The 72,089-nt window shown below is 34.5% G+C and overlaps 1 long non-coding RNA gene and 1 pseudogene across 1 annotated transcript; both read left to right on the top strand.

Annotated features, from left to right (window-relative positions):
- The first annotated feature begins 18,943 nt into the window (after window positions 1-18,943).
- On the top strand, window positions 18,944-44,247 carry LOC100021662 (peptidyl-prolyl cis-trans isomerase A-like; annotated as a pseudogene).
- A 923-nt stretch (window positions 44,248-45,170) lies between these two features.
- On the top strand, window positions 45,171-65,214 carry LOC130455423 (uncharacterized). Its single transcript, XR_008913377.1, has 3 exons — window positions 45,171-45,259; window positions 58,258-58,371; window positions 63,852-65,214. It is a non-coding gene; the product is annotated as an uncharacterized LOC130455423 (long non-coding RNA).
- Window positions 65,215-72,089: the final 6,875 nt, after the last annotated feature.

The following is a 72,089-nucleotide window of genomic DNA, read 5'->3' as shown; positions in this document are numbered from 1 at the left end:
AGAACAAAAGATCAAGGATATCCAGGAAAATCATGAAAAAAAAATGCAAAGGAAGGAGGACTTGCAGTCCCAGATCTCATACTATTCTATAAAGCAGTGGTGGTCATCAAAAAATTTGGTACTGTCTAAGAGAAAGAAAGGAGGATCAATGGAATAGACTAGGGGTAAATGACCTCAGCAAGACAGTCTATGATTAATGCAAAGATCTCAATTTTTGGGACCAAAACCCACTATTTGATAAAAACTGCTGGGAAAATTGGAAGACAGTATGGGAGAGATTAGGTTTGTATCAACATCTCACATCCTACACCAAGATAAACTCAGAATGGGTGAATGACTTGAATATAAAGAAGGAAATTATAAGCAGATTACACTAACACAGAATTAGTATACTTTTCAGTTCTTTGGGAAAGGAAAGACTTTAAAACCAAGCAAGAGCTAGAAAAAAATCACAAAATGTAAAATCAATAATTTTGATTACATCAAATTAAAAAGTTTTTGTACAAACAAAATTAATGCATACAAAATTAGAAGGGAATCAACAAATTGGGAAACAATCTTCATTACAAAAACCTCTGAAAAAGTCTAATTACTCAAATTTATAAAGGACTAAACCAATTGTACAAAAAATCAAGCCATTCTCCAATTGATAAATGGGCAAAGGACCCCAATGGGCAATTTTCAGTTAAAGAAATCAAAACTATTAATAAGCACATAAAAATTGCTCTAAATCTCTAATAATCAGAGAAATGCAAATCAAAACAACTCTGAGGTATCACCTCACACCTAGCTGATTGACTAACATGACAACAACAGAAAGTAATGAATGCTGCAGGGAGTGTGGCAAATTTGGGACATTAATACATTGCTGGTGGAGTTATGAATTGATCCAACCATTCTGGAGTATAATTTGGAACTATGCCCAAAGGGAGTCACTAAAAGACTGTCTGCTCTTTGATCCAGCCATAGCACTGCTGGGTTTATACCCCAAAGAAATAATAAGGAAAAATACATGTACAAGAATATCCATAGCTGCACTCTTTGTGGTGGCAAAAAAAAATTGGAAAATGAAGGGATGCCCTTCAATTGGGGAATAGCTGAACAAATTATAGTACATGTTGATGATAGAATACTGTTGTGCTCAAAGGAATAAAGAACTGGAGAAATTCCATGTGAACTGGAACAACCTCCAGGAATTGATGCAGAGTTAGAGGAGCAGAACCAGGAGAACATTGTACACAGAGACTGATACACTGTCACACAATCAAATGTAATGGACGTCTCCATTAGTGGCAATACAGTGATCCTGAACAACTCAGAGGAATCTACAAGAAAAAACACTATCCACATTCAGAGGAAACACTGTGGGAGTAAAAACACTGAAGAAAAACAATTGCTTGAATACATGGGTTGAAGGGATATGTTTGGGGATGTAGACTCTGAATGAAACATCCTAGTGCAAACAGCATGGATATAGGTTTTGATCAAGGACACAAGTAATACCCAATGAAATTGCACATTGGCTGTGGGAAGGGTCGGGGGAGAGGTGGGAGGGAAATAAAGTGAGTATTGTAGCCAAAAAAATAAAATAAAAGAAAATAAAAGAAAAAGAAATAAAGCTAATGAAGGAAGGGTAAAAAGAGTTATTTTAAAGAAGTAGACAATCCATGAAATCATTGTTTGTATGGCTTTGAAGAAAGTTCAGAGACTATCTAGTTGCATTATTTTATTAATGCATTTTTACATTACATTACATATATATATTCAACTATTATGCACTAATTGCCTTAACAACATTTGCAAGTGTTTATTTTCTCATGATTTTAAATTATTTTTCAATTAATAAATATCTACTTTATTTCCTTAACTTCCCTATACAAAATTGCTTAAAAAAACAGAAAAAGAAAAAAGAAAAAGAAAAGGAAGGTCTCTGCAACAAATACATTTAATCAAGAAAAATAAATTTCTACATTGCTCATATCTAAAAAATGTATTCCATTACATCCTCAATTTATAAACTTTCTAAGTAAAATAAACTTTGTCTTCTATCCTCTTTTATTGTGATTGTTTTCATTTATGAGAGCCCTTAAATCTTTCAAAGTTGTTTGTTTTTAAAATATTGCTGTTAAATAATTACATAATTTATTCTACACACTTCAGTTTATATAGTTCATTCAGCACTCCCCCTATTTCTCTAAAATTGCCCCCCCTTTGTATTAAACAATAGTATCCTGTTTCATGCATATAGTACTTAATTCATTTTCAACAAATGTAATATAACTTAATTATTCAAATAACTATTTCCCCTTTCAAAGCTGTGACACTGTAGACAACTCAAACAATTACCTCTAACAATCCTAATGCTGCCACTATTCTGAGCATTTTTAGTGTTTCCATTAGAACTTGTGACAGTCTTTGGTATATTTTAAAGGTATGATATCTTCATATTTTAAAGTTAAAATTCATGTGTAAAGAACTAAAAAGTTACTTACAACAAATATGGCAAATGTATTAATTTGAATAATATAATTATGAATTTTTTTCAGCGAATAATGTCTTTAATTTAATTGTTTGCACCATTTTTAAAATCATTTTCTGACATTTTGCTATGCATATTATATTTGTCCTTCCCATTCCTCCCCAAGAAGGCAAATAGTATGATATAGATTCTACATTTGTTATCATACAATACACATCTCCATGTTTATTATGTTGTGAACGAAGACACATATCACATTACCACTAGAGAAACATTCAGAGGAAATAAAATTAACAATAGTATGTTGGAATCTACATTCAGGCTTTAACAGTTATTTTTCTGTCAGTGAAGATTCCTTTTCATCGTGAGTCCATTAGAGTCATCATGGATGCTTGCATTAGTGAAAATAGTTGTCATTCACAGTTGATCATCTTATTTTAGAGTCCATTGTTCTCCTGGATCTGCTCACTTCACTTTGTACCACTTGATAAAAAAAATTTCCAGATTTTGTGTATATATCTGTGTATCATTGCTTTTATAAAAATGTTTTATCTTTATTTTATTTTAATAACAAACTTCCACATAGTTTTTTCAAAAGTTATATGTTTCATGTTATCTCCTTCCCTTAAACCCTCTCCACTTCTGGAGTTGTCAAGCAATTCAATCAGGCTTATTACATGTATTTTCAAGCAAAACATATTTCCATATTATTAATTTTTGTAAATGAATAATCTTATAAAACCAAAACTTCACATCATTTACCCAAATTAACAAGTAATAATTCATGTTTTCATCTGCATTCCTACTCCAATAGTTCTTTTTTTTTTAAACCTTACCTTCTCTCTTATAATCAATGCTATGTATTGGATCCAAGGTAGAACAATGGTAAAGGCTAGGCAATGGGGGTCAAGTGACTTTCCCAGGATCACACCCCTAAGAAGTGTCTGTGGTCAGATTTGAACCTAGGACCTCCCATCTCTAGGCCTGGCTCTGAAACCATTGAGCCACCTAGCTGTTGCCTCCAACAGTTCTTTTTCTGAAGTTGACTATAATTCTTTTTATTAGTTCCTCAGAATTGTCCTGGATCACTGCATGGCTGTTAGAAGCAAATTCTATCACATTTGATCATTCCACAATATTGCAGTCACTGTGTATAATTTTGCTGGGTTCTGTTTATTTCACACTGCATCGATTCATGTAGGTTTTTCCAGTTCTTTCTGAAATATTCAATTCATTACTCCTTAGAGCACAATAGTATTCCATCTCCATCATATATGCTATTTTGTTCAGCCATTCCCCAATTGAGGGACATCCCTTTAGTTCTGAATTCTTTGCCACCACAAAAAGCATAGGTATAAATATTTTTGTACAAACAGGTCCTTTCCTATTTTTTAATCTCTATGGGATAGAGACCTGGTCATGGCATTACTGGGTAAAAAGATATGCCTTCTTTTATAGCCCTTAGGACATGATTCTAAATTGCTCTCCAAAGCACTTGAAACAACTCAGAACTCCCCCAGAAATGCATGTGTTCCAATTTTGCCACATTCTCTCCAACATTTCTTTTCTTTTAGTTTCATATTGACCAATCTGATGGTTGGAAAGGGGTACTTTAAAGGTATTTTAATTTGCACTTCTCTAATCAAGAGGGGCATAGAGCATTTCTTCATATGATTATTAATAGCCTTGATTTCTTCATCTGAAAACTGTTTATTCATATCCTTTGACCCATTATCAGTTGAGGAATGCTTGGATTCTTATAAATTTGACCAAGTCCTTTATATATTTGAGAAATTAGACATTAATCAAAGAAATTTCTTATAAAATTTATTTCCCAGATTGCTGCTTCCCTTCTAATCTTGATTGCATTTGCTTTTGTTTGTTAAAAAATGTTTTAATTTAATATAATAAACATTCTTTATTTTACATCTTCTAATATTCTCTATCTCTTATTTGGTCATAAATTCTTCCCTTCTTTATAGATTTGAAAGGTAATTTATGCTATGTTTCCCAAATTATTTATAATATCACTCATTATTTTTAAATAATATACTTATTTTCACCTTATCTGGGTACAGGGTATGACATATTGATCTAAACCTTATTTTTGCCATATTGTTTTCAAATTTTTCCAGCAGTTTTTGTAAAATACTAAGTTTTTTATCACAAAAGCTGGTACCTTTGGTTTTATCAAAAACTATATTGCAGAAGTCATTTCCCCCTAGTCTATTCAACTAATTGATACTTCAATTTCTTAGTTGGTATCAAATTGTTCTGATGATTACTGTTTTATAGCACAATTTAAGATTTAGTAATGCTAGGTCACCATCTTTCACATTTTTTTTCGTTAGTTCCATTGATGTTCTTGACCATTTGTTCTTCCAGATGAATTTTGTTATATTTTTTCTAGTTCTATAAAATATTTTTGGTAGTTTTATAGGTATGAAACTGAATACGTAAATTAATTTACATAGGATTGTCATTTTTATTATATTAGCTTGTCCCATCCATGAGCAATTAGTGATTTTCCAATTGTTTAGATCTTAATTTCTTTGTGTGAAAAGTGTTTTTTAATTGTGTTCACATAATTCCTGTGTTTGTCTAGGCAAATAGATTCCCAACTATTTTAAATTGTGATTTTTAAATGGAGTTTCTCTTTCTAACTCTTGCTGCTGAATTTTGCTGAAAAGATTTAGAAACTCCAATGATTTTTATGGGCTTATTTTTGTATCCTACAACTTTACTAAAATTATTAATTATTTCAACTAGTTTTTAATTAATTTCCTAGGATTCTCTAAGTATAGTATCATATCTGTAAAGAGTGATAGTTCAGTTTCCTTATTGCCTATTTTAATTTTAGTGCAATATGAAATAATAATGCTGATAATGGTCATCCTTGCTTCACTCTTGATCTCATTTGGAAGGCTTCTAACTTATCTCCATTTGATATGAAACCTACTGATAGTTTTAAATGCATACTACTTATTACTTTGAGAAATGTCCCTTTCATTACTATGTTTTCTAGTGTTATATTAGGAAAACCATCCACATAATTGACTATATTAACAAGCAAACAAACAAAAATCACATGATTATCTCAATAGATGCAGAAAAAGCCTTTGACAAAATACAACACTCATTCCTACTGAAAACACTAGAAAGTATAGGAGTAGAAGGGCCTTTCCTAAAAATATTAAACAGTATATATCTGAAACCATCAGCAAACATCATCTGCAATGGGGACAAACTAGAAGCCTTCTCAATGAGATCAGGAATGAAACAAGGATGCACATTATCACCTCTATTATTTAACATTGTACTAGAAATATTATCAGTAGCAATTAGAGAAGAAAAATAAATTTAAGGTATTAAAATAGGCAATGAGGAGACCAAGGTATCATTATTTACAGATGATATGATGGTCTACTTAATGAACCCCAGAGAATCAACCAAAAAGCTAGTCAAAATAATCAACAACTTTAGCAAAGTTGCAGGATACAAAATAAACCCACAGAAGTCATCAGCATTTCCATATATCTCCAACACATCTCAGCAGCAAGAATTAGAAAGATAAATTCCATCTGAAATCACCCTAGACAACATAAAATACTTAGGAATCTATCTAATGAGACAAACATGGGAACTATATGAACACAACTACAAAACACTCTCCACACAATTAAAATTAGATCTAAACAACTGGAAAAACATTGATTGCTCATGGGTGGGACAAGCTAACATAATAAAAATGAAAATCCTAACCAAATTAATTTACTTATTCAGTGCCCATCAAAACTGATTATGTTCTTTCAGGAGAAAATATGGTCATTTAATAAAATAGATTTCCAAGCATTCCTGACATAAATACCAGAATTAAAAAAGAAATTTTGTTATCCAAATGTAACATTCAAGAAAAACAAAATAAGGTAAATAAGAAGGGGAAAAAATTAAGGGATTCAATAAGGTCAAATTGCTTATATCCCAATATGGAAAGATGACATCTGTAACTCTTAAAAATTGTTATCATTAATATAATAGTTAGGAAAAGTATACATAGATAGTGTGGTAATAGGCTTTTAGGCTGATAGGTAAAAATATAGGGGTGAAAAAGAAGATTATATGAAGAGAAATGGGAAGAGAGAAGTAAACTGGGATAAATTATAACACATAAAGAGGCACAGTTGTGAATATACTATTACAATGAAGTGGAGGATGAGGGTGGCAACAGGTAACATATAAACCTTCCTTTTATTGGAATAGGTTAAGAGAGGGAAGAACAGTCGGATTCATCAGTATTTAGAATCCTATCTTACCTATATAGAAATAGAAGGGGAATAAGAAAGAGTTTTGTGGGGAGGATAGTAATATAAGGAAGGATAAAGTTTGGAGGGATGACTAAAAGACCCTATGGAGAAGTAGGTGGGTAATAAAAAGGGAGGTGGTAGGAAGGGGAGTTAGATCAGGAAGGGAAATGTTTAAAAAATGAAACACTGATATGGAGGAAAAGAGTGAAAGAATAAAGGGCAGGATTAAAAGAGGAAATCAAAAGAGTGGAATACACATAATTACTAGTGAATGTAAATCACTCATAAAATAGAAGGAGAAAGCAGGTGGATTAAAAGCCAGAATCCTAACATATGTTGTTTACAAGAAACATATTTGATGTATAGACACACACAGAGTAAAAATAAGAAGCTGGAGCAGAATCTATTGAGTTTCAACTGAGAGAAAAAAGCAGGAGTAGCAATTATGATTTTAGACAAAGCAAAAGCAAAAATATATTTGATCAAACAAGATAAAGAAGGTACATACATCTTGATAAAAGTCAATATACACAATCAAGAAATATTAGTATTTGACATATTTGCACCAAATGGTATAACATCCAGTGTTTTAAAGGAGAATCTAAAGGAGTTTAAGGAGTTTTGATTACATCAAATTAAAAAGGTTTTGTACAAAGAAAACCAATGCAACCAATATAAGAAGGGAAGCAACAAATTGGGAAACAATCTTCATAACAAAAACCTCTGACAAAGGTCTAATTACTTAAATTTATAAAGAGCTAAATCACTTGTATAAAAATCAAGCCATTCTCCAATTGATAAATTGTCAAGGGACATGAATGGGCAATTTTCAGTTAAAGAAATCAAAACTATTAATACGCACATGAAAAAGTGTTCTACATCTCTTATAATCAGAGAGATGCAAGTCAAAACAATTCTGAGGTATCACCTCACACCCAGCAGATTGGCTAACATGACAACAACAGAAAGTAATGAATGCTGGAGGGGATGTGGCAAAGTAGGGACATCAATGCATTGCTGGTGGAGTTGTGAATTAATCCAACCATTCTGTAGGGCAATTTGGAAATATGCCCAAAGGGTGATAAAAGACTATCTGCCCTTTGATTCAGCCACAGCACTGATGGTTTTGTACCCCAAAGAAATAATAAGGGAAAAGACTTGTACAAGAATATTCATAGCTACACTCTTTGTGGTGGCAAAAAATGAAAAATTAGGGGATGCCTTTCAATTGGGGAATGACTGAACAAATTGTGATATATGTTGGTGATGGAATACTATTGTGATCAAAGGAATAATAAAGTGAAGGAATTCCATGGAAACTGGAACGACCTCCAGGAAGTGATGCAGAGCACAAGGAGCAGAACCAGGAGAACATTGTACACAGAGACTGATACACTGTGGTACAATTGAAAGTAATGGACTTCTCCATTAGTAGCAATTCAGTGATCCTAAACAACTTGGAGGGATCTATGAGAAAAGAAAAACACTATCCACATTCGAGGAAAACTGTGGGAGTAGAAAAAAAAACTGCTTGAATACATGGGTAGAGGGGATATGGCTGGGGTGTGGATGTAGACTCTAAATGAACATCGTAATGCAAACACCAACAACATGGAAATAGGTTCTGATCAAGGACACAAGTAATACTCAATGAAATTGAGTGTTTTCTGTGGAAAGGGTGGGGGAGGGGTGGGAGGGAAATAATGTGATTCTTGTAACCCAGGAATAATGTTCTAAATTGACTAAATAAATTAATTTAAAAAAAAGAATGGGTGTTGTCAAAATCTTTTTCTGCATCTTTTGAAATAATCTTGTGGTTTCTGTTCTTTTGATTACTGATATGGTATATTATGTTGATGATTTTCCTAATATTAAACCAGGCTTGTATTCTTGGTATAATTCCCACTTGGTTATAATGAATAATCATTGTTATATATTGTAGTAGTCACTGTTAGTAGTGTAGTGGTAAGGCTGGATCAAAGGGCAGGCATTCTTTTAGTGCCCTTTGGGCATAATTCCAAATTGCCTCCAAGATTGGTTGGATCAATTCACAACTCCACCAATAATGCATCAGTGTCCCAATTTTGCCATATCCCCTCCAACATTTATCACTTTCCTTTACTGTCATATTGGTCAATCTGCTAAGTGTGAAGTGGCCTCTCAGAGTTGTTTTGATTTGTATTTCTCTAATCAAGAGGGATTTAGAATATTTTTTATATGATTATTGATAGTTTTGATTTCTTCATCTGAAAACCACCTATTCAAATCCCTTGACTATTTGTCATTTGAGGAATGGCTTGATTTCTTATAAATTTGACTTAGTTCCTTATAAATTTTTACATTGTAAAATGTTCTCTCTCTTGCTTGGTCTTAAATTCTTCCTTTCCCCATAGATCATTAAAACAGGTCTACATCTACATTCACCTAATTTACTTATATCACTTTTTTATTTGTCATCTCCCTATTTTGAATTTTCTTGGTACAGGGTGTGAGGTATTGATCTAAACCTAATTTTTGCCATACCATTAAAGTACTTTTACCACAACCCTAGAACTTCCACGGGAGTTTGTGAAATACTAAATGAGTATGGAGTCAGGTCAATGTGGCCTGTTGGCCTGGGTCTCCATGGTCAAATGAGCTGAAGAAGGAAATGGCAAACCATTCCAGCATTCCAGCATCTTTGCCAAGAAAACCTCAAATGGGACTCATGAAGAGTTGGACATGACTGAAGAACAAATGGTCATGTCCAAACTCTAATAGATGAGACTCAGTTTCCTCATCTGTCAAATGAGCTGGAGAAGGAAGTCATAAACCACTCCAGCATCTTTGCCAAGAAAACCCCAGATGGGGTCACAAACAACTGAATAACCACAAAATGAGAATTGCTGATGTAATGGTTTAAATACCATCTTGAAGTGAAAAAAACAACTGGGTTCTCTTAGCAATTAGCCGAAGGACCACGGTCTAGTTTAAACTCTTTTAACTGTTAACATTCAACCTTTTTTTTGAGTTTCATCCTCTGTAAAATGGGGGTAACTTCTCTTTTCATAATCGACCTCATAGTCACTGAGATATCACTCTTGCTTCCTTGACAAACTCCTAACTCACCAGACAGGAGTATCGCAAAGAAGGCTGCCATGTTCAATATCATTAATCCATTATAACAAAATCTAACTGTAAAGTAGATTAAATCTTACTGCAACATCATTTAGTCAATGGCTCATTCTTTCTAGTGAACTGTCTTACGAGGCTTTTTTTTTCTGGTCTGACAATGTTGGTCTTTTTCTTAAGCAATTCCTGGGTTTGTAAGATAATCTTGAAGCAAGGTCTGTATCCCAAAGAGATTGTTAAAATGGGAAAGACTCTGTTGTACAAAAATATTTATAGCTCTGCTTTTTGTCATGGCAAAAAATGGAAAATAAGAGGATGCCCCTCGATTGGGGACTGGAGGAACAAATTGTGGCATATGATGGTAATGGAATACTGTTATGCTATAAGGAATAATGACTAACTTGATTTCTATAACAGCTGGAAAGACCTCCATGAACTGATGTGCAGTGAAATAAACAAAGCCAGGAGAACATTGTATATAGTAACTGAAACATTGTGGGATAATCAAATGTAATAGATTTTGTTACCAATACCAATGCAACAATGGTGAACTAAGGCTTTGCTCACCCAGCATGTGAAGACTGCTTCAGCTGAACAGACGGATGAAACAACAAGAAGGTTCAATGGCTGAGATGGCGACGCAGCAAGGCTGCGAGTGCTTAGGGCGTGTTGGAGCACAAAAGACAACATGGCCATCCAATGCAGCTGAGGAAGTCTCCAGGTGTAACGATCTTTCGTGCCACTGGACCTAGGCTTCCAACGCTGAGAGAGTGGGACTGTCTCTGTGCAAGACTTTTCCACTTAAATCTCCTTCTCACACAAGTGTTTTTGTGCACACTCATCTATACACTATAGATGAAAATGCACAAAGACAATTGTCATCCTCGGTTACCGAGAGACTACTACTACTACCACTGTTAGCATTTTGTCTGAATGTTTGCAACTATATTTATTGGGGAAATTAGCCTATAATTTTCTTTCTCTGTTTTTGATCTTCCTGGCTTAAGTATCAGCACCATTTTTGTGTCAAAAAAGATTTGGTAGGACTCTTTTGCTTATTTTGCCAAATAGATTGCAGTATTCGAATTAATTGTTCTTTGAATGCACAATACAATTCACTTGTGAATCCATCTGGCCCTTGGAATTTTGGGGGGGTGGGAGTTCATTGATGGCTTGTTCAAATTCTTTTTTAGTGATGGACTTATTTAAGTATTGTATTTTCTATTTTGTTAATGTAGACATTTTATATTTTTGTAAATATTTATCCATTTCACCTAGATTTTCAAATTTATTTTTGTATGATTGGATAAAATAGATTCTAAAAATTGCTATAATGTTCTCTTCTTTGGGGTGAAATCCCCCTTTTCATTTTCAATACTGATAATTTTATTCTCTTATTATGTTTTTTTTATTAAGTCAACCAATATTCTCTAAATATTATGTATATCCCATAAATTTTGATATGCTATTTCTTCTTTTTTATTTTCTTCAATGGAATCAATGATAGTTACTATGATCTATTCTTTGAACCACCAGTTTTGAAGAAATAGATTATTTAGTTTCAAATTAATCTTTAATTTGCCTCTCTATGAACCCTTATTAAAAACAACTTTTAATACATTATGATCCAAAATTTTTGCATTCATTATTTTTTTATTTGGTGTATTTGGTTCTTTCTTTTAATGTTAGATTTATCTAGTTCTTATAGGGGAAGGTTGAGGTCCCCTACTAGCATAGAGTTACTCTGTATATCCTCCTTTGTTTGTTTTAAATCTAGTTCCCTTGCATTCTGGAATATTATATTATAAGCCTTCTATTCCTTCAATGTGGAAGATTCCAGGTCTTCTGTATTCTAGACTGAGGATTCATGATATTTTAATTGCTTCTTGAAGGTTTCTTGGAGTATTTTCTGCTTGGCCTTGAAGCTCTTAAACTTGACTATAACATTCCTGGGAATTTTCATTTGAGAATTAATTGCAAAAAGTCATCTGGATTTTTCAATCTCTATTTTATCCTGTTGTTCAAGAGTATTAGGATAGTTTTCTTGGATAATTTCTTGTATTACAATATCTAGCATGTTTTTTGGTCATGACTTTCAAGTAGTGTAATAATGTTTAAACTGTCTCTTCTCTATTTTCCACATCAGTTGTTTGTTCAATATTTCAAATCTTTCTTCTATTTTTCATTCTTTTTATTTTGTTTTATTGTTTTTTAATCTCGTGTGAAGTAATTAGCTTCTATATTTGCAATTCCAATTTTTGAAGACAATTTCTTCCATGACCTTTTGATCTTTCATTTCTATTTGGTCCCTTCTAGTTTAATGACACTCTTTCTTCATTGGATTTTTTGTCTCTTTTTTTGATAGGTCAATTCTGTTTTTTTAGAAACTTTTCTTAATTAGATTTTTGTGCCTCTTTTTCCAATTGATCAATTTTGCTTTTTAAGCTATTATTTTCTTTTTGCATTAATTTATTTTCTTTTTCCAATTTTCTCCACATTTTCTTCAAACTGTATTATTTGATTTTTAATTCCTTTTTGAGTTCTTCGAGAGGTTAATACCAATTCCTTTTTTTAAGTTTTGCATGTGGTTGCTTGGAGCTTGCCATCCCCTGTTGGTGCAGCCCTTTCCTCTTTTTTTCTATAGAAAATTTTGATAGTTAAATCTTTCTTCTTTTCTTCATTCATTTTTCCAGCTTTTTTGCCTATGGACTGGGTATTCTAAAATCTGCTTACCTCCAAAAATATTTTTTGTACAAGTAGGTCCTTTTCCCCTATTTTTTAAATCACTTTTGGGACTTTGGGGTTTTTATGTGTATTAAATGTATACTATATACTGGTTATTTTGCTAGACACTAGAAATACAAAACTATGGAATTAAACCTTTCACATCATAATTTTCCTGATTGTGGTTATGATATATCATGGGTTTGAGTAAGGGGGGAAGCATATGATTTTAGATGTTTCAATACTAAAGATGCAATTTACCTGGTACAGGTGAAAGACTTCAACACCAGTTCAGTGCTGTATATCTCATTATTTTTCATTGGTGATCAACTCTGTATTAGTTATTTTTCATAGCCTTTCTCCTGCATAGATAATTCTCCTGGGTAGAGTAAAGGGAAGCCAATTAAGATTTGAACAGCTCTGACCTCTATGATGTCAATAATTCACCAAGCCACCATAGCATCTGTCCTAACTCTTCTTTCAATTACTCCCTTTTTCCTACTAAATAAACTATAAACTAATTTTTTTTCTTCATTCAATGTCAGTGTGGCAGCAATCTACCTTTCACACCTTATCTTATACTATTCTGATATTTTAAATGTACCTTCTAGAAGAAATGAAATATGCATTACCATAAATGAAAATAATATATATTTTTCAGCTCATTAGTAAATAGTGCAAATTGCTGTCTAGATGGTCTAAAGCAGCTTTCTAACTCTTTAAGAACTTTAATATTTCAAGGATCTAGGACTTCACAAATGGATTGTGACCTTGGATAATGAGAGGATGGATTTCTTCTGTGCCTCTGAGAAAATATTCTTTCATATTGTCTACCATACCTTAGAGATTATGCATGATCTTAGTTGTTCATTCAGTAAACAATTATTCATAAGCACCTATTATATACCAGCCATGGTACTAATAAAAAAATATTAAGGTATACTCAAGGAGTTTATATTCTAATAGGAACTGTCCAATAAAAGAAATAGAAAAACAGAAACAAAGATACAGGGACCTTAAATGAGAAAGAGACAGAAAGACAAGCAGAAACACAGGAGGGGCAAAAAGAACAAATGGTACTTCCAATATGTGATTTCCATAGTTAAGGTGAGGTTCCAAGATAAAGAGCTCACCAAGGTAGAGAAAATCCAAACTGTAACCTGATCAGACTGAGTAAATGGTCCTACTAAAGTAAATGGTCCTGTTCCATGTTACCTTTCTATTGAATCTGATTCAATTTTCCTATAATCATTTATCTATACATATGACTTTTAATTCATTTTGAACAATGCTTAGTTTGCTTGCCACTATCCACCTATTAGCCCACAGTATTGAATTCAGACCCATGAGATACCCCTTCAGGATCATAGATGGCCCAACAAGTCAAAGTTTGATATGAATTTAACAGAAACATGAAATCTATAGGTCAAATCCTGTGATCTAAAAATACAAGAAGACAAAAAACCAACTGCATTAAAGTTTTCTTTAATAGCATAAATAAAATAAAATAAAGCATAAAAAAAATAAAGCATAAAGTGCTTCTTCTCAAAGAGGACTTTATCTGACATCTTCACTTTCCTTAATTTGTCTGGCTGCCAATCATATTCCATTCCCTTCCCAAAAGCACATCTCATCCTTAAAGTCAAGGATAGTTTTGCTATGCTTTATTTTTATAACAGTTTCCCTAATATTGCTGAAACTATGGAACAAATCCCTAACACATATTAGAAGGTCAAACACCAAGGCAATACCTGAGTGCAGTGATAAAAAGCCTGGATCCATAATAAGAGTATCATGTTCAAATCAACAATTCACTCCTACCCTCTACTCAGCACTATCTGTGTGATGATGGATAACTCTCTTAATTTCATTGGATGTCAGTTTTCTCATCTATAAAAGAAGGGTTTGGAGCAGTGAAACCCTTCCTACTCTAGAGCAATGAATTCAAGTGTTCAGAAAATGACATGGTCAGTTTTTAATTATCTTTTTAATCAAGCTGACTAGTTATGGCCATAATATAAACTGCATGCTCTTAAAGGTAAATCATTTTAGAAATAAATGCAAAATTACCAATGCTAGCACAAGATAGTAACACCTTTTTTATTTATTATTATTTTCTTAACTTGTATTAAATATTAGATTCCTGATATCTATATATTCCTATATATGTACATGTGTATATGCATATATAAATATATATGTGTGTATAGATAAAGATATATTTGAATGAGAAGATCTGGCTGAAGAATAGTGGAGAAATGATTCTCCTTTTGCAGAAATTATTTGTAAAGGAGATTGGAGGTCAAGGTCACTAAACTTGTTTTTTGCTTCTATTTTGTCTGAGAGACTTTGATTTTGACACTAGACAAAATAGAAGAAAAATAACTATTAGAGAATTAAGAACTAAAGTTATTAATGAGACTGTAAGAGAGAATGTCAGTGTCTTCAATGATTTTCAGCCACCTGACCCAGAGAAACTACATCCTCAGACAGAGGTGTGCTACTGAGTTTAACATCTAGCTCTCACAAAATATGCAGGGAAAACTTTAACCTCTATCATTAATATTTTTCTCAATCATTTTCTTAAGTCTAGTCACTCAACAAAATACTAAGTGAAGTCTTGGTAGATATAGATTGCCAATTTTGGAGATGCAATGCTTACATTGAAAATTTAACAATCAACTCTTGAGAACTGATATGTCAAGTTAAATATAGCCTTCAATCAGAATACTGAATATAGTGATTAATGAGATTCTCAAGTCATTGTTAGTAATCTTTAAAAGACCATGGAAAAGCGGAGAGAACCAAAGGAAATATAGAAGGAAAAATGTCTTGAGAAAATTTTTGTTTCTTCATTTGTTTTAAGAAGTCAGAGTGAAATCTGTGACCTATCAACCAATATACTTGGATTCAATTTCAGGCTAAATTCTAGAATATATTATTTAATGGGTGGCAAATGAATATCTAGGAAATAAAGTAGTCATCAAAAAGAGCTAGGTTGCCTTTATCCAGAACAGGTCATGAAATTTATCTCTTGTACTTTATTTGACAGTTTTACTTCATCAGGTTATTTTAGGAAAGCACTTCATCAAAGGTGATTTGCTATGCTTGGGAACAAGATGGAGAGATATGAATCAGATAGCCATTTAATTAGGTAGATTCAGAAGTGGCTGAACAGCTGGACCCAAAATAATTATCATTAAAGTTGACTTCTTAGGAGGAGGTTTCTAATAGTATTACTGAAATTTGCTCTTTAAATAAAACTGTTCTCTAAAAAATTTACCTTATAAAATTTCTAAACATTATAGATAGGTAGTTTTAGATACTCATGTTATTAATTAATTAAATATTATAAACATAAAACTTTAGATTCCAAGTTTTTAATCTGAAGTTGTATTTTTATAATATTTAATTAATTTAAAAATGATCAACTATGCATATATCATCAAAGCCCATTGGTATACAATTCCTTATTGGTGGAGATTAATAATCCCCCCCATACTATATTATCTCTTTGAATTTTGAGAACTTATTGCTTCCAGCTTCAAGAGAGAAGATGGAAGTTATAAATCTCATTTTAGCTTATTGTAGGGAGAACAAGATTCTGAGTAGAAACCTAAAAAGAGAAACTAGCAATTTCCATCAGGACCTTATCCCTTGCTAGCTACATTAGTATAAAAGAAGTGTTTCAGGATTTCCTTTTGCATGAGATCTGGGACTGTCTTTTGGTTGAACATAGTTACTTTGCTCACAATGGGAGAGCTTCACTCTATAGTCTGGTATAGAGTACCTTTCCATGTGATTATTAATAGTCATGATTTCATCTGAAAACTGCCTATTCATATCCATTAACCATTTGTCAATTGGTGAATGGCTTGATTTCTTGGACATATGACTTAGTTCTTTATATATTTTGGAAATTACACCTTGGCTATTCATTAAAAAAAAACCTTACCTTTCATCTTAGAATCAATACTGTGTATTGGCTCCAATGCAGAAGAGTGGTAAGGACCAGGAAATGGAGGTCAAGTGACTTGCCCAGGGTCACACAGCTGGAAAGTGTCTGAGGCCAGATTTGAACCTAGTACCTCCCATCTCTAGGCCTGACTCTCAATCCACTGGGCTACCCAGCTGCCCTCAGAGGTTGACTATTCTTAAGGAGCTTGCAGACATTCTCAAAGAGTGGGCCAAAGATGTTTCTCTTCAGAAAAAGTCTTTATGGAATATAGTCAGCCTATTTATTTGCTGTTATTTTTTTTTCCATAATCTAAATTTATACTGAAGGGGATGTACAGATGACCATTCTCTTCCAGGATTTTACTTAACTCAACTGTCTGTGTCTCTGCTTCTTTGTCTCTTTTTCTGTTGTCCTCTCTCTTTTCCTCCTACTCTTCTGCCCCTACTCTTCCTTCTTGTCAAGAATACAGTGGTATAGTAGTAAACAAAAACCTAACTTTTTGCATCAATCTAGCCTTAGAAAAAGACTGAAAAGTAGCAAGGGAACCATTCATTTTAAGGGATGGTTGGAAAAAATGAAAAAAAAAATGACACCCTGTGTGAGTAATAAAATAGTATGTCCTTTACAATGATCTTGCTCATGAGGCCCACATGAAAGACAGCCCATTAAGACATATATCTCCCTAAAGGATTATGGACTCCAAAGCTATAGTTGTTCGATTCATTTCTGCCAAAAGATTTTTCTGTCTGAAGCACTTATTCCTATATTCAGCTTCATTCAGCCATGTTCATCACTTGATTTTAATATTTCATTTCTTTACTCTATTATTTATCACTTCTCCCTCATTTCCATCAAGGATTTGATGCAGGCCTCAATTGAGTTTCCATTATCCCAGCACCTAAATATAGTTTTACTACAATAGATATTAACCCTGTACTTCAGTGGTGTAATGAATTATGTCAGAGCCTTCCATCATGAATTTATGTGAAAAGGGCCTGTGGTCATTAATTCGCACTAAATAAAAATGAGATGCAGCTTCATTTGCTCTGTTTACTAATAGTAATGACATGAATCAATTGCTATGGTCTGTCTTCTCCTTGATATCTCTTCAAATATGGAGGTTTAGAAAATGAAGATTTTTTGCTTGCACCCAAGGCAAGAACCATAAAATGGACCTGCATCAAACATAGAAAATACATTGGGTAAAGGAGAAGAAGGGAGGAAACACAGAATAAGAGACTTTGAAACCTCAGAACATACATTTTTAAATGGGGAGACTGATACTAGTGGAAGTGATGAAACTATGCATGTAAAATTTAGTTCCAATAGAGGGATCAGGTTGGGACTGCACCTGGGATGAACTCATCATGAAGAAAAGAAGAATGCCAGCTGGTGGCACCCTATTTTAAATAATTACTTTTGCTAACTAGCTGCTAAGTATATTTCTTTTCACCTGCCAAAAGAGTATCCAAATTGGCAGAAATATAAATTTTCAGTTTCCAGAGATGGCATAGTTAACCCATTCTTGGTATAAGTTTGTTTTATGGACTTGCAAAGGGAATTTATTCAGAAAATTAAAAAAAATAACAGTCAGATCACTTAATATAACAACCACAACATTTTACATTTTTATGTTATTTGATAACTGAATTTCATGATGAAATTAGAATATCACATTTTCATGGTGAAATCAGTACTTGCAATTGAAATTATCTATTTCCATCAATAATTGCTCACCAATATTTTTTGTTAATCTGGAAGTGCTCCATTGGCTGGATTTAGAAACATATTACATTTATTTTTGTGCGCCCAAGATAGTTTCGCTGGTCTCATACAATATGTCAAAAAAAGCTAATAATTAACAAGCATGGGTAAGTTCATATTTTCTTTCTACATTTCTTTCATTTTACATCAAAAGGGTGACCTTTAAAGATTCAATTCAATTCAATGACATTTTTATTAAGCACCTATTATTTGTTAGGCATTGTGAAAATCAATGGGCATACAAAAAGAGGGGGGGAAAGAGACAAAAACAGTTTGCCCTCAAGAACTTACAATCTGATGGAGGAAACAACATGCAAACAAATATACACAAATCAAGCTATAATAAATTGAATGAAAAGGAAATAATTAACAGAGGTAAGGAATTAAAATTAGGAGGAGTTGGTGAGAGATTCTTATACAAGGGAGGATTTTCATTGGGATTTAGAGGAAGTCAAGAAGATTAATAATAGATGCAGAAAAAGAAAAGCATTCCAAAAATAGGAAATTAGTCATAGAAAATGCATGGAACTGAGAAGGGATATCTTGTTCATGGAACAGTCCAAAAGCCAGTGTCTCTTGAACAAAAAGTAAGTGTTAGGGAGTATGGTGTCAGTAGACTGGGAAGGTGGGATTGTGGAATGGAAAATGGATCAGATTCAGAATGGACTTGAGGTAGGGAAAGCCACTATTAGGCTATTGAAATAATCCAGGTGTGAGGTGATGGGGGAGCTCACCAGAGGGGTAAATGTTTCTGAGAAAACCAGAGGACATATTTGAGAAATGTGGCAAAGGTGAAATCAATCAAGCCTGACAAAAGCTTGGATGGATATGGAGTATGAGAGATAGCAACAAATTTAGGATGACTTCTAGATTAAGAGGCTGAGCAACTGGGGAAATGATGGTGCCATCTACAGTAGTAGGGAAGGTAAGAAGAATTAGAATTTAATAGGAAAAATGATGCTTCTCTTTTGTACTTCCTAAGTTTAAGATGTCTCACGTACATTTAGGTCTAGATGTCTGAAAGCCAGCAGAGAGACTGGGGCAGGAAAGGTAGATCTGTGAATCATTATTATAGAGACAGTAATTAAATCTATGTGAGTTGATGAGAGAGAAAGAACAATATTGAGAAGAAATAAAAATAAAGGAATGACTAGTCTACCAAAAATATAAAGTAGCTTAAAATATGTATCATGTGAATATATCCTGCTATATATGTGGGGGCCATGAGCAAGAGAAGAGGACAGATGTCTAATTACTTTACTTACTCTTTATATATTTTAAGTGTGTCTAGGTATATTTAATCTTTTCTCAGAGATGTGAGCCCCTTCAGAGCTGAGTATATTTTTCCTTTCTTTGTAACTCCAATTCTTAACATATAGTTTACCCTTAACTGTTGTTTGTCATTTTTTAAATAGTACCAATGACATCACAGGGTGATGTCTTGACTTGTGCATGAATTGGATTTAAGTGAGGCAGAATTGCACAAAGTCATCAGCCTCACTCTTTCTTCCAGTCTCTGAAGTCCAGTGTCTAGAAAAAAGTCAAGATGACTTGCAGTGACCCAGGATACACTATGTAGCATCCCAAGCATATTCACATCTATGAATCATAAATGACTGTATGATTACTGTGTCTCCAAGCATAAGGTTATACCAATGAGGCTTGTGAATGTAACCTTGAACTGGCCATGTGGCCCTTGGCTAAGACAAACTCATTAACATGCTCGGACTCAATTCCCCAGGAAAGCGTGGTATGCAATCTACACACCCAAAGGTGTTCCCTCTACCGTGCCACCCAATCTTAATTGTCTATACTTTGTGATGTGGTTACTATGTGCTTGGGAGTACAGCCCAAGCAGGACAGGATTAAATTCAGAGGCAAACCCATGAACTTCCTCTTGGATCTTCAATCTTCTCTAGTAATGACTCTGTCTCTCTCTCCTCTTAACCTTCTCCTTCCCCGAGGCTGTAACCATCTCAGCCTGCATTCCCTACCTTAATCTCCTCATCCACCTAGTATTCCTTTGTACTCTTACTTTCCTATCAAGGGGACTATCATAGGGGTTGCCTGCCCTATCCAACCACTGACTTGTCCTTGTCTTTCATTCTCCACCCTGGTTCTTGGTTGCTATCTCTCCTCGGTCCCATTACAAAGGTGAGCCCCTTCCCTTGTGGGACCCTGCTGGTCAGGGAAGTCCATTAAGGAAAACCACACACACTAGATGATCTAGACATCATCAGTGTCTAATGAAACTCTACGTCCCACCCACCCACCCACAAATGCTTCAATAGCCTTCATGGTCATTGGAATAAATTGTCCATCTATTCCATCAGAGGAAATCTTCACATTCTTTTACTAGACACCCTCTTCAATGCACTGATGGATTTGTGTCCCAACAGTAAAGCTCAGCCTGCTTTAACCCTTCTGCCAAAGTGGTTTAGCAGGATGTGTAGAGTGTACATGCTAGATTCTTGGAGCCTCAAGTGAGAATTGAATGAGAAAGTGAATATCAAAGGGGAATGAGTAGCCCCAAAAAGGGCTCAGTGAACCCTCATACAAGAGGCACTAGTCCTCCATGAACATTCAAAATACCCTTTAATAAGTGATTATTGACAGACTAATTAACTACATAGGCTCATTTGTGAACTGTGCATTCATCCTCTCAGGAATGTCTATGTTGGTGGCCATCAGATGAAATGGTGGTTTCTTTCCCTCTTTCTACACTAGTAAATCACAAAAGCTATCTACCGAGGCATAGAGGAGTTGTGACCTGCATCCTGAGAGGGAATTCCCACTCTTTGGAAATCATCTATCCTTGAAGAACAAACAATGTGATAGAAAGGCATCAGTCAGTAACATACACATCATGTGTTAAAACTGAAGACATTTCTATTTTTTCTATTTAGATATGTACAAACATGTGTCTTAGGGTAATATCTAAGTCAAGATAGAAGCAATTTTAACACTTTCTGCAGACAGAGGGGAAGAAATTCCTGGAAAAAGTACAGAAGAAATAGAAGACATGAATCAAAAATTAGATTTATTAGTATTAGGCAGCAAAACTAAAATGAAAACATAAGGGAAATCCATAGGGAATATTAGTCTACCACCTACAGTCTGACAGTTTTATGTTTCCTCATAATTTAATATAATAGGGGTATGTAGGCACTAAAGCATTCAGGTTAAGTATTCATGAATAATAAAATCATCTTCATTTTAGCTGGTCACATATCCTATTCATATTATTTTACTATCTTACAAATGAGAAGACTGACAGAGTTTAGAATGTGGCAAGATAATTTAAAAATTAACTGCTTAAACTCTTTAAGCCCTAAATTATTTCCATTTTTTAAAGATAGAAAATTTAAAAAATAAATAAGGTTTAAGGAGATTTTTTCTCAAAATACAGAAAATATTACTTGATAAATTATGACACTTATCCTTCATATAATAATTTGCTTCAAAAAGGAGATAAGTCATATCAGTACTGCTACTTTTAAACAAACAATAATAAATTATATTAGGAAGGTATTAGGATATTCCCAAAGGGCTAATGAAAAGTTCTCAGGATATGAATAATAATAACTAGCATTTATATAGTCCTTTAAAGTTTGGGAAGATTTTTTTTCTTGGAACACATCATATTTCATCCATTATAATGTACAACTACTCTTTGACATATATATTACATGTGTGTGGTGAGCGAAGGTAGGGAAAGGGAAGATAGGTAGGCAAATGATTCTTTTTGACATAGGAGGCTCTCAGAAAGAAAATACCCTCTACTAATACAGGTCTGTCTACACCTGTTTAATAACCTACTTTTAGAGAACTCCCTTTGAACACTGTGAAGTTACATAACTTGGCACAGGGGCAATATTTATCAAAGGAAGTATTTGAAGGCAGATGGGTCTAAATCCAAGGCCAAGAATCTATCCTATATGGCTTTTAGAAAATATATGGGGTCCTAGAAATCTTAGTATAGTTTAAGCTTTTTTATTGAATTTAGGATTAAGTACTTAAGCTTTAATAGTTTTAAACTGCACAAAAGAGGAAATTCAAAGGTATTTAGCACTGGACTAAAGGTAAGGGACATGTAAAGTTGGTGGAGGGAGAAGTTTCTCATTTTGTTCCTTGGGTGGATAAGGATAATATCAAATTACAGTACTTTCAATCATTATATACACAAATTTATTCTCACAAGATGATAATGTATAAATAAATGATAAAGTTCCCTTCAGAGTTGGCATCCCTAAGTATTGATAAGAAAATTTCTTGTACACTAGAAAATCATAAATTGCATAATATGACAAATTTTTTCAAAAATATTATCTTTAATTCATTGTCCCAGCAAAGAATTTTTCATCACTTTCTGAAAGACACTGCAAGTTATTTTTAATATCCTTTAATATCCTTGATAAATAGATTAATCAAAGAAGGTATATTCAGACTAAGTAATGTTTCGATCAGTGCTCCCCTCATTTCCTGAAATGTAATTAAGTTGTTTCAAATGAATTCTATATTTGTAAAATGTCAAAATTGTTTGATCATCTATCTTCCTTGACTTTATTCTTTATTAACTATACTAATACAAGATTCCATGATTTCACTGCTTTCAGTAAGTCTTCACAACATACTTTTTTTTTCTTAAACCCTTACCTTCCATCTTGGAGTCAATACTGTGTATTGGCTCCAAGGCAGAAGAGTGGTAAGGGCTAGGCAATGAGGGTCAAGTGACTTGCCCAGGGTCACACAGCTGGGAAGTGTCTGAGGCCAAATTTGAACCTAGGACCTCCCGTGTCTAGGGCTGGTTCTCAATCCACTGAGCTACCGAGCTGCCCCCTCACAACATACTTTTTGCCATAGTAGTTGGTTTCATATATTTTGGGGAACAAAATAAACTTTACAAGCAGTTCACCAAAACTCCAGTAAAGGATTTTTACTTTACAGGAATAAATTGTGCAAGACACACACCCACAACCTTCTTCACCCAGGTCTAAATATGATTATTTTCCAGACAGCTACTAATTGACTATGATTTGACTCCAGTGACTTTGTCTTTGAGAACTTCCATTTCCACTACTTCTACTGAAGGTCATTAAACGAATACTTCTCTCTAGTCTTAACTGGGAGTTGACTGTTCTGAAACTGAGTATCTTTCTTGGTCCTCAATTTAAGAAAAACCTCAGCCACACTACATTTGATTCTATTTTCTTGACATTTTTTCAGAAGATTCAATTGGCTCTTATACCAAAGGGGACGGAGCCCAGCAGATGAACTGAAAAAGAGACTATTTTCTGATGATGGATAAAACTGAGGAGGAGGAAGATGATGATTAAGAAGCCTGGCTGCACTTCTGACCCACTGACCATTTGCCCACTCAATGCAGGAGAAGTGAACCATTTCTGTTTAACATCTATCACCAGGAAACCCCTTGGTGGGCAGGAGTCTCAAATGGAAAAAGAAGAAAAAGAGCTGACTTGGAACTGAGCTTGGAAACATTTAAGACATTCAGTATTAGTGCCAAGGAACAAGTGACAGAGAACACCACCCAGGTCCAATTCACACTGCCTAGGAAAAGCCATCTAGGAATGAACCCTACATAGTATCTCATTTTACAGGAGATTATGGATAGCTTGAAAGTTCAGAGGGCCTATATTCCAATTTGCCCCAAGGTACTGAAAACTATTTTGAAATTTTCAGTGCTATAAGATGGAGTTTATGGCCCCCTAAAGTTCTTTAAAGAACTTTCAAAGAATTTTGTGGGGGACCCTTGATGAGTTTCTCCTATAGGCCAAGCCAATGTTATGACCTCCTCATGCTGGCTGCAGGCACTGGCCTGCTGCCCATGAGGACCTTAGGCCAAATACCTTTTCCCTTAATCATTCAATAACAAGTCTTCCCTATTTCTCAATGCTATTACTCAATGCTATTACTCAATGGTAATTAAGTATACCAATCATTTTCAAACAGATCTGTGTCCAAATTTATTTTCATATCCCAATAAATTAATTTCATTTATAGCTAAATAGAGCTCAAAGCAGTAAAGTCAAGGCTTCCTGCTTGTATTACAAAAATAAAAATCGAGCAGTTGTTCCATAAAAAGCAATAACAATTATTGAGTGCTCTGTGCCAGGATGGTATGGTTACTGATCAGAAGCCAGAGATCCTGTAGAATGAAATCAAGTGTGTCTTAGGAAGTATTGTTAATAAGAAGACAAGTGGAAGTAATGGAATTCCAGCTGAAGTATTTAAAATTCCAAATAATGATGCTTTCAAAGGGTTCAATATGTCAGCAAATTTGGAAAACCCCAAAGTGGCCAATGGATTAAAAAAATATCAGTTTATGTCCCAAACCTAAATAAGGGTGATGACAAAGAAAGTCCAAATTACAAAATAGTTGCATTCATTTCACACATCAGCAATATTATGCTTAAAACTTTACAAATTAGGCTTTAGGATTTTTAGTAAAAATTACCAGAAGACGGTTTTCAAAGAGACAGAGGAAATAGAGACCAAATTTCCAACATTTGATAGATTAGGGAGAAAAAAATGGAAGCAGCTTCTGATTTGATATTCCTGAGTTCAAAGATCATGCAGATGGATACTGCTGCCATGAAATTAAAAGACACTTTCTCCTTCAATGTAAAGCAACAGCAAATCTGGATGGCATATTAAAAAAGCAGAGATGTCACCTTGCCAAAAATGTCCATATAGTCAAAGCTTTGGTTTTTCTAGAAACAACATATGGCTATAAGAGTTGAACTATAAAGAAAAATAAGCACCACAGAATTGACACTTTTGAATTGCAATTCTGGGAAAGCCTTTTGAGAGTCCCTTGGTAAGCAAGTAGATTTAAACACACCCTTAATCCCTCCAAAAAACTCTGCAAAACCCACTATACTTAAATTAATTCAGACTATTCACTGGAAAGCCAAATACTGGAGCTAAAGTTTAAATACTTTGGTCCCATAATAATAGTACTCATTGGGAAAGATTCTAATATTAGGAAAATTGAGAGTAAAAGGAAAAGAGGATGGATGAGCTGTATAGTATCATGAAAACAATGAACATCAATTTGAACAGAATTTGAGAAATGCAAGAGGATACAAGGGCTTGGCATGCTATAGTCCATGGAGTCAAAAAGAGTTGGGTATGAATAAATGACCGAACAATAATATTCCGGATCTGTACTAAGAGAATGAAAACAATCCCTCTAAAAATGTCACTAAGAAATTTTCTTCTGCTTATTCTTCTAGTAAGAAAAAAAATTTAAAAATTAAAATGTAGGAAATATAAGAGCCAACATATTTAGGTCTACTTCTCAGCTGCAGGATATTTGTTCCCTAATGAAAGAAGTATGTTGTCCTAGCAAAGAGAGGAATATAATCAAGTCATCCCCCCTCTTCTTCAAAATTACATTTTTATGACATGCCTACAACTTAAGATATAATAGCTAAAAATCTTCCTTTTCTATTATAAAAAGAAACTGTGAAAATTAAATAGCTGTAGATGGAAGTTTGAAATAATTGTACAAAACAAGTCTGACTTTTCCATGTTAATGTATAACTAGAAAATGAGCAATCAAAATTGGTATAACCTTTTGCCAGGCATGCAAACTCTTCTCTTTTTGATGAGTTATAACTAACAGAATAACAGGATCTTGGAGTTGAAAAAGGCTCAAATCACATTGCAATATGCCTCTAGAATAATTATGAGTTTAGTGGTAACTGATAGACTGTCTATTTTTTTACATTTCCCCCAATACACTGTCCAACTCCTCTCACCTACTTTAGGGCTTAGACTTATGTAAAGAACTTTTGCAATATTTTCACTCTCATTCCATTCTTTTAAATCATTGAAACTTTAAGACTGATCATCTCTATTCCTAAGTTATCATAAAAAGCTTCTGATTGATAAATGGTCCAAAAGGGCAACTTGATTTGAAGTTCACTTTATTTGGGATAACTAAATTCACTCAATTGTTGATGAATTCTTTTAAATGTTTATCAAAAGGGAACAAGAGTAATGATCTTTACTATCACCAGGAGGTGTTTTTGGGTCATTCACATTGTGAACCTCAGAGAATGCATTTCTTTAAATAGGACTCATGGTCCATGTTGACCTTTGTATAACTGATGCCAACCAAATTCAGGGGGGGGGGGGAAATCACTCTTACTACTTAGGATGGATCAATGGATCAAAAGATTCTGAGACAATGCATGAAAAATGCTTTTTCATTTAAATACTTTCCTTTAAAAATATACTAAACAGGGCAACTAGGTGATTCAGTGTATGGAAAGCCAGGTCTAGAGAGGGAGATCCTGGGTTCAAATGTGGCCAGAGGCACTTCCTAACTCTGTAACCTTGGACAAACCACTTAACTCCAATTTCCTAGTCCTTACTGGTCTTCTGTTTTGGAACCAAAACCCATTATAAATTCAAAGACATAAAAGTTTTTTAAGGTATTTAATTGCTTTGCTTTAGAAAATAAGTACATTTTAATTAGTAGTAGAACTCTAAGAACAAAAATCACAGAATCAGACACTTAGAAGTAGAAAGGACACTAAAATTTCCTAACCCTAAAATTCCAGCACACCAACATCAGATCATGAAATTAGAGGATCAATAGATTAATGAGAAGTTGCAGGTCATATATCTGATAAGTTTAAGGGACAGAATTTGAATCCAAGTTGTCCTGATGCTACAATGAGTGTTCTTGCCATTGATTCTCAGAGAAGTTTTTATATTATTCATTGCAGTTCCTCTGGAACTTTCTATCTGTTCATCTCCAACTCTTCAAGTACCAGGTAAAATCCTATCATCTATGAGATGGCTTCTCCAAAATCTCTTAATTTGAATACCTTCCCTCTGTTGATTATTTCCAATGTATTCCAGATACACAATGTCTGTACATGTGTGTGTGTGTGTGTGTGTGTGTGTGTGTATTTATGTGTATATACGTATAGCTTGGATGTTATTTCTTCTTTTAGACTGTGAGGTGCTTGATGGCAATGTCTTCTCCCTCCCTTTTTTCTGTCTTTGTATCTTCATTTTTTAGCACATTTCCTGGAACTAACTAGGTGATTAATATTTGTTTGCTGACTGATTGGTGGAAAAAGAACTCACAATTATTAAGAGGCATAATTATTGACTAGTGGCTAGACTTAGACATGGAATATGGAAGATATAGGTTTAAATACCAAATTGGCACTAATAAAATACCTCTAGACAAATCATTTAATCTCTCTGAGTCTCTATTTCCACATGTGAAAAAATGAGGACAATAGTAGCACTCCCTTTAAAATGTTACTATTGGGAACATTAGGATAAAATTGGTATAATTCTTTGTAAACTAAAAGACCTATAAATAATAGGTTATAATATTATAATTTAGATGTCATCAATATATAAAATAGATTATAATAAAAAGTATTATGCAATATATGATAATAAATAATATTAATATAGTATACATATATTAGGTTTTAATACATGTTATATATTATATTTATGTAAATATATAATATATGACTTTTACTTTATAATCAATTATATATTATAAGTATATTATTATATTATATAACAATATATTATAAGAAACAAACTATTAAAATGCTTCACTTATTCAAAGCATTGGGCTTACATCAATCTCTTATTTCCACTTTAAAGATAAGTAAACTGAAGTGTATAAAGGCTAAATGATCAAGGACACAAAATTAATGTATCAGTCACAATTTTAAACCAAATGGCCTATCATTAAGTTGCCCCTTCCCTATTTTTCCACAAATCGTCCTCTGAGCATTGACTTAAAATGCTGTATGTCTGACACCGCACTTTTTAAAGTTCTCCAATACCAATATCCATTTGTTGTGTCTCATTCCCCAATTTTTGTTCAAGTGATATATGTCATGGTAGATTTATATTTTTTTGTGACTCAACTTGTGTATAAATAATTTTTGTATGATGCTCTAGTCTTCCTTTACCTCTTTATTGTTCCATTGTCCTTTTGCTTACAGTCATTTTAATTCTTCTTAAAACATTATATCCCCACCTTTAAAACCCTGTATCATCAGCCAGGGAATATTGATAGCAAAGAGATGGGGATTACACTACTAGAGCAGTTAAAGATTTTGGAAGGCATGGCTTAGTTTCCCAAATGTGATGTTGCTTAATTTCTTACTCCAATGGAATTCCTACTCTAACTAGTTATTTGTGCTAAATAATTGATGAAGACATAACTACTAATGAACTAAGTCAATTGGCTGTCCATTTACTACTCCATGTCATAGTCTAGTCATAGTCGTCTTTCACCTACTTTCTATTCCTGATGTGAAGAGTTGAAATGATATCTTACGCATCATTATGACTTTCACTGATTAGTCTGGAGTGTTTCTATAGGAAATGACAAGAAAACAAAATAAATAAAATGAATTTGGCCAATATCTTGAGCTAAAGATCTGGCTTTCTATTGTGGGAAGAAAATACAGAAGACATAGATCTGCAGCCTTACCCAGCCTATGTGACTGGAAATGTCTGATGTCCAAGCAGCATCGGCTATATAAGCTTTCGACAATTATTCAACAGAGGTAATGAACAGGGCCAAGTATTCTGAACATGTTCAGTATGGGGGAGGGGAGGTCTTGAACAGGCTGATGAAATGATCATTGCTAATAAATCCCAGGGATAGAGGTTGTGACCAGGGCACCCCACTTTTCTCCTTTTCCTTCTCAGTTCAATTGTTATGACCCTGCAAGACTAATCTAGGAGTTCAGTTATTTTTCTGTCACAACCTCAGAGTGTGTGTCAAGGAAAGGGGAAATACACAAGCACTTTCATCATTGCAAGATTTTTAATATTATTTCTATTTCTATTATATCTTATTTAAATCACACAGTTACAGCTTATCAAACTATTAGAGAGAAATCCTTCTAAGTGATTAAAAACTACTTAATTAAATTTCCTGACAAAACTCATTTGCAATATCTTATGATCAATAGGAAATACTCCTTTTAATCTTTAAGATACCATCTTTCAAAAGCTGTGCGGAATCATTATAGCATTTGCTGATAGAAGTGCCTATTAGAACATTGAGCAAAATGAGACCATCAGTCACTATTAAAGTCAATAATCATTTATTAAGCATCTATGATGTACTGGTCACCATTCCTAGTTTTGAGGATCCAAAAAGAGGCAAAGCACAATGCCTGGCCCCAATAAGCCCACAATCTGATGGAGAGAAAATAAGCAAACACATATCTAAATTGAAGTTATGTACAGGATTATATAGGAAGTAACAAATGAAGGAAAAGTACTGTAATTAAAGAGGCATTAAAAAAGCCTTTTTGGAGAAAGTGAGAGTTTAGTTAGGACTTGAAGGAAGCCAGAGAAACCAGAAAGTACAGATGAGAAGAGGGAGAATTTCAAGAATGGCAGAGAAAATGCAGAGAATTGACAGATGGATTTTCATGTTCATTAAAAAAAAAGGAGGCCAATGTCACTGGATATGAGTAACTAACAAATGATATCTTCTGCATCATTAGAATCATAAGAAAACAGGAAAGGTTGGTGGTAGGAAGCCAGACTATGAAGAATTTTCATTACCAAACAGAGGATTTTAGATTGATATTAGAAACAAGTGGGAGTCACTGGAGTTGATTGAGTAGGGAAGTAACATGATCCAATTTTCACTTTAGGAAAATCACTTTGGAGTGAGGAGAGATTTGTGGCAGGAAGACATACCAGCAAGCTATTAAAATAGGCCAAGTCTGAGGTGATGAAGGTCTGCCCTAGGGTGGTAGCAATTTCAGAGGAAAGGAGAGAGTGTATGAGAGAAATTGTAAAGAGTAGTCTTAACAACAGATTGAATATGGAAGGTGAGGGATAGCGAGGAGTCAAAAATGGAACCTAGGCTCTTAGTCTAGGTATCAGGGAGAATGATGTTCCCCTCTACAATAATGGAGAAATTTAGAAGAAGAAGGGTTTAGGTGTGTGTATGTGGGAGGAATCATGTGTTCAGTTTTGGATATATTTTTTTTAAAGATATCTACTGAATATCTAGTTCAATATGTCTAAAAGGTGATTATAGAGGTGATTATAGATCAGAAGAGAAATTAGAAAAGACAGGGAAATTCAAGAATCATCAGCATAGAAAATATAGTTTTATCCATGGAAATTGATGAGATTATCAAGTGGAATCATGGAAAAAAGAAAGGAAAGTCCAAGTGGGTGTGACTTGATTAAGGATCCAGCAAAGGAGAAAAAGGACTGATTTGATAGTTAGGAGGAGAACCTTCATCTTCAACTTCAGTATCATTTGTAAAAATGTCTTACTATAGTTTGTTGTTTTAATAAAATTGAGAATTGCTCCCATATTTCATATCCTTCCCTACCTTGAGAATCATCTCCTATAACAAGAACATTTTTAAAGAAAAAAATAAAATAAGAGAGAAAAAAATTGAAAAATTGGTCGATTCACTCAAAAAAAAAAAAAGCCTGAAGGTATTTACATGGTTCCACACACTTGTACCTCTGATGTCTACAAAGGAGTAGTAAGGGGTATCTATACAGTTTCATTATTTGGCCCCATGCTTCTTTATAATTTCACAATATTCATTTATGATAATATTTTGTATTTGTTCTTTCCATTTAGTGTCGAAGTCACTATATACAAACATAATAACATAGATGTTCCCTAAAACCACATCCACTATGTAGAATCACACTTTTAAAACCACAAAACCTCTAAGGAAAACACAGTTAGCCTACAATATTCAAACACTTCATCAGAGACAAAATAAAAAAAAATAGGAATCTATTTAATTTTTTTTCTTTCTCTACTCTTTCTTTTTTATTTTATTTAATTGACTTATTCAGAGCATTTTTCCAGGATTACAAAAATCATATTCTTTCCCTCCCCTCCCTTCAACCCCCTCCCATATCCAATGCACAATTCCACTGGCTTTAACATTTGTCTTTGGTCAAGACCTATTTCCATATTATTGATATTTGCACTAGGGTGATCATTTAGGGTTTATAACCCCAATAATATCCCCATTGACACATGTGAACATATTTTAAAATGATAGAAAAATTTTATGAATATTATATGGATAAGAAAAGCATACATACTACACTCAATAGTGTCCATGTCCATGAAAGTTTGTTTTTCATATCCTTTGACCATTTACTTGGGGAATCCAGTAAAAATGTACTTAGATTTGGCCTTCCTGTCACTTAAGTTGGAGAAATTGCTAAATATTAGAAGCTTCATTTATTTCTCAATGAAACAAAATTAATATTTCCTAGAGGGGGAAGCTACATGGCTCAGTAGAGAGTTGAGAACCAGCCATAAAAAGGGAGTTCCTGGGTACAGATCTGGCCTAAGTCACTTCATAGCTGTGTGACCATGGGCAAGTTATTTAATCTCCATTGCATAGCCTTTACCACTCTTCTGCCTACATAGTATTGATTTTAAGAAGGAAAGTAGAAGTTTTTTAAATATCTATTTGAAATGACTCACAGGGTTAGTTTTTAAAATGAGAAATAAGTTAATTTATGTTTAAATTATTTAAATTACCATATAAGGCACTAACAGATTTCTACATTTTATATATGAGTTTAATATGAACAATTCTATACATTTGTTATTGCATATATGGGTATATGTACATTCTCACGGGTAAGGTTTTAGTGTAATTTAATACTTTAATAATAATATCCATCTTTTAGAATTCCTAGATAGTTTAAAAATATTGTGATAGAAAATTACAAGCTCACTTTAAGTACAGGTAAATGTAAATAATGCTATTTCATATGCATGTTTGAAAATGTTTCTAGACTCTACTTCAGATGGAACTGTCATCTTTGTATCAAGTCACATACATCTAATTTCACTTCTAAATTGATATGAACTTGATCATTTAGAGTCTACATCCCCAATCATATCTCCATCAACCCATGTAATCAAGCAGTTGGTTTTTTCTGTGTTTTTACTTCCACAGTGTTTCCTCTGAATGTGGATAGCATCTTTCTCATAAGTCCCTCAGAATTGTCCTGGGTTATTTCATTGCTACTAGTAGAGAAGTCCATTACATTCTATTGTGCCACAGTGTGTCAGTCTCTGTGTACAATGTTCTCCTGGTTCTGCTCTTTTCATTCTGCATCAATTCCTGGAAGTTGTTGCAGTTCACATGGAATCCCTCCATTCATTGTTCCTTTTAGCACAATAGTATTCCATCACCAACAGATACCACAATTTGTTCAGCCATTCCCCAATTGAAGGGCATCCCCTCATTTTTCAATTTTTTGCCACCACAAAGAGTGCAGCTATGAATATTCTTGTACAAGTCTTTTTCCTTATTATCTCTTTGGGATACAAACCGAACAGTGCAATGATTGGGTGAAAGGGCAGACAGTCTTTTAGTGACTCCCTTTGTGCATAATTCCAAATTGCCCTCCAGAATGGTTGGATCAATTCACAACTCCACCAGAAATGCATTACTGTCCAACTTGAACTTGAATCCAGGCCTCAGGCTAACTAATACTATCCTTGAATGTGTCCAGATGGCAAACTGTGTATTTGAATATGCTAGTACATTTACAAGGATTTCACCATCTCAACTTGGGGTCTGTCTTTTTTTTAAACCCTTACCTTCCATCTTGGAGTCAATACTATGTATTGGTTCTAAGGTAGAAGAGTGGTAAAGGCTAGATAATGGGGGTCAAGTGACTTGCCCAGGGTCACACAGCTGGGAAGTGTCTGAGGCCAGATTTGAACCCAGGAGCTCCCATTTCTAGGTCTGGCTCTCAATTTACTTAGCTACCCAGATGCCCCCCTTGGGCTCTATCTTAATATATCCCTATAGTGGGATATAGTAATCAAAAAAGCTAATAAAATTATTGCCTGTTGCATTAATTTATGGATGCTATTGTTGAAGTGAAAGCTTGAAAAATTTGGAGGATGTGTTAAAAAGAAAAACCAAGATGTTACCTTAATTAGAAGTTGTAAACAGGGAGCAGCTGGGTATCTCAGTGGATTGAAAGTCAAGCCTAGAGACAGGAGGTCTTAGGTTCAAATTTGACCTCAGATACTTCCCAGCTGTGTGACCCTGAGCAAATCACTTAACCCCCATTGCCTAGCTCTTACTGCTCTTCTGCCTTGGAACCAATGCATAGTATTGACTCCAAGATGGAAGATAAGGGTTTATTAGAAAAAAATAAGTTGTAAACAAATCATGTTAAAGAACTAGGCATCTTTATCCTAAAATTTTGTTGGCTTATTTCATGACAGTTCAAATTCTAACATTTTCAGGCTTTGTTCCCAGTTCTACACCCCACCACCATTTGTTAATGTTCTCTCTTTTAACATCAACTTCCATATACCCTGTATATACCTTGAATTTGCTTAGTTATCTATATTTTCTTTCTCTCTCTGTAATGAAAGCTCCTTGAATACAATGGATTGATTACAATTCTTTGTATCTCAGGACCCAGCACAGAGCCTGACATATTGTGAGCCATTAATAAATGCTTATTGACTGATGGACTAATTGAATAAAGAAGGAAATACTCAAAGGGAGCCCTGTGACTTGTTCTTCTCTTTGGCCTCTGAGGAGACATAGAGGAATAATGCCAGCTCAAGTTGTAAAGAAGTGATTTCAGACTTGATGTTGGGATGAAGACAAAGAAGTATATTACCAAACATACCCACAAAAAGGCTTCCTCACAAAGAGAGGTTTTCAAAAGTTAGGAGGTTTTTTGGATGGAAGCAAGTAGATAAGTAATATCTTAATAAAGTGAATAAATATCCACATTTATAGGCAATATAACTTGTCAATTTTTAAAACACTGATAAAATTAGAAGGAATCAGTAATATTTCTGTTAATGACTAATCAACTAATATTAATAATTAATATGATTTTCATATGGGAAGTACCTAGTATGTCACATTTTTAAAAATCAATATATTCTAAAATGAAGGAATTAAGTATTGTTCATATGGAGAGGACAAGGAGAAGAAGGTGATGATAGCTGTCTTCAAGTAAATGAATTGCTATCTTTCAGGAGATTGGTTTCTTTCCTGTCTGTCTCTGACATGCTAGATGTGTGAAGTTAAGTAAATCATTTAATATTTCAGGGATCTAGGGAAGTCTTCAAGAAAATTAGTTACAATACTAATTGACTGTGATACACTCTCTACCAATGAAATTTGGAGGTGCCAAATGTCATTGGTAGAGAGTGTTTCACAGTCAATTATTAAATAAATTTTTATTTTGTGTTTAACATGTGCCAGATGCAGTGCAAAGCACAAAAGAAATACAACATGAGAAGAGAAGGCACTAGTATCTGGAAGACTGGGAAGGGCCTCCTGAAGAAGATGGTATCTGAGCTGAGTCTTGAAGAAAGCCATAGTAAGAAGAAGTAAGGATATAGAGCATCATGAAAAAGGAATAGAAAGTAGGTCAGTGGAGAATAGTGGAATTTATGGATATGAGCAGAGTATAAAAATTCTGTAAAGGCAGGAGTGGTTCAGATTATAAAGTGTTTTTGGTACCAAACAGAGGACTTTGTATTCTATCTTTGCAGTAAGAGGAAGCCACTAGAGTTTATTGTGTGGAAGATAACATAATCAACTTTGGTACCCAAGTATAGGATGGATTGGATATATTCATATCTCACATATATTAATATAAATCACATGTTTAATGAAGGTAGAAATGCTAATGTTTGGCAAGATTTGATATGAATAGTGAATAAGAGTTTATTAATCAAGGATGACATGAAATACATGTGCCTCTGTGACTAGAAGGATGATAATATCCTGAGAGTTCTAGAAAAAGTCAGAAGAGAAAAGAATTTAGTGATAAAGATACTGTAATCTGTTATTTTACATGTAGACATGGTTTTTAATTATTACATCCTTACATTCTGTGCTCCATTTTCGCTCCCGCATCACTTTTTCCCCATTCCCCAAGATGGCAGTTAATATGACATAGATTATACAAGTGCTAACATGAGTATATATTTCTATGTTTGTCACGTTGTAAAAAAGACATGTCATTTATATAAGAAAAAACTTATAAAGGAAAGAAAGTAAAAAAGATGTTTCAATTTGCTTTCAGATCCTATCAGTTTCCTTGTGATCATTAGTCTCTTGGAGCTGTCTTGAATTCTTGCATTTCAGATAATAGTTAATCCATTCACAGTTGATCACCTTACAATATTACTGTTATGGTGTAAAACATTCTGCTCATTTCATCTTGCATCACTTCATGTAAGTCTTTCAGGTGTTTTTATGATGATCCTGTTCAGCATTTCTTATAGCACAATAGTATTTCATTACAATCATGTATCAAAGCTTGTTCAACCATTCCCCAATTGATAGACATCCTCTAGCTTTCCAATTCTATGCCACCATGAAAAGAGTTGCTGTAAATATATTTGCACAAGTAGGTCCTTTGCTTAATCTTTGAACTTTTTAGGAGAAAGACATAGTAGTTGTATTGATGAATCAAAAAGGTATGCAGGCTTTATGGTCCTTTAGAGATGGTTCCAAATTATTCTTATTCTCCAGAATTGTTTAACAGTTCACATCTCCAATAATAATATATTATTGTTATTATATTATATATTTTATATAATAATATGTTATTTTCCATATTCCCTCCAACGTTTATAAATTTCCTATTTCATATTAGTCAATATTATAAATATGAGATGGTCCCTCAGTGTTATTTTAATTTGTTTTACTCAAATTAATAGTGATTTTGAGCATTTTTCATGACTAAGAATAGTTTTAATTCCTACATCTGAGAATTGCCTCTTTATATTCTTTGACCATTTATGAGTTGAGTAGTGATTTGCATTCTTTTGCTTTATTTCTCTATATATTTTCAATATATTTCTTGAAATCTGTTTTGAATTGGGTGAATTTGAGATTTACATTTGACATTTTACCCAAGATATACAAATGCAGTTAATTATAAATGTGAATATGACTGAGGAGAAAGACTAGGGCAAGATACACACACACACATATAGACACACACACATATACACACATATCTGGGAATGATCTACTTAAGGATGATCATTGAACCAATGAGTGCTATTTAAGTCACCAACTCAAAGAATATAGAGGAAAATTGAGGAGGGTCCATATGTGGTCCATCTAGACACCCAATCACCAGACTTTCTTTACTTTTATAATCTAAGTGTCCCTCATAGAGTTAGCAGAAAAAAAAGTCCAGAAAATGGTCTGAAATATGAAGAGAAAAAACAGATATAAATAAAAGAAACTCTGTAACAGATATGATTCAGTCCTAGGATTGTGACCTTCATTCCTTTCTAATCCTTTCCTTGACCAGAACTTTTATTTCAGAGTATCGAAATAATTTCTCTGATTGGAAAGGTCCAAATTGTTGTTGAATGCTCAGGGCAAGACAAGGACAAAAGCATAATTATCTGGAAAGAATTGTGGGCTTTTTTCTCTCTTCCTTTTTTTTCTTTCTGCTATCCTAATGCAGCACAACTTCTATATGAGGAACACAACCTCAGTAATATACAATTTAGATGCAGTCGTTCTCTCTAGCAGAGAAGTCATTTTGATTTTGTTAGCTTCTCCCTTTGAACAGTTTAGGTATGCTTAAAATTATGATGGCATTTAACTGCCTGCAGTTCCGTGAATTCATTAATGGCATTAACACAGTAGCTTTTTAAAACCACATGGAGTAAGATGCTGCTATGGAACTAGCAATATATTGATAGATACTATTCTTGAATCAGTCAGCTAGGAGGGTCTGGAAAGATTTCTCAATCCAAATTCTTCATACAAATGACCCAAGATTACACAGCTAGTTAACGAAAGAGTCAGGAATTGAACTCATGTGTCTTAATTCCCAGGCAATTGTTAATGTGGTTGTAAACTTAAAAGTAAAGGGGCCTTAATGACCCTTTGACTAATCTCTTCATTATTGAAATGATGGCAATGGGGAAACTGAGGCCCACAGACAATGTTACTGTTCCAAAGTGACATAGGTAATCAGTGTATTAGCTAGGGTACAAATAATATTCCATTCCTCTAAAGCACAATGCCTACACATTCCCTTTAACCCTAATTCTATGTAGTACCCCCAATCAACTGGATTCTCTTGAATTAAAAAAGAAGTGAAAAAAATAAAGCTTCCTGTGTTGTTCTTCTAGATCTCAGACCTTTAGGAGTCATGTGGCAGCAGAAATTGTGCTGAATTTGGAGTCATGAATGAGGATTTGGCTCTTAAGTCTGCTCCGTACTACCTTTGAGATCTTAAACAAATCATTTTTTCTTTCTGAAACTCAGGGATTTTTTAGCTGTGAAATTAAGGAAATGGATTAGATGACCAAATGAGTGCCTTACAATATTAAATCTACAATCCCACTCCTTCAAATCATAAATAAACTCAAACTCATTTAAAATTCTCAATGATCAGCATGAAAAGAGTTCCACATGAATAATTATAAACAGTAAGCATCAACAAAATTAATTTGAGAATTTGACTAGAATTCACCTAAGGAGAAAGCAGCAAATTTAATGTCTTCATTCTTATTTTATTTAGGCAGATATATTGCTTAAACCCTTGTTAATTGGCTCATAAGAATTCTCAGCCATGAAAGTAATCTGATGTCATATTTAAAATATGTTATAGAGAATCCACCCAGAAGATAGTTAGGAGTTCATTAAAATAGCAATATGGTTTAAATCACATCTGGCAATCTGCCTGCAGTGTGAAGAGATCGGATGTAACCAGGACCACTTTACAGAGAAAACTACAGAAGTTAAGTGATTTATCCACTGTACCAAAATTAGTCATTGATGAGGCCAGAGTTGGAATATAAATCTGATTTTAATTTGTTTTCCACTGAACTATTCTGACATCTTAGGGTGGAATTTTTGATAATGTCTAGAAAATCTTATTATAAAATCTCTACAGGACTTCCAAATTCTTTTCATCTTCCCCGATGACTCCAGCTAAAATGCACTCCTCTTTTTCCTGACCTCTTCATTCATTTTTAGTCTATATTTTCAGAACTTAGCATTGCATTTTATACTATTTTAATTGATTTCTAATTTTGTTATATACCTCTTTTTACTCCGCAAAAAATATGAGCACATTGAGGATGGGGGTCATGACTTGGGCTTTGTTGTGCCAATAATAGCTAGGAAAACGCTGCTGTCTTCATAGACTATTGATTAACTCATGTGATAACATATTTAGACCTAAAAGAGACTTATGAAGACATTTAGTCTAAGCTCTCTATTTTATCGATGACCAAACTGAGGCCAAAAGTGATGTGATGATTTACCCAAAGGTCCCACGGATAGTTCTAAAGTTTGAGCTAGATCTTTTGACTCCAAAGCCAGGTCTAAGTATTAGGAGAACGTTGCAAAAAATGTAATACCTAAATCTGCATTGCTATGAATGAACCAAAAATGTCTCTCAGAAGCAAATGAGCAGATTGAAATAACTATTCTTTTAACACCACAGGAGAAATAATTCACACATTTCTTTGGGGCTTTAATGTTTACAAAGCTTCTCCTTTGTAATACTCCTGTGGGCTAAGTAGGGCATGTATGATGACCACTATTATTTAGAGATGAGATATTTAAGCATTCCAGTGGTGAAGTCACTTAGCCGTGGCTACACAACTACTAGATATCAAAGCCAAGATATATAGCCAGATTTTCTGATATTTTTGACCATAGCCTGAGGTTTCTCTGCAAGCAGGAACATATGAGTCATGCGTGTTTGCCGCATCCCCTATGAGTAAAAGCTATTTATGACTGGAAACACTTTTTTTAGGAAGAGACTAAAAGACATTTGTTGTGTAGGATAACCAGTTGTAACTACACCAATAAATGCCATTCAAATTGGATAAACACATCTTTAAACATGTACATATATACATGTATGGTGTTATATTACTACTTTGAGTTTCTATACTCTCTGCACACATAACTGAAAAGGAGTTCTGTCATTTAATTGGTAATAGGGAACTCTTAGTCAAAGAAACTTCTCTGGGTGGTACAGTCTAGCCCTTCTTTGCAATTTAGTGTCCTACAGAGTTGTCTATAGTAGAGTATTAAACTCAGGACCCTCAGGATGTTTCTAGTCCATAACAGAACACCAGGTGTGACCTGAACTAGATTCAAATGTAGATTCTATCAATATTTTTAAACCCTTGCCTTTTTAGTATCAGTTCTAATATAGAAGAGCCACAAGGGCCAAACAATTGGGAATACGTAATTTACCCAAGGTCACATAGCTAGGATGTATCTGAGGTCAGATTTTAAACCAGGTCCTACTCACTCCAGGCAGGATGCTTTATCTTCTGTGCTACCACAGAACCCTGACCAATCGGATTTTAAGGTGTTGGTTACTTAAGGTATTAATTAAAAATAAATATACAAAAATGTAGTTTTAAGTCAATATTTGGTTTGTAGGATCCTTATATATGGTTTAATGGCTCCTGTTTCTATTGAGTTTGACAGCACTGGAATAGGGCACTGAAAGAGTAAGGGACTTGCTCTGGATCACATGACTAACATGGATTAGAGGTAAGGCTTCAATCCGTTGATCCTGATTTCGAGTCCTTGTATTCTAGTGTCCGTACATCTCTATCTATAGAGAGCTACATCTCTAACTATCATCTATTTATCTTTCTACGTATTATGTGTCTATTTTTCAATCCTAACATCTATCAGTCTATATATTTATCTATTTTTTTGCTAGCTATGTATCAATAGATCTAATGTAAATCTACTCATTCTATTTATCTATCATCTATCTATCTGTCTGTCTGTCTCTCTGTTCATATAAAATATCAAATAACCTAGAGTCAAAATAGGGTAAATGTTTTTTCTAACATATATTGATTTTATTACCTCATTTCTATAAATATTTTCTCAGGCTTAATTGAGACAACTTTCACAGTCAGTCTCAAAAGAATTGTTATGAAAGGACTTTATAATTATATGCATGAATCTATATATGGAAGTAGACATCTGTGTACACATATATTAATTTACACACATTTGTGTTAAAAAGCATTTGCTTTACATGATCCTTTGAAATGTTCATATTGTAACAAGATTATATCAATGTTGAAAAAATGTGGTTGGTTACTTCTGGTTGACAACATGAATGAATAAGAAATAGTCAGAGGTGACTAATCACCCTCCAAATAACCACAAAAACTACCTCAAAACTAATTCTAGAATAACAGCACTAACAGAAGAATGAGTAAAGCCTGTTCCATCCCAAAACAACATGGAAAGACAGCAATAAGGACTCATCTCACTGGAGTACAAATAGAGAATATCAAACAAGACTCAGTGGAACTTGGACTCAATACAGTGTAAACATCAGGGTAAAGAGCACAGCCAACACCACTCAGCCTCAGTAGTGTAAAAGTGGAAACCAATGCAATACAGAAAAAAGGTAGCAACAGGAATAAAATGCTCCCACATAGTCTAGCCATAACAGAGGCCAATACATGACACAACATAAGAAGCAATTGGAGGAACTCAACCCAAGTCTAGTCTCAGTAGGATTGGGCAGAACCCAACCCAACCATGAATGAACATAAGTGCTGTCCCCATGCCCTACCAGGGACTACATCCTGTGTCACTTTCCCCACTGATTGCTGGGTAAACTGCTTCCCCCTCTTTAAGCCACGCAGGGAAGGTAGGAAACACTCCCATTGGACTACTGGGCAGGAGGTGGCTGATGTAGTCAGGCTTAGGGAAAGGGAGAGGTGAGGGACAAAAGCATTCTGTTACCCTCTAGTTATGTGAGCCATGATTCCCCCAAACTTAGAAAAAAAGTAAAACAGCCCCAGCTTTTAGAAAAAACCCTTTCTTTATATAAGAATTTAGGGTAACACTAAATGGTTTGCCTATCAGAATTATGGATAAAGGAAGAATTTATGTCAAAATAAGACATAGAAAACATTATGAGTGTAATGCAGAAAGGGTTTGGGGATGGTAAGGGGAACAAGATCTAGGAGAGGATGGCTGATATTTAGGGTTGACTCAGAGAGAGGAGAGGGGGGTCTGAAGATTTTCCCCCTTCTGCCTTTCCTCCTTAGCTATGGCTGCTTTCCCAGATTTGCTCTTGTCCCTCTTGTCCCCCCTCCACTACTTGAGACCACAGGGTTTCTTCTTAGGAAGATGTCTCTCCCCTTAATCTGTTCACTTACACTTGATTCACAGCTTTGGGAAAAGATAACTAATGTCAATTAACTTAGTCAGGGTAATAACAAAGGAGTAACTGGCAGGGGAAAGAATAGGAAAGGAAAGTGGGTAAAGGAATCCCTTGCTCTAGCTAAAACCCTTTTTCTCCCTCCTCGAGTTTGGGGGGAACTCAGGCCCTGGTAAGCTAAGTCTAAGCCTGGTAAGCTAAGTCTAAGCCTAAGAAAAAGTCAGATTGACTGACCCTAGTTTGGCCCCTTGGCCACAGTTCAGACCCAGGGCACCAGCAGCTGAGGTAAAGTCTGACAGAGACTCTAAATGTCTTTCTCAAGTTTCTCTTCAGTGAGTCCCTTCAATTGGGAAATCTTGGGGGGAAGGATTTCCAGTCACAAGCAGGAAAAAGTGGGTAACCCTCAGGAGAAAGTCTTATTCACCCCCTCTCTCTTCTACTTCTCCAGACTGAGAGCCCAACTCCGCTATCACCCAGAGTCTTCTCCTCAAGATTCCAACCTCCTAGGAAGGAAGGAAAGGAAGACAGATTCTTCCTTTAGTGCCAGCCTCTGTCACATGAGATATAAAATATATAACAAACTACACTAAATTAAAAAGGTTTTAATCAAACCAAATCAATTGCAGTCAAGATTAAAACATAGCAATCATATTTGACAAAGGTTTCATTTTTTCAATATGTAGAAAATTGAGTTAAATTTATAAAATTATAATGGGTTTTCCAATTGACAAATGGTCAAAGATAATTCTCACATGAAGAAATTAAAACTATCTTTAGTCATATGAAAAAATGCTCAAAATCAGTTTTAATTGAAAAAATGTAAGTAAAAATAACTCTAAGGTGGCATCTCAAAACCATACGAGTGATTAACATGACAAAAAGTAAAATGATAAGTGTTAGAGAATATGTGGAAAAATTGGGACATTAACACATTGTTGGTGGAGATGTGAATTGACACAACCATTCTAGTGATCAATCTGGAACCATGCCCATAGGGCCATCAAACTGTGCATACCCTTTGATCCAGCAATATCACTACCAGGTCTCGTTCCCAAAGATATTAAAGATAGAGAAAAGGACATACCTGTAAAAAATATTTATAGTAGCTCTTTTTGTGGGGGCAAAGAACAGGAACTGAAGGGATGTTCATCATTTTGAGAAAGCCTGAACAAGTTGTGGTATATAAATATAATGGAATGCTATTGTGCATTCCATTACAATGGAATTACAATTCCAAATTACAATGAGGATGATCACAAAAAGCACTGGAAGTCTTACATTAAGTGATGCAAAGTGAAGTAAGCAGAACCAGTAGAACTTTGTATGCAGTAACAGAAATAATGCATGTGAATTACTGCGAATGGTCCAGGATGACTACAAGGGACTCATGATGAAAAGTTATATCCACTAGCATAGAAGGAACAGAGTTTGAATGAAGATTGAAAACATATTATTATTCACCTCATTTTCCCCATGAATTTTTCTCTAGTGTAAGCAATATGTTTCTTGTTTCACATGATGATTATGGAAATATGTGTTACATGAAAATATATGTAAATATATATCATATTACCAACCTTCTTGGGAAGTGAGGAGTCCATAAGGGAAGGGGAGAAAATGAATTGGAAAATGACATAAAAATTAATTTTAAAATTGGATTGTTTTAATCTGGAAAAATATGATTAATTTTTTAAAATAATAAATATAAGGGAATCTGTTAAATGAAAAATATCAATCTGTAAAATGCATTAAGTGAGAGAATAGTATTGAAGAAATATAGCTCACAAAGGATGGATAAGTGAAATGCATGATTTAGATGCTACTGCCTGAGATGAGAGAAGAATTATAAACACAATATAAAATTCAATTTTCCAAACGGTCAAGAGGTAGGTTCTGAGATCAAGCTGTTCTCCATATAACTCTATTTTTTTCTGATAACACTAAGTATTTTTATAGGGATTGACATTTTCTCTTCAAACTCATCTTGTTGCTTTGAACTGTCAAAACAATTTTGTCAATAAACTGAACTAGTTCATCTACAACAACTTGAGTTTTTAAAATGCTTTCTTGAGACTTTGCAGATGTTGCCACTGAGAGTTCTCATCTTTATTTGGTCAGCCGGACATTGAGCCCCTCTGCCTTGGCTGTCACACCCATCTCAGCCTTCTGTGGCCATTGACAACTCCAACAAGTACTTCAACATCTGAGTGGAAAAGAAGCCTCTGGGCCAGGTTACTTTTGAGTTCTTTGCAGACAAATTCCCAAAGACAGCAGAAAACTTTCAGGCTCTGAGTACTAGAGAGAAGGGATTTGTCTACAAGGGATCCTGCTTTAATAGATTAATTCCTGGGTTTATGTGCTAGGGTGGTGACTTCACTCTACATAATGGCACTGGTGGCAAGTTCATCTATGGGGAGAAATTTGCTGATGAGAATTTCATCCTAAAACATATGGGCCCTGACATCCTGACCATGGCAAATACTGGACCCAACACAACTGGCTCTCAGTTTTTCAGCTGTACTGCTAAGACTGATTGGTTGGATGGCAAGCATGTGGTCTTAGGCCAAGTGAAAGAAGGCATGAACATTGTGGAAACTATGGAGCATTTTGGTTCTCAGGATGGCAAGACCAGCAAGAAGATCATTATTGCTGACTGTGGACAAATCTAATAAGTTTTTTTGTTTGTTTGTTTTGGTTTCATTTTTAGTCTTAATCGCCAAACCATTCCTCTGTAGCTAGAGTGAGCACCCTTGAATTCCACCTGCTCTTATAACCTTTCATCTTTTTGCTCTCACTTGCTGCAATTATCTTTGGATTTCATTTCCATTTTCCTTCTACATGTCTGGCTAGACAACAGAGTTAAGTTTATGATTATGAAATAAAAATTAAACTACAAAAATGCTTTCTTGATAGACTATCTTTATTTCATATTACTACCCTTCAAAGATTCTGTTCCTGTCAAAATGACCTCTTAACCTGCCCCCTCTTAGCTTTCCAATCTTCTTACAACTGTACTATATCCGACCCAAGCCCCAGTACAATATCATGCAATAGCACTAGTCTCCTTTTTGTTCCTTTCACAAGACATTCTGACTCTCATCTACATGCATTTTCACTAGCCTTTTTTCATACCTGAAATGCTTTGCCAATTTCTTTCAACCTCCTTCTTTGACTTCATTTTTTTCCAAGTCCTGGCTAAAATCTCATCTTCTTTGAGAAGTCATTTCTGATAATAATGCTGGTGCTTTCACTTTTTTGATAATCTCAGAATTATCCCCTATGTCTTATTCCTACTTAGTTGTTTTCATGCTTTTTCACTGAAATTGTTGATGAATTATTTAATAGTAGGAACTATTTTTTTTATTTCTTTGTATATTCAGCACTTAGCATAATTCCTGGCATACAGAAGGGGCTTTAAAAATGCTTATCAACTAACTCCCTGCATTATGTTTCCCATCTCTGTGACTATGTACAAACTGTGGACTATTGTATAATTGAAAATCTGCTACCCTAAAGAGGAACTACATTTCCCAAGAACCCACCAACTTCCTATCATTACATACTTCCTGTTAACAGGGAAGAAATATACAGGGGGCAGTCTGGTTCCTCCTCTTTGGCATGATGCAGCAATCATGGTGGCATGATAAAGTGAAGATTTTGAAAATGGCTAACCAGCCATGGGTACGTGGTTTTTATTTTGTATCCTCTTTATTCCGTGATTTCTAATGATTATTTAATAAGCATCCTAAAATATATTTTTATTATTTAAGATTTAATTTTAAATTTTATAGTTGGCAACCACACAGGGATGAGAAAAACTCATTTTTTTAAGATAGCCTAGATAATTTTTTAAGCCACATTTCTACTGCCAAGGCTTTTTGCCTACCCCACCCACCCACCCATCCTCTCAAACTCTGAGGGGACTCCAACCTCTCTACCTGAGCCAATTTGTTTGTTGGGTTTTTGGGGGGTTTGATTTTTTTTCTTTCCCTACTGGACAGGCTATTTTTAACCAGGAGACTCTTGGCAGAGAAGAGATAAGCAGCTTCTTCTAATTCTGCTTGCTTCTGTTGCTAAATCCCAGAGCATTGCTTCTACTCTTGCTCCTGCTCCTGCTACTGCTGCCTGCTCCTGCCTCCTGGATTGTCCCAGCCATCTACTCCTGACTTCTCAACCCGGATCTCTCACCTGACCCCGGGCTCAGCCCCAGGTCCCAGGCTGCTGGTAACTGCCATGTTTCTTCAGAATCACAAACCAACCGATAAAAACTGGAGTTCTCTTTCCTTAGGCAACAATTAGCCTTCCAGTGGCAGGGGAGCTGGGGGGGGGGGGGGAAGGAAGTTACTCTTCCAAAAAGGAAGTTGATTACAAGGATGGTATATTATATGAAAGAGGCAGTACCTTGCCTATTTCAAATAGCTTCTACCATTCATGAATGCACTGATCCTTTCACTTATCTTGCCTGAGATTCAGGGTAGATTCAACCCTTTGCCATTCTGGCCTGCCTAGTCTCTAAGATTCATTCAATTTAGGATGCCTTCAAACTGCTCAGCAAGGAGTTCTCCCTCATTATTGGAAATCCCACAGCACTGACAATAGGGATCTGAATGGATAGGAAATAGAACTTTAAAGAGACTGGAGGTTAAAATTTTAAGCCTTTTCAGACTCCATTTTTCTTTAATGAAAGTCTCTGTATTTCATTGTATTTTGCTGATTGTTTTGTTTAAGATTTAGTTGTTTTAAGTTCATATATAAATGCATTCAATACGGTTCTGTTACACTGAATCATTTTAATGTACTGGTTTTAACTACTGTTATATTTTGTTACCTTTCCCCTATAACTATACCGAGCACATATTATTGAATAAGCCCATATAAAAAGAGCTTTTTTCTATTTTTGCTTTGTAAATTGTCACATAGAGGATGGATGGACTTCATCAAAACTTGTTACAATTGTATAAAAACCTTTGGAAAATTAAATGAGCTAAACATCTCAAATTGATTTTAAGGGGTCTTCAAACATGAATTTTAGAATTTTTTTCTCAACTCTGATCATTTTGCCTGCCTCTAATAGGAGGGAAAGTGTGTTTTAGTAGCTGAAGTGCAATTATAATACCCACATCCTGATGGGACATTACAATCTCATACCAAAGGAGCTGGAAAGTTGATCCCAGGGCATGATACCCCTGTATGGCTCCCTAAAGAGGGTCATCTCTCATTTGTAAATCCTCAGCTCACTTTACCCTTTCACCAAGGTGATCTCTAGCTTCTTGGTGACATTTTTTTGACTCAACAGCAACAGTACAGAGATTTGTTTTTTTTGTAGACCCCTCTGCCAGATTTTCGAAATGATGGCAGTAATAGATTAAAAAAAATATCTCAGCAAAGCTTGAAACATTGCTACACCTAAAAAACTTCTGACAAGTGTCCATTAGTGTCTAACTTTTTTTTTTCTTTAAATGTTATACAGAAGAATCATATAAAATATGATAGTGGGTTTGTTTGCTATTGTCATTAAATGGGCTATTATATTTTTGGGTATATTGATACTTTTTCAATATGCATTACGTTCTGTACTGCTGTTCTTTATAAAAAACCTGTTACTTTGTGAAAATCATTTGCTTTTCACTCAAAGTGGATCATGGCCAGGTTTGAAGAGTAAATGGATTTCATTTCTAGTGAGAAACTTTTGTATTCTATCTTTCCTTAACTGACACAGTGTGTCAATGATTATAGGCAATATTTTTTACTTTAAAAACTTTTTTATTATTGTTTCTGCTTGCATGTGCAATATACTATTTCAGTTTTACTTTTCTCTCCTTTTTGTATTTGAAGCACATGTCACTAGTATTGAGAAGATTTTCTTGAACTTTTTTTTTCTTCAATGCTCTTCTTCCTCACCTCTATCTTTTGGCTACCTTTAAGACTTAGCCAAAATGCTAAAATACTATTTTATTCAAGGATCTTTTCCCAATAACTCTCTCAACCCCATGTTGATGTCTTCTTTCTAAGATTACTTTAAATTTACCCTGTTTATGTCCTGTAAAGATGTAGTTTTTTATGTGTTATATATCTAATTAGAATGGAAAGTCTTTACCAACATATAATGGAATTTACATTTCTTTTATATCCTCAGCATTTGGCACAGTGCTTGGCAAATAGCAAGTGCTTAAATGATGTGTGACTTGTTCTATTATAGTTATAGTGACAAGTCTTCTCTGACTAAGCTGGATATCTTGGAAACCATTTTCTTTCACCATAATGTTTCATTATATGTTATATTAAACTTTTAAGCTAAACTGTTAAACTTTAGGTAGCATATCTCCTGTCTTGATAAAGAGACAAAATACTTGCTGGATAATATAATTTATAAGCATTTTTTTCTTTTCATCCCAGTACTGATTACATGTTTACTATGTGCTATGCACATAGTAAATTCTAGTGATACAAAGATAAAAACTAGTGATAGCCTATATCAATATCTATTATTTTATCCATTTTGGTTTTTGCATTGGAAGTCCTAATTTGTGTGGTATATCTTCTTATTTTTTTTCCTTTTTAATACTGATTTTAGTATTTGCTTTAATAAGTCAATGATTCTAATTTCTAATTTTAAAATATATAGCACATCATAAATGTATCCTTTCAAACAGGATATGCAAAATTTATTTGTATCTCTGAATATTGTTTAGTGTTTTCCATGACAGGCTCATTCAGTTGTTTCTTAAAGATGTTCATGATACTTAGATATAATTTTTTTTAGTCTATAAACCTTTATTCCCTATTATTGCTTACTCTTGAAAATTGTATTCCATCATACATTTCACTGAACTACCTTAAAGCCTTGAAGTCATAAGTATAATTTCATATAATTGAAGGATCTGATCAAGTTTATTATAATATTTTGTCTAAATACTCTTCCATTCTAGCAGACAGACATTGGTTTTTCAATGTAATTAACTTTGGGGGATTGTTATTGTTGAAAATGCTTATTAAGAATAAGACAAAGAATCTAACCAAATAACCCTTGAAATTATGTTTCTTTTAAACTTTGAATGAATAAAAATCAACCTCATCAACTTCTTTATTTTCATTTTAAGTGAAAATCCATGACTCAACTTTTTATTTATATTCCTTTTTCTTCTGTTTTTATTTATTCTGAGAATTTCTGGATTGATACCCTGGTAGCATTTCTCTAGACAAGATTCTCAGATTTACATTATCAACTGTTAAATTCTATGAATGAACACACCTGCATATTTCTTGACATACACTATCCTCCATTACTCAGTCTACCTATTACTCTGATCCTATGTCTGTCAGGTCATAATGGAGCTGCACAAGACTAAAGATCTAACTTTATTTTATTTTTCTTCTATTTCCTTGGTCAAATTCATTAAGAGACTATCTGACTGGTGATAACCCTATCCCTACTTAGCTAGCCAGATCCTTACAAATATGATTTAGTCTACTGATCTGGCCATCCTATATATCTTTCCACTGTATTAGAACTAGCCAGGATATCTTTCTGCACAGAGAATAGTTTAGAATCCACATATATACTTTCCACCAGGATAATGCATGAGATGGGTATTTTGTAGTGGGTAAGGTCTTCTGTTGTCCCACATTCACTCAATAGGTAAATCCTGCCACACTGCTTTTTATAAAATATAACCCACATATCCTAAGAAAAAGGCCTCTAAAAATACTCATGATAAAATTCAAATTCATAGAATACACAGATGGTGACTCTTAGAAACAGTCCGTGACAAGGCTATTGTTGAGCCTCATCTCACACATCAGTCCCTTATTTTAACTTCTTGATACTTTCCCTCATAACTGAAAACTTATCCCTGTAATTCCTATGGGTATACCTGGGGGATAGAGAATAGGGTTTGGTTCTATGTTTCCATACCTATAAGAAATTCCCAGATGAGGAAACTCTCCAACCAATGCAAATTGACATTTTATTTGTCTTTTAAATGTGTGTATGGCACTGAAGATATAATTACAGTTCATCCTGTAGATGTTAGAGGTGAACATGAGTATATGTGTTCTTGACTCAGACATTTTCCCCCTGTATCTTCTAATTCTCTACATGTATCTAAATTCTACCAATTGATAGAATCTAGAGTCACATAGTTGAGGGTAGAGAGATGAGTGGGACAATTTTTTTTTCTTTTTTCTATTTATATATTATGGAAAATAGTCATTCTGATATACATTTAATCACATTAAGTCATATGTGAACCCCTTTTAAATGAACTTTCCTGGGTGGAGCAAAATGGAAGCTTTTGATTTGAAGTCAAAATAATTAGGTTTTAAACTAGACTCTTCTTTTTTGTGCCAATTAGATCCTAGGCGATCCATTCAATATTTCTATGATTCTGTTTCTTCATTTGTAAAATAAAGTGGTTAGACAAAACCTATGGCTCTTACTAAATTAAACTCCATGGCCTTATGAGCCTTTTGGGTAGCTTTTATGTCCCCTTCATTTTTTTTCAGCTTACACAAATGAAAGCCATTTGAAGAACTGTTAAGATATCTGAAATTAGGAGCTGGTCTTATTAGCACTTACCAATTTTAGCCCCCAAGTGCTACTGCCTGGGCACATTTTATTCCATGAAAATCTACACTATTTAGATCTTACTAGAAGACTCTACCTAGTGAAATGCTTAACATATAATATCTGATACTCTCTGATTTCTCCAAAGTTATTTGATAGGTAATTAAGTTATTAGCTAGGTAATACTGTAGATAGAATGTTGGGTCTGATGTCCAGAAGACCTGGTGCTAAATCCAGTCTTACTACACTAAAAAACTCATTTAAATTGTCTCACTTGCCTCTTTCATAAAATGGAGAAAACAAAATCACCTGCCTTCTGAAATTTTTTGCAAGAATGAGATAATTAATATTTTAATTTCATTTGCAAACCTCAAATTCCATTTAAATCAGTGTTTTATATATGTATATATGTATTATTATCATGAATTACAGGACATTTTGTGTTCAATTCCTATCTTCCCAGATCTCAGCTGTCCATGCCAGCTTTATAAGAGTCACATCAGTTAGTGTTCTAAAGTGTAACCTTATGGGGGCAGCTAGGTGGCTCAGTGGATTGAGTTAGGCTAGAGATGGGAGATCCTGGGTTCAAATCTGACCTCAGACATTTCCTAGCTGTGTGACCCTGGGCAAGTCACTTGACCCCCATTGCCTAGTCCTTACCAGTCTTCTGCCTTAGAACCAATATACAGTATTGATTCAAAGACAGAAGGTAAGGTTTTGAAAAAATAAAAGTGTAACCTCATCTTTATGCCTAACTATAAGTGATGATTCAGACCAAAAAGTTCTGAATGTTCCCAGTGTGCATCGAGGAAAAGTTTGATTCTGATTCTGTATAACCACAGACAGACATTGAAAAGCTTTCCCTTTTCATTCTCCTCTACCCAAGAAAAGCCAGACATTCAAAAAATATATATGTATATTTTTAGTATTGATGATTTTTTTTTCTGAAAAGCATTGTAAGTTAACCATCAATCCAATTGGGGAGACCATGGAAACATACTCATTTGTGGAATGAAAATGGCCTTCAGAAACACAATGAGACAGTTGCAAATTAAAACCACAGGAATCACTTTCAGAGGTCACTTTTATTATGGCTCCCTGAAGAATTTCAAAAAGATTGTTTTATGATCACAGAGCAAACCATTAGAGAAACCAAGAAGATTAGAGAAAATAGAGACAATAATCACACATGCCATACAGATTTGATACAATGGAGCTAAAAAGTCATCCAGTCATATATCTATTTTTCAACATTATGGTGGATATATTTTATTTCTAATTTATAAACCCTTTTATGACTAGACGCAAAGATCACTTCTAGAGAAATCTCCTTAGGTTTCATTCTCTAGGTATAAAAGATCAAGATTGGGAATTCTGTTTCAATAAGGTCAGTCATACTATATTTTATCATTGAATTCTATATTCATACTTGTATAAATAGGTAAGAATAGCTTAAGATTTGGAAGTTCATTTATTTTACTTTTATAGATCCTTTAACAAATGCATATGCCCTAGGAGCAATGGTGGAGTGCTATAGTTGTGATATCAATTGTGATTTTCATCAGGGAATCCCTGATGAAGGAAGTCCTTCTACTAAGCCAGATAAGTGTCTGCTCTACATTTTTCAGTTTTAACTGGCGTGGGGCAGAGAGAAATTAAATTACATGGACTTCTAGTGGGTAAATTATGTATAGCTATACTCCAAGATAACTTTATCAATACTCTTTTGTTTGTTTAATTTGATTTTTGTTACATGTACCTGTTATTTTAAGAGTATAAACTCTTTTTTGTGTAGGGATTGTTTCATTCATTGATTGTGTCTCCTTACCTAAAATAGTATCTGGTGTAATGGGCACTTAATAAATGCTTCCTGACTAATTATAGTAGAGAACTCTTGGTATCAAGACTCCTTTTATCAATGAAAACCAGGAAATGGTCTATAACTTTTCATCATAAATAGTTTAAAGGAATACTGAAATATTAAGGGAATTAATCTTTGTCACATAGCTAGTATGTGTCAGAGAAAGGTCATGAAACTAGATCTTCCTGACTCCTAGTTTAACCTCTAGTCTAATCATTCTGCTATTCTCTCATTATATCATTACTCATGTAAGCACTATTGTCATTTCCAATCAAAAGTTAATACATTAATTATATTTAAGATATTTTCTAACGAGGAAAAAACTTCTACTCTCACATAACTATTCAAAAAAGAACAAAACATCTTAAAATGATTCATTGTGTTCAAATCAAGAATTTTGAAAGTCTTTTTGTTTCTCCTGGTTTAAAAATGAGTCACCAGTGTTTGTTTAAAACCAAAAAAAGTTACCTTTGATACAGTAGTTCTGAGTTGGACAATTTGATAATATACTTTGATTCATTTTTGTCACATTATTGAATGATTCTATTAGTCCTTTCAGTGAAACTATTTTAGCTGTCAAAGGGAAATGATCAGAGCTTTAAGGAGAAGCTCCTTTTCAGATGCTGACTCATCATGACAGAGCACTGATTCATACTGGATAATAAGATTTATTTCACTCAATCACAAGTACAATTAGCTTTATGTGAAGGAGAGAATCAAGTGTAACTTCTCCACACTCAAAAATATTAATCTAAGAAATGTATTTCAAAGAGATAAAATATGTTTATGAAATATGAAAGGGATGATAAGGTGGCAAATTGATTGACCTAAATGTGTGTCTCTGATAAGAGCACACTTCACCATTATCCTATCAATAGCTTCAACAGCGTCATAGGAGTCAGAGCCTTCTCTCTTTAACTGAACAACCGAAGAATCGGACAACAGTTCTAAACAAGAGTGATTGATTATTAAAATTTCAACTGAATTCAGCTCAAATTAATTTATTTCAATACAACTCAACAAATATTTATTAAATCTACCATCTATCAAGCAACATATTTTGCACTAAATAATACGAAGACTAAAAATCAAAATAAGTGACACTTTCAAGGACTTTATACTCTAGTGAATAGAATCAATGGATTTACAGATAAGTAAACAAAATTAAAGGTACTGATATTTGGAAATGCTCAGATACTGAAGTATTTTATAATTCAGTGCAATACAATTAGTATTATATAAGCCTTTTTTTTTACTTACAAGTAGGTGGAGGTCTTCTCAAAATTGCCCAGATATTTTCATAATATCAGACCTAGATTCAGCCCTGGATGAAGATAATGCAGGGAATTGTGGGCATTTTGTGTTTTAAATTCCCTTCCTATGCATGAATGGCCATCAGAGGCCATCTTCAGTCCTGATTCATAGGACATTCTCAGTATTATGAGAAAACTACTACTCAAGTCCATTTCTAGAGGGTAAATTTTGGGTAAAGATTATGTTTTAGGGAGAAGGGAACATAATTGGCAAGGATCAGTTAATCAGTCTAGTATCTAGTATCTAGAAAGTACTTTAGTAAAGTTCAGTTAGTTACTCTGGCTCTGAAAGAATGAAAAAAATCAGATATATTTAATTTGAGTAAAAGCCATGACACTCTATGTCTATTAAACAAAAATTAGAATCAAAGTTGAGGGCACTTAATATCCTTTTTGCCTTTGACTTCTAGATGATCCCTTTTTTTCTATCCATCTCTTTTTCTTTTTTATTTCCTTATCTTCTCTTACATTTTTCTCTCTTCCAAACTCCATTGGATCCATAGTTTAGTGTTCAAAACCCTTCATAAACTAGCTTCTCCTATATGTCTAATCTTACTATGAAATTACTATCACTGAATTGTTGACAACGGCTTCTTGACTATTGCATAAATAAATCATTCCATCTTTCATCTCCTAGCATTTTCTTTGATTGTGACCCATATTTGAAATGCTCTTCCTCCCAATTTCCAACCACTAGTTTCCCTGGCTTCCTTCAAGTTCCAATAAAAATTTCATTTTCTATTTAATCTTTCTTAATCACTCTTAATTCCAATGTTTTCTTATAATTTATTTCCCATTTATATTGTATGTAGTTTTTTGTACTTATTTGTTGGCTTGTCTCCACCATTAATTTGTGAGCCCCTTAATGACAGGAGATGTATTTTGCTTTTCTAGTCATAGTGATTTACACAGTGCCTGGAACATATTAGATAATTAATGATTTATTGAGTGATCAGATGATACATTTCTCTTTCCTCCTCCTTTCTCTCCTTTTCTCTCCTGTTAACCAATCTGAGAGGTTTAAAGTGGTACTTAAAAGTTGTTTTAGAGCATGGATAGAAAAAATGTCAAAAATTATTGAAAATTATACCATAATGTAATCTGGAAAATTTTGTTAAATGTTTTAATCAAAATTTCTCTTATCAATAGTAATTTAGAGTATTTTCAATAAGACTAATGGAGGTTTTGATTTCTTCTTCTGAAAACTGTGTTCATATTCTTTGACCACTTATCAGTGGGGGAATGGGTCTTATTTTTATGAATTTGTCTTAATTTTTCCATATTTTTTTTAGAAATGAGACCTTTATCAGATGAATTTGTTACTTTTCCCCTAGTGTCCTTCTTTCCTTACATTTTGGCTGCATCCTTTTTTTATACAAGACCCAAACTCACAAGATATTCTCTCCCATATTTGATTATAAACTCTTCTCTTAGCTATATATATATATATATATATATATATATATATATATATATATATATATATATATACACACACACACAGAGAGAGAGAGAGAGAGAGAGAGAACTAATTTTTCCATGCTCTTCTAATATGCTTATGTTATCACCTTTATGTCTTAATCATGTAAGCATTCTGTCCTTATCTTGGAATACAGTATGAGATATTGGTATCTGTCTAATTTCTATCAGACTGTTTTCCAGTTTCTCTAGCAGTATTTTAAAAAAATTGCTCCTAAAATTTCAGCATTTGTTATTATTAAATAGTGGATTACCTTGGTTATTTACTACTGTATATTGTGAATCTAATCCTAGGCATCTAGGCAGCACAGTGGATAAATCATAGGGCTAGGAGTGAGAAAGATTTGAGTTTAAATCTTACCACAAACAGTTACTAGCTGTTTGACCCTATACCAGTTAGTTTAGCCCTTTTGCTTTGGTTTCTTCATCTGTGAATGGATATAAGTCAAGTTTTGCTTTTTTCTGTGCAAACTCAAAGAAAGGCAGTCAGTGTGGAAGTTGAGCACTGTTGGAAAACAGTCCTGGGTGACTGGAAAACTCTAGGTTATGTCTAAAGATTGTATTTAAGGGGTTGTTTATTTGTATCAAGGGGTTCAGTCTTTCAGTATAGAAAGAGAAAGAGTGGGGAGTCAAGATGGTGGCTTAGCAAGCAGCAAAAGTTCAGACCTCGTGGAAGACCCTTCCTTAACAGATACAGATTGAATGCTGCTAGGGCACCGAAATTCAAGCTGAACAACAGGACAGAAGCGGGGAACCCTCCTTCTGGACTCAAATCAAAAGGTACACCCCCCAAAAGCCTGAATCCGAGAACATTCAGGGCTAAGGGGAAGGCAGAGGGTAGGTCCCAGGATCCCTACCCCACAACCCAGAGGGCTGAGCCCCCAGCAACAGTGGGAACCTCTGAGCGGGCAAAGGTGCTGGTTTGGAGGGTCTACCTTGTGAGCAGCAGGGCGCCGGGCTTGGAGCATCCAGCTTGGACAGCGGGGAGGAAGCCAGGGAGAGAGGGGGCCATGGCTGTGTCCCTCCATCAGGCTCCAGTCTCAGGGCACATCCAGAACAATCCAGTTGAAACTAATCCCATCAGAACTCCTCAGAGTTTAGGGAGACGGGCAAAGGCACTTGCGGACAGAGGAGAAGCAGCTGGAGAGAACTGGAGAGAGCCTGGGTGGACCAGCCTTCCAGGAGTCTTCAGAGCCTCAGAGCTTCATACCACATATAGCCCAACCCAATTGAACTCAATCCAATCAAAAGCCTCCAGAGGACAGGGAAGCTAACATTCCTCCCCTAGAGACTGCACCAAGAGATCTGCCAAAACTCCAAGAGGGGAGACTGACAGCCCCAAAACCAAAACAAAATGAGAGGAGCAAGAGCACAGCCAAATATGGGGAGCAAAGAAGGGGTAAACTCGAGCAAACAATAGAAAAAGAAGAAAGAAATTACAATAGATAGCTTCTGCACAGGTAATGAGCAAAGAGCAAATAAAACAGAGGGAGAGGGATAAGCAAAGGAAAAATCAGAAATCCCAGCAAATTGGATACAGGCTTTGGAAGAACTCAAAATGCAATTCAAAACACAATTAAGAGAGGCTGAAGACAATTGGGAAAAGAACTTAAAAACTAAGATAAGCCAGCTAGAAACAGAAAATAGTGTCTTGAAAGCCAAAATCAACCAGCTGGAAAATGAGGCAAAGGAGATGAAAGATGAGGCAAAGCAGATGAAAGATGAGGTGAAGAAGATGAAAGATGACCTCCAAAGAAAATCTGACCAAAAGGAAAAGGACGACCAAAAAACAAAAGATGAAATCCAGTCTTTAAGAACCAGAATACAACAATTAAAATCAAGTGACCTCACAAGGCAGCAAGACACTATAAAACAAAACCAAAAGAATGAAAAATTGAGGAAAATATGAAGCATCTCATTCACAAAACAGAGGATTTAGAAAATTATTCAAGGAGAGACAATTTAAGAATTATTGGCCTACCAGAAGACCATGACAAAAGAAAAAGCCTGGACATTATATTATAGGAAATTATTAAAGAAAACTGCCTTGAAATCCTAGAACAAGAGGGAAAAGTGGAGATTGATAGAATCCACAGATCACCTCCTGTACTTAATCCCCAACGGACAACACCCAGGAATGTTATAGCCAAATTCAAGAACTATGAGACCAAAGAAAAGATATTACAAGCTGCCAAGAAGAAGTCATTCAGATACCAAGGAACCACAGTGGAAATAACTCAGGATCTGGCTGAATCCACACTGAAAAAAAGAAAGGCAGGAATACAATATTCTGGAAAGCAAGGGAACTAGGTGTGAGATTTAAAATGGTTGAGGTCTTAAACTGTAGTGATAAAAGTAGTGAAAGATATAAATTGTGATAGATATAAGAGAGGGTGAGTAAATTTGACTGCACAAATATGTTTCACTACAGTGTCTTGGGTTTAAAATCAAATATAAGGTGGTCGCCAGGGAAATATTCCCAAGTCAATTGGGTTTTGTAGAGATTTTAATTAACAATACAATGAGTAATCAAAGAAAGAGAGAGAGAGAGAGAGAGTAAGAAAGGAATAAGGGCCATAAGCCAATATAGCCTAGACCTGAGCCTTAAGAGAGAAATCAGTCAGTTTTTTAACACTCACCACAAGGTCTGACTAAACAAGGATTTTAGTGACACCAGGCCAGCATCCTTCCTCAAAGTGTATTCCAGCCAGAAATTGCTTCAAAGGGCCTCTCTCAAGAGCCTCCAGAGCTCCTACCCCAGAGGGACAGAGTCCCTCAGAGGAGCTCCTCAAGGAACTCTCCTTCAGAATGAGAGTCAGAAATCGAGATCGAGATCTTCCGAATGAGTCTTCTCAAAATGAGCTCCCTCAGAATCAGCTCCAGCTCTTCTCTGAGCTCTTATTTTTAAGGGCAAAATCTCCTATGTCACCTCCCCTAAGTCCTTACATCTACCAATCACTGTAGATGTTTCCAAAGGATCGCCCATTTTGAATTCACAGCTGAGTAGATTAATCTCTTTAGTAAGAGAGAAAAAAATGCTGCTGTGTTGACTAATTTCATTAAGAGAAAACCTCTGAGAAGTTTTCACCTTTTAGGTCTAAGTAGTTTACAAGTTGCCCACCTTTATAGGTACTTAGTATCCCATTGTATCAATTCTAAAACAGTCATGACTCAAAGAACTTCCTCTCCCTTCCATAAGTATGGATCAAAGTACTTTTCATTGTTCTCAAGGAGCTCTCTGTCCTAAAGCAGTCCTAAGTAGGGTGGAGTAGGGATATTCCCAAGGCAAGGAGCCCCCACACTCAAGTAGAGTTCTCACCATCTGATAGGGAATTTTTTTAAGTAGAAGATTCCCCAATAGGGGAAACCCCTAAAATTCATAAGTCTGAGAAATTTTGAGGTTTACATAGGTCTACAACCAAGAATCAACTACCCAGCAAAACTGACTATATTCTTACAGGGGAAAGTATGATCATTGAACAAAATAGAAGAATTTAAAGAATTCGTAAAGAAAAGACCAGACCTGAACAGAAAATTTGATGTCCAACACAGAACTCAAGAGAATCATTGAAAGGTAATTAAAAAAGAGGGGAAAAAATTTTAAGAGACTCAATAAGTTAAAAGGAAATGTATCCCTCTAAGAAAAGAGGTCATTGGTAACTCTTAAAAACTGTTGTTAATACCTGGGCAGCAAAAAGAATTATACTTAGAGGGAACAGCAACAAACTGTATAGGATGAAAGGACAAGACATAAATAGGTATATAGATATATGCATGCAAAAATACATATGCATGAGTATGCATATATGTATATATATATATATATATATATACAACTAGAGCTTAAAAATAGGTTAATATTAAAAGAAATGGGAAAAGAAACAAATGGGGGTAATTTATATGTCATAAAGAAGCTCATGGTGGGAGGGGGGAGAACATCAATACACTGGAAGGGTAAAGAGGTCAGAGACAGGAAATACTCAACTTTTACATGCTTTGAAAGTGACTCACAGAGGGAAAAACAATCCAATCCATTGGGGGCAGAGAATAGATTTGCACCCTATAGGGGAGTAGAAGGGTAACAAATGGTGTGGTGGGGAGGAAAGCAGTACAAGAGAGGGGGGGAGTGCAGGGTTAATTTTAGAAAGACTACAGGGAAAATAAGGGGGGTATAAATAGGGAGGGGGTAGAAAGGGAAGTAAAATAAGGGTGGAAACAAGGGGGACTGTTCAAAAGCAAACATTGGTGTAGAAGGAAATAGTAAAAGAAGAAAAGGCAGGAAAAGGAGCAGAAATCAAAATGCTGGGAAATACACAGCTAGTAATCATAACTCTGAATGTGAATGGAATGAACTCACCCATAATACGCAAGCGAATCGCAGAGTGGATTAGAGTCCAAAACCCTACTATATGCTGTCTACAAGAAACACATATGAGAAAGGTAGATACACATAGGGTGAAAGTAAGAGGGTGGAGCCAAATCTATTGGGCATCAACTGACAAAAAGAAAGCAGGAGTCACAACCATGATATCGGACAAAGCCAAAGTAAAAATAAATCTAGTTAAAAGAGATAAGGAAGGTAATTACATCCTGATAAAAGGCAATATAGACAGTGAGGAAATATCAGTACTCAACATGTATGCACCAAATGGCATAGCATCCAAATTTCTAAAGGAGAAACTAGAGGAACTCAAGGACGAAAAACTATACTAGTGGGAGACCTGAACCTTCCTCTATCTGAACTAGATAAATCAAGCCAAAAAATAAATAAGAAAGAGGCAAGAGAAGTGAATGAAATCTTAGAAAAATTAGAGTTAGTAGACATGTGGAGAAAAATAAATAGGTACAAAAAGGAATATACCTTCTTTTCTGCAGCACATAGTACATTCACAAAAATTAACCATGTATTAGGGCATAAAAACATTGCAAACAAGTGCAAAAGAGCAGATTTAATAAATGCAACTTTCTCAGATCACAATGCAATGAAAATAATAATTAGTAAGGGAACATGGAGAGGTAAATCAAAAATTAATTGGAAATTAAACAATATGATTCTCCAAAACCAGTTATTTAAAGAACAAATCATAGAAACAATTAATAACTTCATTGAAGAAAATGACAATGATGAGATATCATTTCAAAACCTATGGGATGCAGCCAAAGCAGTATTCAGGGGGAAATTTATATCCTTGAGTTCATATATTAACAAATTAAGAAGGGCAGAGGTCAATGAATTGGGCATTCAAATTAAAAAATTAGAAAGTGAACAAATTAAAAATCCTCAGACGAAGACTAAATTAGAGATCCTAAAACTCAAAGGAGAAATTAATAAAATTGAAAGTCAAAGAACTATTGATTTAATAAATAAGACTAGAAGCTGGTACTTTGAAAAAAACAAATAAAATAGACAAAGTACTAGTCAGTCTAATTAAAAAAAGGAAAGAAATAAACCAAATTGACAGTATCCAAGATGAAAAAGGAGACCTCACCTCTAATGAAGAGGAAATTAAGGCAATCATTAAAAACTACTCTGCCCAATTATATGGCAACAAATATGGCAATCTAGGTGATATGGATGAATACTTACAAAAATAGAAATTGCCTAGACTAAAAGAGGAAGAAATAAATTACCTTAACAACCCCATTTCAAAAAAAGAAATTGAACAAGCCATCAAAGAACTCCCTAAGAATAAATCCCCAGGTCCAAATGGATTAACAGATGAATTCTATCAAACATTCAAAGAACAACTAATCCTAATATTAAACAAACTATTTGATGGAATAGGCCAAGAAGGAGTTCTACCAAATTCAGTCTACAACACAAACATGGTACTGATCCCAAAGCCAGGCAGGTCAAAAATAGAGAAAGAAAACTATAGACCAATCTCCCTAATGAATATAGATGCAAAAATCTTAAATAGAATATAAGCAAAAAGACTCCAGCAAGCGATCAGGAGGATCATTCACTATGATCAAGTAGGATTTATACCAGGAATTCAGGGCTGGTTCAATATTAGGAAAACCATCCACATAATTGACCATATCAACAAACAAACATACAAAAAGCACATGATTATCTCAATAGATGCAGAAAAAAGCCTTTGATAAAATACAATACTCATTCCTATTAAAAATACTAGAAAGCATAGGAATAGAAGGGTCGTTCCTAAAAATAATAAACAGTATATATATCTAAAACCATCAACTAACATCATCTGCAATGGGGATAAACTAGATGCATTCCCAATAAGATCAGGAGTGAAACAAGGATGCCCATTATCACCTCTATTATTTGATATTGTACTAGAAACACTAGCAGTAGCAATTAGAGAAGAAAAAGAAATTGAAGGCATCAAAATAGGCAAGGAGGAGACCAAGTTATCACTCTTTGCAGATGACATGATGGTCTACTTAAAGAATCCTAGAGATTCAACCAAATAGCTAATTGAAATAATCAACAACTTTAGCAAATTTGCAGGTTACAAAATAAACCCACATAAGTCATCAGCATTTCTATATGTCTCTAACCCATTTCAGCAGCAAGAATTTGAAAGCGAAATACCATTCAAACTCACCCTAGACAATATAAAATACTTAGTAATCTCTCTCCTGAGACAAACACAGGAACTATATGAACACAACTACAAAACACTTTCCACACAGTTAAAACTAGATCTAAACAATTGGAAAAACATTGATTGCTCATGGGTGGGATGAGCTAACATAATAAAAATGACAATTCTACCCAAATTAATTTACTTATTTAGTGCCATACCCATTGAACTACCAAAATACTTCTTTACTGAATTAGAAGAAAACATAACTAAGTTCATTTGGAAGAACAAAAGATCAAGGATATCCAGGGAAATCATAAAAAAAATGCAAAGGAAGGAGGACTTGCAGTCCCAGATCTCAAACTATACTATAAAGCAGTGGTTATCAAAACAATTTGGTACTGGCTAAGAGACAGAAAAGAGGATCAGTGGAATAAACTTGGCATAAATGATCTCAGCAAGACAGTTTATGACAAACCCAAAGACCCCAGTTTTTGGAACAAAAATCCATTATTTGATAAAAACTGCTGGGAAAATTGGAAGACAGTGTGGGAAAGATTAGGTTTGGATCAACACCTCACACCCTTGACCAAGATAAATTCAGAATGGGTGAATGACTTGAACATAAAGAAGGAAACTATAAGTAAATTAGGTGAACACAGAATAGTATACATGTCAGACCTTTGGGAAGGGAAAGATTTTAAAACCAAGCAAGACTTAGAAAGAGTCACAAAATGTAAAATAAATAATTTTGACTACATCAAATTAAAAAGGTTTTGTACAAACAAAACCAATGTAACTAAAATCAGAAGGGTAGCAACAAATTGGGAAACAATCTTCATAAAAACCTCTGACAAAGGTTTAATTACTCAAATTTACAAAGAGCTAAATCAATTGTACAAAAAATCAAGCCATTCTGCATTTGATAAATGGGCAAGGGACATGAACAGGCAGTTTTCAGCCAAAGAAATCAAAACTATTAATAAGCACATGAAAAAGTGTTCTACATCTCTTATAATCAGAGAGATGCAAATCAAAACAACTCTGAGGTATCACCTCACACCTAGCAGATTGGCTAACATAACATCTATGGAAAGTAATGAATGCTGGAGGGGATGTGGCAGGGTAGGGACACTAATTCATTGCTGGTGGAGTTGTGAATTAATCCAACCATTCTGCAGGGCAATTTGGAAATATGCCCAAAGGGCGATAAAAGACTGTCTGCCTTTTGATCCAGCCATAGCACTGCTGGGTTTGTACCCCAAGGAGATAATAAGGAAAAAGACATGCACAGAATATTCATAGCTGCACTCTTTGTGGTGGCCAAACATTGGAAAATGAGGGGATGCCCTTCAATTGGGGAATGGCTGAACTAATTGTGGTATATGTTGGTGATGGAATACTATTGTGCTAAAAGGAATAATAAAGTGGAGGAATTCCATGGAGACTGGAATGACCTCCAGGAAGTGATGCAGAGTGAAAGGATCAGAACCAGGAAAACATTGTACACAGAGACTGACACACTGTGGTACAATTGAAGGTAATGGACTTCTCCATTAGTGGCAATGCAATGTCCCTGAACAATCTGCAGGGATCTAAAAAACACTATCCACAAGCAGAATATATACTGTGGGGGTAAAAATACCGATGAAAAGCAACTGCTTGACTACATTGGTGGAAGGTATATGACTGAGGAGATTCTCTAAATGAAAATTCTAATGCAAATACCAACAACATGGAAATGGGTTTGAATCAAGAACACATGTGATACCCAGTGGAATTACGCGTGGGCTATGGGAGAGGTGGTGGGACGGGGGGAGGGAAGAAAAGAAAATGATCTTTGTTTCCAATGAATAATGTTTGGAAATGACCAAATAAAAATTAAAAAGAAAGAAAGAGAAAGAATGGAGACCTCCCTTCTCAAAGTGGGGTTCAGGGGAGACAGCTGATGTTTAAGGTTGGCTCAAAGAGAGGATAGGGGGTTTGAAGATTTTCCCCCTTCTGCCTTCACTGCTTATCTAAGGCTGCTCTTCTAAATTCTTCTGTCCCTCTTGTCCTACCTGCATTACTCGAGACCAAAGGGTCTCCCCTTGATCTGTTCACTCACATTTGATTCACAGCTTGGGGAAAAGATAACTATTTTAATGTCAATTAAATCAGGATAATACAAAGAATAACTAGCAGGGAAAGAATGGGAAAGAAAAGTGGGGAAAAGGGGGTCCCTGTCTCTATCTAAACCCTTTTCTCTCCCTCTTCAAATTTGTGGGAACTTGGGCCTTGGCAGCCTGAGCCCCCTGAGAGAAAGTCAGGTTGACTCACCCTGGGGAGCTGAAGTAAAATTGGGCAGAAATTTTAAAATGTCTTTCTCAGGTTGCCTCTTCAATAGTCTTTTCATTTGGGAAATGTTGGGGGGAAAGATTTCCAGTCACAAGTAGGAAAAAGTGAGTAACCCTCAGGAGAAAGTCTTTTTCAACTTTCTCTCTTTGACTTCTTCCAACAGAGAAACCAACTCCTCTACCAGCCAGAGTCTTCTCATCCTCAGGATTCCAAACTCCTGTCCTCCCTCATTGAGATGATCAGTTCCACACACTCTTCAGCCTGGCACTTTTCTTATGTGCCAGCCTCTGTCACAAGATTGATGTGAGGTGTTTTCTCATACTTGTGAATCTAGGCAACTCAGATATCTTGTATGAAAGGCAGTCCCATTCTTTTCAGCTAGTTACTGTTTCTATGTTCTTTTGACTGAGGGTTTGTGGGACATTTGAGTCCACATTATGTCTGCTTTTATCTTCTGCTAATTCACCTTCCTATTTTGCCTAACCTTTGTCTGCCCTTTTACAGAAAAGCAAAAAGAGAAAATGCATTTATGAAGCATGTATCATGTGTCGGGTTCTTTGCTTTGAACTTTATGAATATATCATTTGATCTCATTATCCAAATTGCATTTTTAAACCCTTTCAAGTCACTCTTTTAGACAATGTGATAAGAACCGATCCTATTGTTTAATAAGCATTTACTAAATTGAAATATTCTACACAGAAATTTCATTTTAGTTTAAAAATAAATCCTATGAACTTAAACCATTACATCTGTGGCTTTAAGATCAGTTTTATTTATTGTTGTATAATTCATTTAGCTTGGGCCATTAATTAAAATAAAGTAACTGATAGAGCTTCACTGACTTGTCTAAGTCTTCTAGTGCCACGGGACTTGACACACATGCTATTTAAGTCACTTGAACATGTCATTTAATCTTTTGGCCTCAATTTCTTCATCTAGGAAGATAATAGTGTTGAGGTAGCTGGCCTCAAAGGTACTTTGAAATTCGAAATCTATGAGTGTGTACACATTCATCATATTCAACTTTCTTTCCACTCGACCACCATGTCTTCTCTGCTCTAAGATCAGTCCAATTATCTTTGACTGTACAGACTTAATTCACTAATGTAGTAAATCACTCAATTGATCTGTCTTGGGTTCTGCAACTATAAAACCAGATTTACAATTTCTATCCATTTCTATGTAATTAATAAGCATGAGAAGGAAAGATTTGGTTTCCCAGTGGGGAAATCACTCACATTAAAGAAAGTCAAATGATTACAGAGAACCACTACCATTAAGTCTTTCAGAATCATTGAATGAATGGCAGTGACTTAAGCACTGGTGAACAGAGAATTGGATACATTTGAAAAGTTCTTGGGAAGGAAAAAGGATATTTACACACATTTGCATAAATTATACTTGAATTATACTCTATTTAAAAATAAAACAAGTTAATGCATTCCGAACTAATTGTAGATTTGCCTCCATAAGCTGAACACTACATTCAACCTTCAATAAAAGAATTATGTTCACTTAATAAAGAGCCTCATCTCTCATCAATTTTGAATATGTTTGGGTGAGAAGAAATAAACTTATACAAAAGCTAAATGATAAAAAAAGAACTGTGAATATTTTAGAAAACCTTTGCCTTTATCCAAGTACAGAGAATAATTTATCTGAGTTAGAAACTATTCCACCAATTAAAATTTCAAAATATATGAAAAGATATTTTAGATGCCTATAGTACATAAAATAACCATAATGAGTCCAGACCTTTGTTATGTCATATTATGGATGTTCCAGCAATAGAGTAGTTTAAAAGACAAATTAATTGCATGCTTCCCCTTCAAGAGCAATAGACTTATGCATGTTACTATAGCAACTGCTTACAATTCTACCTATTAACTTTCTTATCACAGAAACAATCAATAACTATTCTAGTAACTTTAGATTTTAAAATATATACACATATTATGCCAATAATATGAAATCTGGTATTGTAAAAAATCAATGATATACTTCCTAAGGAAGTATTCACAATAAAATTGTTAACATTTCAAAGTAGAGTGGGTACAAAGCCACCCAGGTCATTACATATACCTCTCTTCAGTGACTATGGGTAATTATATATAAAATATAAACTACTTGGTGATTACCCATGCTTGTGGTAATCGTGTATATTAGCCCTGCAAAACCACATTTCTATCTTGCATGATTGTCATTGAAATTAAAAAGCCAGATCATTTTTTGAGTCAAACTCACAATATATGATTTGGGTTTCTGAGAACACACTTTTGAAAAAAAAAGTGAAATTAGATGAGAATAAGTGACCATATTTTATTTGTTCTTTTTTTAAAAAGTCTAGGTTGTAAGATAATGATAGGTTTAGACTACAAAGTAGCTTAGATGTCAAATAGTTAAGCTCTTTCATTTTATATATGAGGAAATTATTTCTCAGAAAAATTAAACTTCTTTTTTGACAGAAAATAGTACAGTAAAGATTTGAACTCAGAACCTATGAATACAGATTTAGCTCTTTCCATTGTGACACAAGATAGGAAAGAGACTTGAATTTATTAAATTAGTTGCTGCCTCCTTTTCACAAACAGTACCCCATGATCAATTTACCAGTTGTTTTTTGTTTGGCTATTTGTTTAGTCTTATTGCTCCCACCAAGAACCCATCCCATGGACCATACTAATTGATACAGCCTAGAGTTAACAAATTATGTGATGTTAAGTATAAGGCTTTGATGAAAATCAACTTTCATACTTGGAGAAAATGAATATTTCTATCTATTGTATTACTCTTTATACTATTTTTGTTGAGTCCTATCATTATAAGAATATTAATAATTTTCTATTTCCAATTCTATTTCTAGAATTGGATTTCCATATAGATTCCAATTCCAATAGATTCTAATTCCAATAGATTCCAATAGAATTTCCTAATTCTATTGGTGTGGAAACATTAGGGGGGTTGGTAAATGTTGTTTTTTAAAGTTACTTTTATTACATTAATGATATAAACAGGAATGTAATACATATTTTCCTTGATAAAAAAAAAAAAAACATTTGTTCAGATGCTAACTACATGGTCTTGGCTCCATTCATTCCAAATCAAAAACCAAATAGGAAGGTCAAATTGTTGTTATTCTGTTGTTTAGTGTCACATCCATTGTAAGCGAGTTCCTCAATCTATACGAGCACTGATGGGTTACATTCCCAGAGAGAAGGTGCTAAATCAGGTTATAAAGTTAGCAGCAACTTGCTATTTCTAATATAGCTCACGAGGTTCTATCATTATATGTTCCATTAGCAATCAGACCAAATTAGCTCTTAGCTCTTAGTCATGATATTTATTTAAATGGTATAACAAAAACAGTAGTTATAAAAATTTTCCCAATAAACCTGGGCCACCTTCACACAATACATATAGTATCCATGGGAATATAGGGCTCAAACTTAGAATAAACTGGTAGTCTATGTGATCCACAAGTAACTTAACCCCCATTGCTAGCTCTTACCAGTCTTCTGCCTTAACACCAACACATATAATTAATTTTAAGACAGATGCTAAAGGTTTAAAAAAAGAATGAAGTGGTCGTGCAATACAACTAGAAGTTATGTGTGTGATAAAGATAACTCAAAACCCCAATAACTATCATGCCTGGAAGTTGTTTTCTCTTCATACAATGCTCATCCTAGTTTCCTAGAGACAGCTACTCCCAAGGGATTATTCTCAGTTGTCAAGGCTCACACTTTTTTTCAAAATGTTCCTGCCTCAAGTGACTGGTCCTATGTATCTATGCCTCTCTGCAACTGTGTTTCTTTATTCCTTGTAGAATATACTGTCTCTTACTCTGTTTAAATGGGAAATAGTTTAAAGACAGAAAATTTCTGCACTCCCATCACTCCCCTCTTTCAGAATTTTGCAAATTCTGAAACACACTGAGGAACCAAATATTCAGAGCCAACAGAAGCATCTCTAACTTGTTTACTTAGTTATCTATGCAGTTACCTTCTTGACCAAATCAGAAATGTGCTCACACCTCATCATTAGATTAGGATATCTCATAAAACATATCTTATTTACACATTAAAATCTCATCGATGTGTGAATACGTTCTGTGACTACATCACTTGAGAGAGAAAGAACTCCTGACCTTATTTTAGTGAAAGGAATAAAACCAGAAAAAAATGGAAGAGTGCATGACATATATTAGCCTAAGTAATCAGTACATGAGGAAGGAACACCTTTATGCTTTAAAAATAGAACCAATGTGCCATAAGTTGTCGTTCTGTTAAAATTCCGAGTCAGTTCATAATGGTGCCAATTTTTTTTTATCACATTCTTACCTCCACATCATAAAAACTTATGCACAAGGTTACTAAAAGATAAAAATTCCGATTTCTATGTGAGGTACTATCACTTTTGTATGTGATCAGTTTGCTGAGAGAAGCAGAAAGAGAACTTTTGTTCATGAAATGATGATAAATCCACAGGTGAGGAAGAACAGGCTTTGTCTTAAAATGTGAAGAGAGACAAAGACTATTAGGAAGGGGAGTCGGAGAAGTGTTTCTTACATGAATGGATTGAGAGAACCTGAATGAGAGCAGAGAAATATTGGAGGTTCTGGGGCATTGTGATCTCTCAGACAATTTGCATGGGGCTCTTTTATAAATTAATCTCAGAGGACAAACTATTGTAAAGAGTTATATAGGAAAGTTGATATTATAATAAGCAAACAGGATATTTGCACCTTTCTTGATGAAAAGATGATTGTTGGAAAGTTCCAAATTTAGTGATTAGTGATGGTTAAGATGATAAGAGGAAAAGAGCAATGTGAGCAATGAGCTGACAGAAGCATCAACTTCTGTGGTTGGAGCCTACTGATTGGAAGAGAGCCGAACTGTGGTGCCATTTGAACTATTTCTCTCTACTACTCACTTTGATTTAAGAAGGTAAACTTCTTTTATAGATTCTTTTGTAAAACAAATTGTCTAATTGGACATGGAATTCTACTGGGTGAAGAGTAAGTTGGGCTTGTTTGCACTACACAGAGAAGCAATCTTAGAATATCTCATATATCTCTGGCTTGAGAAAACTGCTTTTCATCATAAACATAATACTATCTCATCACTTTTTAAGGGTAATTTGTATTTAAAAGAACTTGTCAATATTTCATCAGGTCAAAAAAAAGAGGAATAGGATTGCTCAGATGAGTGGAGTGAAGACTGAAGGGAAAGAATTTGGAAGAGAAGTAGATTATTTTGCTGTAGATTATTACTGAAAAGAGCAAGGATGTCAAGGTCTGAATTTTCAAGAAATAGAAATTGCCTGGAACTCATTTGCTCACCTTTCTAGAATTTTATAATTTTATCACTATGATATACACACACACACACACACACACACACACACACAACATTTACATAGTGGGTAAAAGTGATTCTTGGTTTATAGGTGGAATATGAAGTTTGACTAATAATACATCTGTTTCCCATTTAATAATCATGATGTTATAATTACACTTGCTTTTTTCTTGCTAATAGTGTCATGATCACTGATTTTGTGAGAGTTGGAAACATAATAGTAGGGGCTAAAGACATAAAGTCATGAATAATAAAAGCATACCCTCACTACCACTACAAGGACCAATAGAGTCAGCTCAAATACTTTGAGAGAGATGGAGTTAAAGATTTCTACTGGTGATACATCATTTGAAACCTCAGCCTTGCCTGTGTGAGGTCAGGTTGGGCATTACTCAGTCAGCCCAGAGTGCGAGGAATAATCTCAACCTGTAGACAGGGTCCAATTAGATTACTTTAGTAATTGGACATGAGAGATGATACATGGCTCTCTTTTCTTTCTTTTATTTTCAAGAAGGAGTAGGAGGAAAAAAATGATTAACAAACTAGAAGAAAACCCCCTTCTTATATACTATACCAAATGTTTAGGGTGGGATAATAGTGTAAAGGTTAAAGTCCAAATACTTTATATTTTTATTCCTTCTGTTTTTGCTAATTATCCCATTTTTTATTCCATTGTAAGTCTTCTTTACCACTAATATCCTTCTCAATCCTTTCCCAAAATATAATTATTTTTAATAATAATAGTCACATTTCAATGATTATATAAGTTTTAAAATTGGAGAGAGAATTAGCACGAGGCAGGAAGACCTACCTGTAAATCTAAGTCCTAATATGGGTTAGCAGTATAACCCTGGGACAGTCACAACCAAGCACTGTTATAGGACTTTTTAAAATAAAATTTCATTGATAGATTTTATTTTAACCTCATCTACATTTCCTCCTTTATCCATTCTGTCCATCATGTATAAGAAAGAATTTTTTAGAGGAAAAAAAAGAAGAAACTTTAAAATCTGAAAATATATGATATTATTCACATCTAAGCATCTCCTACCTCTCTTAAGTATTTTGTTTGGGTAGTGAAGAGTATAGTAAAAGTGAGTAAATTTAACTTAATAAACAATAAATGCCTACTGTGTGCCAGAAAATTTGCTAAATCCTGGGGATACAAAAAAAAAAAAGCAAAATTCATTCCATGCCCTCAAGGAGGTCCTAATTTAAAGAAAGACACAATAAACACAAACTGTGTATGTTTGTGTGTGCAGAAGACTTTGGAATTAAGAGATATTGGGAAAGACTTTTTATAGAAGATGGGATATTAGTTGTGACATGAAGAAAGCCAGGGAAGCTAGTAAGAGAGAGTGCATTCCAGGATTATGGCTAGTCAAAGAAAACTGCTGGAGTCATAAATGGAATATCTTCTTCCAGATGTCTTCTCATATGCCTCCTTTAGGATCAAGACCCACTTGTAGGACTCCAATTTACTGAACCTGATGATGATAACAACAACTTGCATTGTAATAGTTGCAATACCCATTACAAATACCCAAACATTGAACTGTTAATTTACAGATCATCACCTACACATGCAGAAATTGGTCAAAGCATCTGTTGTATGATTTCTTTTTTTAATGGAGTTTGTTGCTGCTAGACCAGCAGAAGATTATTACATTGGGGCATTTTGTCTGTACATTAAAATAGCCTCATTTTGTAGCACTAGATGTAATGACTGTATTTGTTAAAACAGACACCTTCTTTTAATGGAGAACAAGAACATTAATGGCTGTATTTTAAACTTGCCATTGTTGAGGTGCTTGCAACCCTTCATTTAAATATAGTCAGACTCTTATGAGTTCCTGGAGAAATTATCTGCCTAAAGAGGTACACTCACTTTAAGTCAGCTTGTTTTTCTGGAGTAATACACCCCAGTAAGCACTTAATAATAGTGATAACTCACATTTATATAGTGTCTAAGGTTTGCAAACCACTTTCCTTTTAGCAGTCTTGCTACTCACAAGCAATGATATAGGCACAAAGGAGCAGAGATATTTGAATTAACTAGGTGAATCTTGGAGAATTTTCCAGATGAGAAAATTATTCTCAGGTAGATTATTTGCCTTACCCAAGGTCAGAAAACTATTTCATGACAAAGTTTAAAGCATAAGCCAGAGGACCCAGGTTCTTTTCTCCTTACTAATTCTTCTTATAAAGCTTAGAAATTTTGCTGTTTAAAGAGGATTGTGCCTAAATGCAAAAGGTGTTATAAGGTGGCTATAGAAGGATAAACTTTGACCAATGATATTTTAAAGTATATTTGAAAGTGATCACATGCAGTAGTATTATGCAAGATTAGTCTCTAAGTCAAGGTAGATGTCATAAACCTGTACTAACTCAGGGATACCTGCCTAAAAAAGTAACTTGAGTAAGTTGTAGAATAAGGTTTCATATAGGTTGATTATCTTTGTTTCAAAAACCACTCCTAGGAAGATTATTGTCCTGCTCTGTATCCCAGGGAAAGAGGAATATAATCTAAGCTGTGATAAATGTCCCAATAGGTCTATGATCCTATACGTATATAGATGATTACTGGATAGCTAGTTGGTACAGTGGATAGAATATTAGGTTAGGAGTCAGTAAGACTTATCTTCCTGAGTTCAAATCTAGTCTTAGAAACTTACTAGCTATTTGACCATAAACAAGTCACTTAAGTCCACTTACCTCAGTTTCCTATAAAATTAGTTGGAGAAGAAAATGGCAAATCATTTCAATACCTTTGTTGAGAAAACCCCAAATGGGGTCACAAAGTGTCAGACACAAAATAGAAAACAACTGAACAATAAAATACATAATTATTGGAGCTATAAGACGTGGTAAACAGCAGGGAAAGCCCATATCTTGGCATATATGTCAACCTAAGGACACAGAAATTAGACTGATCTCAGAGACATGCTACAACTGGTCTATATAAATCAATTGATTCCTAATTGGTCTCTGGGTCTCCTTGGGGATTCTGAAAACACTCAGTATTGCTAATTAGATCATTC

Source organism: Monodelphis domestica, chromosome 7, assembly GCF_027887165.1.
Source record: "Monodelphis domestica isolate mMonDom1 chromosome 7, mMonDom1.pri, whole genome shotgun sequence".
Lineage (NCBI taxonomy): Eukaryota > Metazoa > Chordata > Mammalia > Didelphimorphia > Didelphidae > Monodelphis > Monodelphis domestica.
Note: the sequence above shows the minus strand (reverse complement) of the source record. Positions and strands in the feature narration are given on the sequence as shown.